General features: G+C 40.6%; 2 protein-coding genes across 2 annotated transcripts; one reads left to right on the top strand and one right to left on the bottom strand.

Annotated features, from left to right (window-relative positions):
* The first annotated feature begins 31,526 nt into the window (after positions 1-31,526).
* LOC130732472 (uncharacterized mitochondrial protein AtMg00810-like) lies at positions 31,527-32,045 on the top strand. Its single transcript, XM_057584514.1, has one exon. The coding sequence runs from the start codon at positions 31,527-31,529 to the stop codon at positions 32,043-32,045; it is 519 nt and encodes a 172-aa protein (XP_057440497.1).
* A 23,570-nt stretch (positions 32,046-55,615) lies between these two features.
* Positions 55,616-60,184, bottom strand: LOC130731784 (gibberellin 20 oxidase 1-D-like). The gene is made up of 3 exons (XM_057584008.1): positions 59,583-60,184; positions 58,297-58,618; positions 55,616-55,997 (listed from the first exon to the last, which is right to left on the bottom strand). The coding sequence occupies exons 1-3, from the start codon at positions 60,104-60,106 to the stop codon at positions 55,719-55,721; spliced, it is 1,125 nt and encodes a 374-aa protein (XP_057439991.1). The 5' UTR covers positions 60,107-60,184; the 3' UTR covers positions 55,616-55,718.
* Positions 60,185-72,089: the final 11,905 nt, after the last annotated feature.

Raw genomic sequence — 72,089 nt, 5'->3', positions numbered from 1 at the left:
GACTTCAGGACGAAGATCATACCCATTTGTAGCCAGGTTGTCGAGATCGAATCTCCCATTCTGCCAGGACTTGAAGTTCCTTAGGAGCATAGACGCAGTGAACGGCACAGCCCCGTTCTGCCAATTGGAATAATCTGCTCTTGAGCTTGACCTTGATCTTGTGTCGGATTCTCAGGGCCCCTTTGACCCGTTGCTAGACCAACTACCATGTGAGGGAACTGGGTTGCATCTGCAGTAGCTCTTCTGGTTTGACTCACCATTTTTGAAGCGGTTGAAGGTTTGAGGTAGAAGATGAAGGTTAAAAGATGAAGAGAGATCGAGAGAGAAAACGAGGATAAGCGGTTTTGAAATAGCAGAGAGAGAGAGAGAGTAAAAACCGGAAGTGAAAGAGATCGTGTGTGTATAGTGGGTTTTGACAAATAACCGTTGTTGATTCAAAAGGCAATTTAAGATCAACGGTTGAAAATTAAAGATAGATAGTAACAGTAAATACACAAATCACACACAGGAGAGAAGCACATCTACACGCAATCATAACAGACTGTCACACGGGCACAAGGAACTATGCATCAGAAATACTGACACACGTGTTGCTGTCTCAGCTTCAGAGTCAGTACCAGTGGGTACACACACTCTGATTGAGTTACCTTCTGGACTAGACATCTTCTGATCAAGAAGTATCATAGTCAAAAGTTCTGATCCATCTTCACTCTGGACAAAAGTCCATGTTTAGATTTTTCAGAATAAAATTAAATCTATCCTCTGCTAAGGGCTTTGTAAAGATATCTGCCCATTGATGGTCAGTATCAACAAACTTCAGAAGAAGTACGCCCTTCTGTACATAATCTCTAATAAAGTGATACTTTACCTCAATGTGCTTTGCCCTTGAATGCAAGATAGGATTCTTACTCAATGAGATTGCAGCAGTGTTATCACAATAGATTGGGATATTGCTCTCAAGGATCTGATAATCCTCCAGCTGATGTTTCATCCAGAGCATCTGAGTGCTGCATATTGCTGCTGAGATATATTCTGCCTCTGCAGTTGATAGTGCAATGGTTGATTGCCTCTTGCTTGCACATGAGACTAGATTGCTTCCCAGAAATTGACAATTTCCAGAAGTACTTTTTCTCTCTGTTCTATCTCCAGCATAATCAGCATCACAGTAACCTGAAAGCTTATACTCTGATGTTTTCTTATACATCAAGCCAAGGTTAGTGGTGCCTTTCAGATACCTTAGGATCCTCTTAACAGCAGTTAAGTGGGTTTCCCTTGGATCTGATTGGAAACGAGCACATAAATGAACACTAAATAGTATGTCTGGCCTAGATGCAGTTAAGTATAGAAGTGAACCTATCATGCCACGATAGAGCTTCTGACATACTTTACCACTTTTATCTTCTTTCTCCAGAATGCATGTAGGATGCATTGGAGTCTTGGCCACTGTAGATTCCAACATATTGAACTTCTTCAGAAGTTCTTTAGTGTACTTGCTCTGATGGATATATGTTCCTTCTGGTGTTTGATCAACTTGTATTCCCAGAAAGTACTTTAATTCTCCCATCATACTCATCTCAAATTCAGCCTGCATCATCTCAGAAAATTCTTTGCATAGAGATTGATTAGCAGAACCAAATATAATATCATCAACATAAATTTGCACAATTAAGATATCATCTTTATAAGTCTTGCAAAAAAGAGTTGTATCTACTTTACCCCTTACAAACTCATTCTCCAGAAGGAATGAGCTAAGTCTCTCATACCATGCTCTGGGAGCTTGCTTCAGACCGTAGAGTGATTTCTTCAATTTGAACACATGGTCTGGTTTCTTCTCATCTTCAAAACCTAGGGGTTGATGAACATAGACTTCCTCTGAAATATAACCATTTAGGAAGGCACTCTTCACGTCCATCTGATGTAGAACTATGTTGTGATTTACTGAAAAAGAAATCAACAGTCTGATTGCCTCCAGTCTTGCTACTGGAGCAAATGTTTCAGTGTAGTCTATTCCTTCCTGCTGGCTGTAGCCTTGAGCAACTAGCCTTGCCTTGTTTCTGACTACATCTCCTTTCTCATTCAGCTTGTTTCTGAATACCCATTTCGTTCCAATAACATGGACACTCTCAGGCTTCTTCACTAAGCTCCAAACATCGTTCTTGGAGAATTGATTCAATTCTTCTTCCATGGCCAGAATCCAATCCTTGTCCTGAAGAGCTTCATCTATGGACTTGGGTTCAATTAAGGACACCAATCCTTTCAGACTGAGCAAGGTCTCTTCAGAGGGTCTGAAGGCAGATCTGGTTCTGACTGGTTCGTCTTTGTTGCCCAAAATCAATTCCTTAGGGTGAGCTGCAGTGATTCTGCTCTTCTTCAGAGTTTGTGAGTTAGAGGGACCAGCTTCTTCCTCTGGTTCATCTTCCTCTGGCTCAACTTCCTCTGGAGCTTTGCCTTTGTCAGAAACATTAATGCTTAAATCTGCAAACTTTTCAACTAGCTTTGACTGGTCAGAGTCAAGCTTATCGTCAAATCTAACATGAATAGATTCTTCAATAGTCTTAGCATCAGTATTATAAAATCTAAAACCTTTAGATCTCTCAGAATAACCAAGTAATAGACATTTAGAAGACTTAGCATCAAATTTATGCAATCTATCCTTAGTATTGAGAACATAACAAACACAGCGAAAAGGATGAAAATAAGAAATGTTGGGTTTTATGTTCTTCCACAATTCATAAGGAGTCTTATTCAGAATTGGTCTCACAGAGATTCTGTTCTGAACGTAACATGCTGTATTTACTGCCTCTGCCCAAAAGTGCTTAGCCATGCCAGTTTCTTGGAGCATGGTTCTAGCCATCTCCTGAAGAGTTCTGTTCTTCCTCTCAACAACACCATTTTGTTGAGGAGTTCTGGGACAAGAGAAATCATGTGCAATTCCATAGGAATCAAACAGACTCTCAAACTTGTCATTCTCAAACTCTCCACCATGGTCACTTCTGACACGCACAATCCTACAAGCCTTCTCGTTTTGCACTTGAGCAATGAAGGTAGAGAACACAGCATGAGACTCATCCTTGCGGGTTAGAAACTTTACCCATGTCCAGCGGCTATAGTCATCAACGATAACCATCCCATATCTCTTGCCACCTATAGACTCAGTTTTCACTGGTCCAAAAAGGTCGATATGCAGAAGTTCTAACGGCCTTGAGGTTGAGACAACATTCTTTGCCTTGAAAGGGACTTTTGTGAATTTTCCTTTCTGACATGCTTCACAAAGAGCGTCTGAAGCGAACTTCAGATTGGGTAAGCCCCTGACAAGGTTTAGCTTGCTCAGCTGAGAAATCTTTCTCATACTGGCATGCCCTAACCGTCTATGCCATACCCACTGCTCTTCATTAACAGACAGAAGGCACTTCACATTCTGAGCCTCCAACTCAGATAATCTGATCTTATAAATGTTGTTCTTCCTCTTGCTGTTAAATAGAACAGAGCCATCGATTTGACTTACAGCCCGGCAGGACTTTTGATTGAATATAACATCATAACCCTTGTCAGCTAATTGACTTATAGACAATAAGTTATGTGTTAAGCCGTCTACCAATAACACATTATCAATGCATGGACTACTATCTACACAAATAGTACCAGTACCAACAATTTTACCCTTTTCATTTCCTCCAAAGCCAACTTCGCCTCCAGGCTTAAGTTTCAGCTCTCGGAACATACGCCTTTCTCCCGTCATGTGACGCGAGCATCCACTGTCCAGATACCATGATTGGTGTTTCAGTGGAGCTATCAAGGATATCTGCAACATAGATAATCTTGTCCTTAGGTACCCACTTTCTGGGTCCTCTCTTGTTAGTTACCCCAGAGGTTCTGATCACCTTGGGTGTCTCAACATGATATTTTAAAGGAATATTTGCATGATATTTAGTCATATAGAAGGATCCCTTTTTAAGAGGGTTTTTAGCAACTTTAGCAGGTACAGGATCAGGCAATATGGTACCAGAGGGAACAAAGCATTCATACAAGGATTTAGCTTTAGACACAGAGGGCTCATTTCTAATTGGTTTAGAATAGCCAATGCCATGCATTCCATTTCTGCTTACGCCATAGATCATTGAAGCCATTAAGCTTCTATCCACGCTTTTAGCTAGGAATCTTTGAAAAGACTTTTCATACTTAGATTCATTTCTACAATCAGAGGCATCACAGGCAACAATTTCTTCTAACTTAGCAATCTGGTTCTTAAGCACAGAGTTAGAATTGATCAAGGCATATTTATCATTTTTCAAATCAGAAATAATTTTCTCATGTTCAGAAGGAGTCTTGGAAACAGCAGATAAGTTCTTTTTCAGCTTCTTATGCTTAGACAATAAGGAGTTATACTTATCCATAATATCAGACAATGCATGTTTCAGTTCAGAGGTAGAGAAAGAAGCGAATACCTCATTTTCATCGTCTGAGTTAGGATTTCCTTCTGACTCTGAGTCAGAGTCAACATCTCCCTTTGACTCTGCTTCCTTGTCCTTGACAATAGCCATGAGTCCTTGGACTTCACCATCAGAGTCAACATCCTCTGACTCTGATTCATCAAATGTCACCATCAGACTCTTCTTTGTCTTGAAGTGCTTCTTTGGCTTCTTGTCCTTCTTCAATTTTGGACAGTCACTTTTGTAGTGCCCTGATTCTTTGCACTCAAAGCATGTGACTTCCTTAAGAGAGGACTTCTTCTGACCTGAGGATTCAGACTTTCCTTTTGCCTTTCCAGAGCCTTTGTATTTGCTCTGCGTGTGCTTCCAGATGCGATTGAGTCTCTTGGAGATCAGAGTCAGCTCATCTTCATCAGAATCTTCTGACGCTTCTTCAGATTCCTCTTCTTCAGCTTGATGAGCTTTTGACTTCTCAACCTTAGCCTTTTCAGATTTAGATTTCAAGGCTATGGACTTTTTCCTCAGATCTTGCATCTCTGAGCGCTTCAGCTCATGGCATTTCAAAATGCTGATGAGTTCTTCTAAACTCATATTCTCAACGTCTCTCGTGAGCTCTATTGAAGTCACTAAAGGCATCCAACTTTCAGGAAGACACCTGATGACCCTTATGACATGATCTTTTGTTGTGTAGCTCTTGTTGAGAGGTCGTATGCCAGCTACAAGCAACTGAAATCTGGAGAACATTTCTTCAATGGACTCATTTGGCTCCATGATGAAGGATTCATACTTTTGGATCAAAGACAATGCCTTTGATTCTTTGACTTTCTTGTTTCCTTCATGAGACATCTTCAGAGATTCGAAAATGCCTTTCGCAAACTCACGATCTGTAATCTTCTGGTACTCTTCATAGGAAATAGCACTTAGAAGAATTGCTCTTGCTTTGTGATGTTGTGAGTACAACTTCTTTTGATCTGCAGTCATCTCTGACCTTGGGATCTGCTTGCCATCTGCATCAACTGGACGCTCGTAGCCATCCACAATAATATCCCAGAGATCTGCATCGAAACCCAGAAAGAAACTTTCCAGTCTATCTTTCCAATATTCGAACCTTTGACCGTCGAACATAGGAGGCTTTGCATTGTAACCATCTCTTTGAGTTTCACTGGTGGTGGCAGCCATTGTTTTTCACACCGGGCCGGATCACTGAACACTGTTAGGTGTGGTAATCAGAACTTGCGCTCTGATACCAATTGAAGGTATGAAAAACGGTAGAAAGGGGGGGTTTGAATAACGTTTTCAGTATAAAACTTCCACCTTAAAGATTTTGACAAATCTTTCGAGAACTTAAGTGCTAAAGATAAGAGATAGAAAAGCACACAAGGATTTTATCCTGGTTCACTTGATAAATCACTCAAGCTACTCCAGTCCACCCGTTAAGGTGATTTCTTCCTTCTTAGAATGAAGGCAATCCACTAATCAGGTAAGAGTTACAACTGCACTTGAAACCTACAAGTGACTAACAATTACACTGACTTAGCTCACACTAAGATTCACTCTCTTAGTCTTCTCTAGGATCCGATCAGCCTTGATCTCTTAAAGGAACTAAACAAACTGTTTATCAAAGAATTGTTTACAAGAGATTTGCTTCTAAAAAGCTAAAAGTAAACTCAATGAATTTCAGATGAAAGAAAGCTTAGAAGAATTTAAGTTTGTCTTGCGCGTATGTGAATGCTTCTAGCCGTTTCATTCAGTCTTCAGCCTCTTTATATACTCTAAGGATTAGGGTTGAGCGTTGCATGGGAAATGCTACCGTTGGAGGGCAGTTCTAGAAAAATCCAACTTCTGCTGTGTCTGAGACTGTTAGGTAGGTCGTCAGGAAGGTACAGTTGCTTTTGTACTTGGATAGCGACTTGACCTTTAAACCTAGGAGACTTCTGATCAGGGGAATGCTTCATATTGGAACTTGTGAAGCCGGTTGATCAGAGTCAGAGGGAAAGCCCAGATCCTCTGACTATTGTTTCTTCTGATTCTGAGCTCAGAAGGAAGAACATGGTCTTCAGAGTATCTTGCTTCTGGACAACAGAATTTCACTAATCAGCTTCTAGATCTACAGAGTCTTCTACACCATCAGAATATCTGAGCCTTCAGTGTTTCTTGGTTATCAGACTTTCTGGATCTTCAGAACTTCTAGTGACTGAGTCCACATCAGAGTTTGTATAACTTCAGAACTTCTGAAGCTTTTCCACTGTTCATACTGAACATGGTGAATGCGAAAGCGTTGCTTGGGTTGCTCTTTATACACAGTGCTTCTGATTTGTGTGAGATTGAGTTGAGGTCAGAACCTGTAAATAGCACACTCAGAGAAACACGTTAGAGTACCACAATTGTTCATATCAAAAGGTTAACTTGTAATCATCAAAACATAGAGTTGTACTACTAGATCAAAACTTGATCTTACAAAGGAAACAAGAAAGTGAAGGAATCAAAGGCGCTATCCTTGATTCAAAAGTATGAATCCTTCATCATGGAACCAAACGAGTCCATTGAAGAAATGTTCTCCAGATTTCAGTTGCTTGTAGCTGGAATACGACCTCTCAACAAGAGCTACACTACAAAAGATCATGTCATAAGGGTCATCAGGAGTCTTCCTGTAACACCCCGATTTCGGTGGCGTCACTTTAGTAACCAAAATAAACTTAATGCGGAAAAACGTGAATATTTTTTTTTTATAATAATAACTAAGACAAGACGGAATTAAATAAAACCCAACAATAACAAAAATCAGAACTAATATACAATATATAAACAGCCCCCGCTGTAGTAGCAACCTCGTCACGAGTAACCTCCAGTGACGGAAAGAAAAGTGCAACGCCCGTAGGCAATATATACAAACCAAATGAAAAGGTGAAGTGCCCGCAACACTATCCCTCAAAACTGAGAATCAGCTGACCCAATGGCCTGAAAATAAGACTTCCTTAGTCCAACCAACTCTCTGTGATTCCCGTAAGGAAACCACACAAAAAGCTATAGGCGGATCTACCCTGTCCCCTAAGTAACAAATGAAGCAAGACTGTCAGAGCTAAAACTCTACTCCTACACTAATCCTAACTCGAGGAGCTCATACCAACACTCAAAACTATGTGCTAGCATGATCGTCGTCTGAATCAGAATCCAGAACAACTAAGTCTACCAACCCTATCCGTCCTCCCCTCGCAACCGCAGTGCGCTCCGATGCTGGACTCACGGGCTTAGGGCCCGAACCCTGATCATCAATGATCGCAACGGAGGGGGCACTAGACCCTGCCGACGACACTCCCACTGGCTCCTCCTCTGAGGGATCCTCCTCGTCTAAAGACAACGGTGGTGGTGGTGGTCCTCCAAGTCCGGGTCCACAGTGAACGCCCGGTGGCAAGTTGAAGCTGATAGAGCATCTCCTCAACACTCCTGACCTCAAGAGTCCTCCACTATCCACGTGGTCCTCCATGATACGCCCCGAATACGTCGCTCGATGGCTCGCGGGGTCAACCACCCACGACCCGGGGTCGTCCTGATCGATCATCTCATACCTAATCCCCCCCCGAAGGGTGGACCATGGTGAACCAATCCGCAATATTCATCTGACAAAAGGCGTTGTCCGCCAAAACACACACAGAAGACGCGAGGGTCAACTCTAAAGAACTATGTAGATAATAAACCCAATAGGTACAAATAATAAATAGCCACTTAGGCTTATAGCTAGGGATAACATCCTAGGGTTGCATATTCCATAATGTACATAACAACAATAATAACAATTAACATGTTCCAAATAGGATTAACAAATAACAATCACATTCGACAACTAAATTAGTATGCATGTTGCATGATATGATATGCAGGTTAACCCAGTCAACCAATATGCATTCCGGAACGGATGGACATCATCGGATCAGCCCTAACACCAGCCACGGTGGGACCATTTCGGCCCGTGATGCCTCTTACTCCAACATCATCATGTAGTCAGATCAGCATAAAACCCGAAGGCCTGCCATTTCGGTCTGCTACTAAGAGTCACCTAGCAGCGCTCTTACGCGGAAATCCTGGTCTTATAACCAATTTTGGAATCCGCCGTGGTCCGGTATCTCGCCGTGTTTAAACCACTTAATGAGTGCATGCAATGCAGTGATTAGCCAAACAACGTCTCCGACCTCACTCGACACGTCGCCACGTGTTCTAGCTAAATTAATGTCTCTAAAAGCTTACCCTAAGGTAAAGTCGATTCTGCGACAAAATACAATAATCATAAAATGAGTGCAACCACTCACGATGACTCTTCGGGTCATCAATGCTCTCACGAAGTCTCACGCTTCAGTGAAGTTTCATGCTCTCACAAGGTCTCACGCCTCAGTGGAGTTCCATGCTTTCCACAAGGTCTCACGCCTCAGTGGAGTATCCCGCATTCACAAGGTCTCACGCCTCAGTGAAGCTTCTCGGCTCATCCCTTGGATGGCTAACAAACTGCTCAACGAGCGAAGGAGTACCAACATACTCAGAACTTACCAAACTCCTCAACACTTGGATCCGACGACACTCCTCGTTTTTCCAAAACTATGATTTGACTTCCAATGCCTTCCTTCGAGGTTGTTATCATTACTTAAAGATTTTGAGGTTATTTAAGGTCTTATGAATTTTCTTTATAAAATAGATTCCATTTTGTCTTATCGCAAGTCTTATACATTTTCAGGATCTCCCAATCCCAAGTCGCTTCCAGAGGATGTCTCGATCCACTAAACAAAATTAAGGCCCGAACCTCGTTCGTCCTATCAAACTTTCTCAAAACTCTCAAAATAAAATCGGCATGACCTGCCCGCTATTCTCACCATTCAGAATCTCAGATTCCAGTACAGAGCATATTTAAATCATCACAATCAACAACATGTCATATATCAATAAATCGCATCATAAACACTTAGCACTTAGCATATAAAGCATGCACCACACATCCTAGATTACCCACATAGCACATAGCATGTAAGACAATCTCAAAAACATTCAGTAGATGAATCATCTACATTGTCAGCCGAAGCCTCAGAAAACATTTTCCAATCACACACAATTCCAGTGCATAAACAGTAAACAATGTCGAAACATCGACCCTAAGCATTAACTAGAGATTCAATGAGAAGCCCTCACCTGAAAGTTCTCCAGAATGATCAACTAGTGCTTCCTCGCTCTCAAAGTGTTGGTCCTCGGGGAAATCCTCAAAAGCACCTTTACAATAAAATCACAGAATACTATCAGAATCTATCGGAAACTAAGCTATCGATACTTACTAAGGTTACTCGAAGTAATCTATACCCTAAGGTACGATAAACTAGCGCGAAAGACAAGTTTTCGGAAAAGGAAATTTTCCTCCTCCCCCCTAATAGGGCTCGGCCACTTTGTGCAATTATGGGGCTCGATTTTTCTTCGATCAAACTTGGTTCCTATGCTTTCATAAGCCGTAACTAAGGGTATTCTGAACTCGGAAAAATTATCGGATCAAAAACTGTCGCAGGGGTATTTTGGTCATGATTTTTAACTTAGGATTTTTCAAAAATAAAATTTTGCAGGGACGTCACCAACGACGTTTATGACAACTAATCCTACTAGCACTAAGCTAAGGCGATAGTTTTCAGCCTAAAGGTTGAAGCTTTACACCAAAAACTCCAAAAATGGGTATTTTAGGCTCAAATTGATTCCGGCGGAATTCCGGCGACATAACGGAAAATCTAACCCGGCAGAAGTGATCTTGGGCGCATAAGGAAGAGGTTTAGAATCAGAAATGAAAGATTCAGGATAGTTTTGCAAAAACCCATAAACTATCCGCTCAGAAAACTCTACAGAAAAGCTATGGAAAAAGCGATCAGAGGTAAGGATTAGCGACTATACCTCGAAGCCTTGAAGTAGCAACTGATTGATCGACGATCAAGCAAACGATGAAGAAAATCTTCTCTTCTCCCTCCCTTGTAGAACTCGCGGCCTTGATGAAGAAAATGGAGGAAAATTTGAGTTTTTCTTCCTTTCTTTGCTATATATAAAGGTTGGAAATTCGCGGGAAAATGAAAGTTTCGCGAATCTGATTTTTCCGGCGTCATTCTCCGTGAATTAATAGATATGTTTTGGCAAAAGAATTCCAAAACTATAAAGAGGTCTCCTTGTATTTTTGGCAACTAATGCATAGTCGGTATAAAACTATTTTACCCGATAAGTTGCTTTTTGCATCGAATGTCGGAATAGAAAACTTCCTTCGGAAGAAAGATTGAAATCATCAAGAGAAATGGGTGTACGCGTGTAGAATATTCATTTGAAGCTCTGAATAGATAAAGTCTTCATTGTCGAGAAATTCTAGGGTTTTGAAATACCAGGGATTCGGTTTCGGCAAACTTCCGATGATTGGAATCGGACGTTCGTAGATCCTAGAGTTTCGCCTCGAAATGATGGTGATATATGGAAAAAGAGAAGTTCTAACATTTCTCTGAAGATTTTTGGAATTAACTGCCAGCGTGCCTAAAAGTGAAAATTAGCTATATACTAGGGTTTCTGACCTAGGTTTAAGCGTGTAACGATCGTGCTATAACTTTTATCGATCATAATGCAATCCTTGAACTTTTCCTGAACTTTCTCCTTCATAAATATATTTCATTTACTAAACTCTTGTTCAGGTTTCCCTTCGCCATGCATCAAACCTACTGGTGAATAAGAATTTATTCACTTGGTATAAACTGAAAAACTTGGGCCTTACATTACTACCCTCCAAAAAGAAAGTTTCGTCCTTGAAACTTAAGGGTTAGTAAAAAAAAAATTCTGAATATTGTCCCTTGGTCTTTTCCTCTAACTCCCATATAGCACCGTCTGTGTCTTTGTTCCAAATAACTTGCACTAAAGCACTCTGCTTTCCCCTCGATTGTTTCACTCTTCTAGTCCCAATGCTGACCGACGGCGTCTCAAAAGACATATCGTCCTCTAACTCTCTGTTGTCCGGTTCGACCACTTGAATCGGTTCTCCGTTGGAAATAATATTTGTTGGCATTCGTGCAATCGCACAACCTTAACCACTTGCTCCTCTGCCCTTGTTCGTCCAAAATACTGATTAGGAACTCGGTACATCTCTATGTTCCGGATTGAATGCTCAACTTGAGTCTTACTACCTTGTGCATGACAAGACTCATTCTCCTTAATCATAAATTCATCAACCCCTCATAAGCTAATCATCCTCTTGATATCCAACAATCCATTATTGTCGTCTTTGTCCTCAAAACCTTCCTCACTCAAACCAGTTTACACTTACTGAAATCCCTAACGCTTCGCATCAATCGAGATTTATCCTCTAGAAGATCAAATCATAACTATACCTCAAGGGACTTAACTAGTCATTTCGTCATCCGATCCTCCAACCTTCTGAGGTTTAACTACTATCGTAACTGCTATCACCACTACATCCCTTACTCACACACGATTTCCAACTCCCCAAGTCAATCTTAATCATAGGATTCTTATTCAACTGAGCAAAATTCACTTGCTAACTCTATCAAGCATCACCGAAATCCATAACAAAGTTCCATTCACTATTAGACTCTGAGTAGCTTGTTCAACTATGATAACTTCAAGTATTCATCTTAATACTAACACTTTCCTTCTTGTAACTTGATTACCATCTTGTCGATAAACTTCTTAATCTCCCAATCAAATTATGACAAACTTCAAGTCCTATACACTTATGACAAGAATTAATAGACTTAAAACCTAAACCTTTTCCAAGTTCGGATCACTGATGCTCTGTAGCTCTCCAACATTTCCTAAAAGAATATTCATCTCTTACAACGACAACTCCTTCCCAAAGAAAATCAATTACTTAACACGAACTTTCCTCCCAAATCCGACTAATCCTCGATCAATTCAAATTCATCTTACACATCCTTCTATCAAAGTCCATATCCAGCTGTGATTTCGAAAATCACCCCCTCAATATTAAGTTGATCAGGCCTAATACATCGAAGGTGAAAATCTAGAAAAAGCCCACTGGAGCAGTCAATGAGTTCCTATCATCCAGTGGTCGCAAATACCCTGACGTTAAATCTTCAATGATGTCGCTACGGAACTACACACCCTCGACATCATACGTATACTATCCATAATGAATCTCTATGAAATTCATTCTTCAGCTTCTAGCTTCCTTTTAAACGCATCGGTAGAAGACTACTTTCTAGGCTTAGCGTGTCATTCTAAACCTCGTATAACTTCTATAGCTAAAATACGAGTAACAGTAAAGTAAAGTCATAATAGGCGTAGTAACTATAAGGTCAAAGCGTAAACCATATACGTAAGATAGGTGTGTTTGCACACTCTACAAGAAAAATGGAACATATTATACTAGAATAAGAAAGAATGGTTAGAAAGTTACCATCGTTCTTGCGCTCTCCTCTGACAAACCCCTCAGCTCTCTCACCGTCCATGGTGTAAACTCTTGCTTTAGCCGCAGGACGCTTTCCACGAGCAGTGTTCACGGTTGGCTCCGTCTTGGGTGCTCTGCACTGATCGGCAGTGTGCCCCATTTTGTTACAATTGTAGCATTTGGGCCTCGTGTCGGGACAAGCATTGGCATAGTGCCCCGGCTCCCCACATCTGAAACAGGTCGTCTCCTTCTTCAAAGTCTGATCTCCGGAACCTCCAGCAGCACCCGTCATGGGTCTGTAAGATCCGGAAGTAAATCCTCTTCCAGCAGGACGCTGATATGGCCCCCTGCTCTGAAATTTCTCTCTGCTCTGAAAATTTTGAGAGCCCGACCTCATCGGCCCTCCAGTTCCAGCCCGGTTTAGCCTCCGGTCCTTCATCAGTTCCACTTCCGTGGCCTTCTCCACCAACGACTGGAATCGCATGATTCCCAATGGCCTCACTGAGTCCTCAATATCCGGCCTCAGTCCATTAACGAAACGCTTGCACATGTAGCGCTCGTTCACATGGTCATGGAAGAATTGGAAATGCTTCGCCAAAGATTCCAGCTTCGAAGCAAATTCCGGTACAGACATACCTCCCTGACGGAGTATCAGAAACTGTGACTCCCGCTCATCCCGAGCACTTGTTGGAAAGTATTTCTCCAAGAATGCGTCCCGGAAAGAGTTCCAGTTAATCTCTTCATGGTTGGCTTCCATGATTCCCTTGTTGCCTTTCCACCAGTACTCCGCATCGCCGAGCAACAGATAAGTCGCCATGCCCACCTTGGCACCCTCAACAGTCTGTAGTACGCCGAATATCTTTTCAACCTCCTGGATCCAGAGATCCGCTTTGTCTGGGTCAGTACCACCAGAGAACTTGGGTGGGTTTTGCCTTCTGAAATCATTGAGGCCTTTATTCTGGTCCAGAGTTACTTCCCTCTGGCGCTGATGTTGTTCACGTGCTTCTTCAGCAGCACGCCTCATGGCATTATCGTTTGCTTGCGCCGTCACAGCTTGGGCCATAGTGGCCATCATCTCAGCTAACTGGTTAGTGTTCACCATGTTCTGTTAAGTTAGACAAACAGTTAGTACTCATCATAAGATAGCATTTCCATAACTATACAATATGATTAAGCAATAACTTCAATCAATTTTTAAGCGAAAAATCGCTTGCAGACAATCAATTTTCACTCTTTGCAGAGTCACACAACCTAGCACAGAAGACCTATTCCCCAACAACTCCCGAAAGACTCGACCGTGCTCTGATACCACAATGTAACACCCCGATTTCGGTGGCGTCACTTTAGTAACCAAAATAAACTTAATGCGGAAAAACGTGAATATTTTTTTTTATAATAATAACTAAGACAAGACGGAATTAAATAAAACCCAACAATAACAAAAATCAGAACTAATATACAATATATAAACAGCCCCCGCTGTAGTAGCAACCTCGTCACGAGTAACCTCCAGTGACGGAAAGAAAAGTGCAACGCCCGTAGGCAATATATACAAACCAAATGAAAAGGTGAAGTGCCCGCAACACTATCCCTCAAAACTGAGAATCAGCTGACCCAATGGCCTGAAAATAAGACTTCCTTAGTCCAACCAACTCTCTGTGATTCCCGTAAGGAAACCACACAAAAAGCTATAGGCGGATCTACCCTGTCCCCTAAGTAACAAATGAAGCAAGACTGTCAGAGCTAAAACTCTACTCCTACACTAATCCTAACTCGAGGAGCTCATACCAACACTCAAAACTATGTGCTAGCATGATCGTCGTCTGAATCAGAATCCAGAACAACTAAGTCTACCAACCCTATCCGTCCTCCCCTCGCAACCGCAGTGCGCTCCGATGCTGGACTCACGGGCTTAGGGCTCGAACCCTGATCATCAATGATCGCAACGGAGGGGGCACTAGACCCTGCCGACGACACTCCCACTGGCTCCTCCTCTGAGGGATCCTCCTCGTCTAAAGACAACGGTGGTGGTGGTGGTCCTCCAAGTCCGGGTCCACAGTGAACGCCCGGTGGCAAGTTGAAGCTGATAGAGCATCTCCTCAACACTCCTGACCTCAAGAGTCCTCCACTATCCACGTGGTCCTCCATGATACACCCCGAATACGTCGCTCGATGGCTCGCGGGGTCAACCACCCACGACCCGGGGTCGTCCTGATCGATCATCTCATACCTAATCCCCCCCCGAAGGGTGGACCATGGTGAACCAATCCGCAATATTCATCTGACAAAAGGCGTTGTCCGCCAAAACACACACAGAAGACGCGAGGGTCAACTCTAAAGAACTATGTAGATAATAAACCCAATAGGTACAAATAATAAATAGCCACTTAGGCTTATAGCTAGGGATAACATCCTAGGGTTGCATATTCCATAATGTACATAACAACAATAATAACAATTAACATGTTCCAAATAGGATTAACAAATAACAATCACATTCGACAACTAAATTAGTATGCATGTTGCATGATATGATATGCAGGTTAACCCAGTCAACCAATATGCATTCCGGAACGGATGGACATCATCGGATCAGCCCTAACACCAGCCACGGTGGGACCATTTCGGCCCGTGATGCCTCTTACTCCAACATCATCATGTAGTCAGATCAGCATAAAACCCGAAGGCCTGCCATTTCGGTCTGCTACTAAGAGTCACCTAGCAGCGCTCTTACGCGGAAATCCTGGTCTTATAACCAATTTTGGAATCCGCCGTGGTCCGGTATCTCGCCGTGTTTAAACCACTTAATGAGTGCATGCAATGCAGTGATTAGCCAAACAACGTCTCCGACCTCACTCGACACGTCGCCACGTGTTCTAGCTAAATTAATGTCTCTAAAAGCTTACCCTAAGGTAAAGTCGATTCTGCGACAAAATACAATAATCATAAAATGAGTGCAACCACTCACGATGACTCTTCGGGTCATCAATGCTCTCACGAAGTCTCACGCTTCAGTGAAGTTTCATGCTCTCACAAGGTCTCACGCCTCAGTGGAGTTCCATGCTTTCCACAAGGTCTCACGCCTCAGTGGAGTATCCCGCATTCACAAGGTCTCACGCCTCAGTGAAGCTTCTCGGCTCATCCCTTGGATGGCTAACAAACTGCTCAACGAGCGAAGGAGTACCAACATACTCAGAACTTACCAAACTCCTCAACACTTGGATCCGACGACACTCCTCGTTTTTCCAAAACTATGATTTGACTTCCAATGCCTTCCTTCGAGGTTGTTATCATTACTTAAAGATTTTGAGGTTATTTAAGGTCTTATGAATTTTCTTTATAAAATAGATTCCATTTTGTCTTATCGCAAGTCTTATACATTTTCAGGATCTCCCAATCCCAAGTCGCTTCCAGAGGATGTCTCGATCCACTAAACAAAATTAAGGCCCGAACCTCGTTCGTCCTATCAAACTTTCTCAAAACTCTCAAAATAAAATCGGCATGACCTGCCCGCTATTCTCACCATTCAGAATCTCAGATTCCAGTACAGAGCATATTTAAATCATCACAATCAACAACATGTCATATATCAATAAATCGCATCATAAACACTTAGCACTTAGCATATAAAGCATGCACCACACATCCTAGATTACCCACATAGCACATAGCATGTAAGACAATCTCAAAAACATTCAGTAGATGAATCATCTACATTGTCAGCCGAAGCCTCAGAAAACATTTTCCAATCACACACAATTCCAGTGCATAAACAGTAAACAATGTCGAAACATCGACCCTAAGCATTAACTAGAGATTCAGTGAGAAGCCCTCACCTGAAAGTTCTCCAGAATGATCAACTAGTGCTTCCTCGCTCTCAAAGTGTTGGTCCTCGGGGAAATCCTCAAAAGCACCTTTACAATAAAATCACAGAATACTATCAGAATCTATCGGAAACTAAGCTATCGATACTTACTAAGGTTACTCGAAGTAATCTATACCCTAAGGTACGATAAACTAGCGCGAAAGACAAGTTTTCGGAAAAGGAAATTTTCCTCCTCCCCCCTAATAGGGCTCGGCCACTTTGTGCAATTATGGGGCTCGATTTTTCTTCCATCAAACTTGGTTCCTATGCTTTCATAAGCCGTAACTAAGGGTATTCTGAACTCGGAAAAATTATCGGATCAAAAACTGTCGCAGGGGTATTTTGGTCATGATTTTTAACTTAGGATTTTTCAAAAATAAAATTTTGCAGGGACGTCACCAACGACGTTTATGACAACTAATCCTACTAGCACTAAGCTAAGGCGATAGTTTTCAGCCTAAAGGTTGAAGCTTTACACCAAAAACTCCAAAAATGGGTATTTTAGGCTCAAATTGATTCCGGCGGAATTCCGGCGACATAACGGAAAATCTAACCCGGCAGAAGTGATCTTGGGCGCATAAGGAAGAGGTTTAGAATCAGAAATGAAAGATTCAGGATAGTTTTGCAAAAACCCATAAACTATCCGCTCAGAAAACTCTACAGAAAAGCTATGGAGAAAGCGATCAGAGGTAAGGATTAGCGACTATACCTCGAAGCCTTGAAGTAGCAACTGATTGATCGACGATCAAGCAAACGATGAAGAAAATCTTCTCTTCTCCCTCCCTTGTAGAACTCGCGGCCTTGATGAAGAAAATGGAGGAAAATTTGAGTTTTTCTTCCTTTCTTTGCTATATATAAAGGTTGGAAATTCGCGGGAAAATGAAAGTTTCGCGAATCTGATTTTTCCGGCGTCATTCTCCGTGAATTAATAGATATGTTTTGGCAAAAGAATTCCAAAACTATAAAGAGGTCTCCTTGTATTTTTGGCAACTAATGCATAGTCGGTATAAAACTATTTTACCCGATAAGTTGCTTTTTGCATCGAATGTCGGAATAGAAAACTTCCTTCGGAAGAAAGATTGAAATCATCAAGAGAAATGGGTGTACGCGTGTAGAATATTCATTTGAAGCTCTGAATAGATAAAGTCTTCATTGTCGAGAAATTCTAGGGTTTTGAAATACCAGGGATTCGGTTTCGGCAAACTTCCGATGATTGGAATCGGACGTTCGTAGATCCTAGAGTTTCGCCTCGAAATGATGGTGATATATGAAAAAAGAGAAGTTCTAACATTTCTCTGAAGATTTTTGGAATTAACTGCCAGCGTGCCTAAAAGTGAAAATTAGCTATATACTAGGGTTTCTGACCTAGGTTTAAGCGTGTAACGATCGTGCTATAACTTTTATCGATCATAATGCAATCCTTGAACTTTTCCTGAACTTTCTCCTTCATAAATATATTTCATTTACTAAACTCTTGTTCAGGTTTCCCTTCGTCATGCATCAAACCTACTGGTGAATAAGAATTTATTCACTTGGTATAAACTGAAAAACTTGGGCCTTACACTTCCTGAAAGCTGGATGCCTTTAGTGACATCAATAGAGCTCACGAGAGATGTCGAGCATATGAGTTTAGAAGAAATCATCAGCATTTTGAAATGCCATGAGCTGAAGCGCTCTGAGATGCAAGATCTGAGGAAAAAGTCTATAGCCTTGAAATCCAAATCTGAGAAGGCTAAGTCTGAGAAGTCAAAGGCTCTCCAAGCTGAAGCAGAAGAATCTGAAGAAGCATTAGAAGATTCTGATGAAGATGAGCTGACTCTGATCTCCAAGAGACTCAACCGCATCTGGAAGCACAAGCAAAGCAAGTACAGAGGCTCTGGAAAGGCCAAAGGAAAGTCTGAATCCTCAGGCCAGAAGAAGTCATCAATCAAGGAAGTCACATGTTTTGAGTGCAAAGAATCAGGGCACTACAAAAGTTATTGTCCAAAGTTGAAGAAGGACAAGAGGCCAAAGAAGCACTTCAAGACGAAGAAAAGTCTGATGGTGACATTTGACGAATCAGAGTCAGAGGATGTTGACTCTGATGGTGAAGTCCAAGGACTCATGGCTATTGTCAAAGACAAAGAAGCAGAGTCAAAGGATGCTGTTGACTCGGACTCAGAATCAGAAGGAGATCCTAACTCAGACGATAAAAATGAGGTATTCGCTTCTTTCTCAACCTCTGAATTGAAACATGCTTTGTCTGATATCATGGATAAGTATAACTCTTTATTGTCTAAGCATAAAAGGTTGAAAAATGACTTATCTACTGTTTCTAAGACTCCTTCTGAACATGAGAAAATTATTTCTGAGTTGAAAAATTATAATCATGCTTTGGTAAATTCTAACTCTATGCTTAAGAACCAAATTGCTAAGTTAGAAGAAATAGTTGCTTGTGATGCCTCTGATTGTAGAAATGAATCTAAGTATGAAAAGTCTTTTCAAAGATTCCTAGCCAAGAGCGTAGATAGAAGCTTAATGGCTTCAATGATCTATGGCGTAAGCAGAAATGGAATGCATGGCATTGGCTATTTTAGACCTGATAGAAACGAGCCTACTATGCCTAAAGCTAAATCATTGTATGAATGTTTTGTTCCCTCTGGTACCATATTACCTGAATCTGTACCTGCTAAAGTTGCTAAACCCCCTCTCAAAAAGGGAACCTTCTCCATGTCTAAATATCATGCTAAAATTCCTTTACAATATCATGTTGAGAAACCCAAGGTGATCAGAACCTCTGGGGAAACTAACAAGAAATGACCCAGAAAGTGTGTACCTAAGGAAAAGATTATCTATGTTGCAGATATCCTTGATAGCTCCACTGAAACACCAGTCATGGTATTTGGATAGTGGATGCTCGCGTCACATGACGGGAGAAAGGCGTATGTTCCAAGAGCTAAAACTTAAGCCTGGAGGCGAAGTTGGCTTTGGTGGAAACGAAAAGGGTAAAATTGTTGGTACTGGTACTATTTGTGTAGATAGTAGCCCATGCATTGATAATGTTCTATTGATAGACGACTTAACTCATAACTTATTGTCTATAAGTCAATTAGCTGACACGGGTTATGATGTTATTTTCAATCAAAAGTCTTGCAGGGCTGTAAGTCAGATCGATGGCTCTGTTCTGTTTAACAGCAAGAGGAAGAACAACATTTATAAGATCAGATTATCTGAGTTGGAGGCTCAGAATGTGAAGTGCCTTCTGTCTGTTAATGAAGAGCAGTGGGTATGGCATAGACGGTTAGGGCATGCCAGTATGAGAAAGATTTCTCAGCTGAGCAAGCTAAACCTTGTCAGGGGCTTACCCAATCTGAAGTTCGCTTCAGACGCTCTTTGTGAAGCATGTCAGAAAGGAAAATTCACTAAAGTCCCTTTCAAGGCAAAGAATGTTGTCTCAACCTCAAGGCCGTTAGAACTTCTGCATATCGACCTGTTTGGACCAGTGAAAACTGAGTCTATAGGTGGCAAGAGATATGGGATGGTTATCGTTGATGACTATAGCCGCTGGACATGGGTAAAGTTTCTAACCCGCAAGGATGAGTCTCATGCTGTGTTCTCTACCTTCATTGCTCAAGTGCAAAACGAGAAGGCTTGTAGGATTGTGCGTGTCAGAAGTGACCATGGTGGAGAGTTTGAGAATGACAAGTTTGAGAGTCTGTTTGATTCCTATGGAATTGCACATGATTTCTCTTGTCCCAGAACTCCTCAACAAAACGGTGTTGTTGAGAGGAAGAACAGAACTCTTCAGGAGATGGCTAGAACCATGCTCCAAGAAACTGGCATGGCTAAGCACTTTTGGGCAGAGGCAGTAAATACAGCATGTTACATTCAGAACAGAATCTCTGTGAGACCAATTCTGAATAAGACTCCTTATGAATTGTGGAAGAACATAAAACCCAACATTTCTTATTTTCATCCTTTTGGCTGTGTTTGTTATGTTCTCAATACTAAGGATAGATTGCATAAATTTGATGCTAAGTCTTCTAAGTGTCTATTACTCGGTTACTCTGAGAGATCTAAAGGTTTTAGATTTTATAATACTGATGCTAAGACTATTGAAGAATCTATTCATGTTAGATTTGACGATAAGCTTGACTCTGACCAGTCAAAGCTAGTTGAAAAGTTTGCAGATTTAAGCATTAATGTTTCTGACAAAGGCAAAGCTCCAGAGGAAGCTGAGCCAGAGGAAGATGAACTAGAGGAAGAAGCTGGTCCCTCTAACTCACAAACTCTGAAGAAGAGCAGAATCACTGCAGCTCACCCTAAGGAATTGATTCTGGGCAACAAAGACGAACCAGTCAGAACCAGATCTGCCTTCAGACCCTCTGAAGAGACCTTGCTCAGTCTGAAAGGATTGGTGTCCTTAATTGAACCCAAGTCCATAGATGAAGCTCTTCAGGACAAGGATTGGATTATGGCCATGGAAGAAGAATTGAATCAATTCTCCAAGAATGATGTTTGGAGCTTAGTGAAGAAGCCTGAGAGTGTCCATGTTATTGGAACGAAATGGGTATTCAGAAACAAGCTGAATGAGAAAGGAGATGTAGTCAGAAACAAGGCAAGGCTAGTTGCTCAAGGCTACAGCCAGCAGGAAGGAATAGACTACACTGAAACATTTGCTCCAGTAGCAAGACTGGAGGCAATCAGACTGTTGATCTCTTTCTCAGTAAATCACAACATAGTTCTACACCAGATGGACGTAAAGAGTGCCTTCCTAAATGGTTATATCTCAGAGGAAGTCTATGTTCATCAACCCCCAGGTTTTGAAGATGAGAAGAAACCAGACCATGTATTCAAATTGAAGAAATCACTCTACGGTCTGAAGCAAGCTCCTAGAGCATGGTATGAGAGACTCAGCTCATTCCTTCTGGAGAATGAGTTTGTAAGGGGTAAAGTAGATACAACTCTTTTTTGCAAGACTTATAAAGATGATATCTTAATTGTGCAAATTTATGTTGATGATATTATATTTGGTTCTGCTAATCAATCTCTATGCAAAGAATTTTCTGAGATGATGCAGGCTGAATTTGAGATGAGTATGATGGGTGAATTAAAGTATTTTCTGGGAATACAAGTTGATCAAACACCAGAAGGAACATATATCCATCAGAGCAAGCACACTAAAGAACTTCTGAAGAAGTTCAATATGCTGGAATCTACAGTGGCCAAGACTCCAATGCATCCCACATGCATTCTGGAGAAAGAAGATAAAAGTGGTAAAGTATGTCAGAAGCTCTATCGTGGCATGATAGGTTCACTTCTATACTTAACTGCATCTAGGCCAGACATATTATTTAGTGTTCACTTATGTGCTCGCTTCCAATCAGATCCAAGGGAAACCCATTTAACTGCGGTTAAGAGGATCCTAAGGTATCTGAAAGGCACCACTAACCTTGGCTTGATGTATAAGAAAACATCAGAGTATAAGCTTTCAGGTTATTGTGATGCTGATTATGCTGGAGATAGAACAGAGAGAAAAAGTACTTCCGGAAATTGTCAATTTCTGGGAAGCAATCTAGTCTCATGGGCAAGCAAGAGGCAATCAACTATTGCACTATCAACTGCAGAGGCAGAATATATCTCAGCAGCAATATGCAGCACTCAGATGCTCTGGATGAAACATCAGCTGGAGGATTATCAGATCCTTGAGAGCAATATCCCAATCTATTGTGATAACACTGCTGCAATCTCATTGAGTAAGAATCCTATCCTGCACTCAAGGGCAAAGCACATTGAGGTAAAGTATCACTTTATTAGAGATTATGTACAGAAGGGCGTACTTCTTCTGAAGTTTGTTGATACTGACCATCAATGGGCAGATATCTTTACAAAGCCCTTAGCAGAGGATAGATTTAATTTTATTCTGAAAAATCTAAACATGGACTTTTGTCCAGAGTGAAGATGGATCAGAACCTCTGACTATGATACTTCTTGATCAGAAGATGTCTAGTCCAGAAGGTAACTCAATCAGAGTGTGTGTACCCACTGGTACTGACTCTGAAGCTGAGACAACAACACGTGTGTCAGAATTTCTGATGCATAGTTCCTTGTGCCCGTGTGACAGTCTGTTATGATTGCGTGTAGATGTGTTTCTCTCCTGAGTGTGATTTGTGTATTTACTGTTACTATCTATCTTTAACTTTCAACCGTTGATCTTAAAGTGCTTTTTGAATCAACAACGGTTATTTGTCAAAACCCACTATACACACACGATCTCTTTCACTTCCGGTTTTTACTCTCGCTCTCTCTGCTTTTCAAAACCGCTTATTCTCGACTTCTCTCTCGATCTCTCTTCATCTTTCAACCTTCATCTTCTACCTCAAACCTTCAACCGCTTCAAAAATGGTGAGACAAACCAGAAGATCTACTGCAGATGCACCTCAGTTCCCTCACATGGTAGTCGGTCTAGCAACGGGTCAAAGGGGCCCTGAGAATCCGACATCAGATCAAGGTCAAGCTCAAGAGCAGATTCTTCCAATTGCAGAACGGGGCTGTGCCGTTCACTGCGTATTTGCTCTTGAGGAACTCCAAGTCCTGGCAGAATGGAGATTCAACCTCGACAACCTGGCTGCAAATGGGTATGATCTTCGTCCTGAAGTCCAAGCTCAAGGTTGGGGAAATTACTTCAACAGACTTCGAGGACCGGTGTATGAGAAACTGGTAAAGGAATTCTGGAAGCACGCCGACTGCGATGATACTCAGGTGGTATCTCACATTCTTGGAAGAAAGATCATCATCACGGAGAAGTCCTTCGTGAACTTGCTGGGTGCAGACACTGCTTATGGGTATCGTTTCCAACTCACGGAATCGAAGCTGAAACCCAGCACCAAGGATACAATCAACCAGGCCCTGTACACCACTTACAAACCGGGCAAGACGACTTACAAGGTAATGGACCTTCATCCCAAGCTCAGAATCTGGCACAAGATCCTGCTCCACTGCATAAACCAGAGACCAAAGGGCAGTTCTCCAAACTACATCAACTTCAACCAGAAGGTGATGTTGTTCTTCATCCAAGACCAGAAGAAGATCTGCCTTCCCTACTTCCTGTTCTCCTACTTGAAGGAATGCATCCGGAAGTCTCACACCACTGCCTCCATCAAGTCAGCAATCAAGTACATCCCCTTTGGAAGACTGCTCTCAGACTTTCTCATTGAAAGCAACCTGGTGCAAGATCTGGTCAATGCTGGATGTGTAGAGGATCTGAGCACCATTGTCAGTGATGTCTTCACTGCAAATTCTCTGAAGAAGATGGGTTTGGTCCAGAAGAAGATTGCTCCTGCTCGTGAAGACACATCTTCTGAAATCAGAAGCAGAAGGATGCCTCTGAATGACTACCCTCTGTGGACTCAGGCAGACAATCCTGACGCCATTAGGTGCTATGTTGAAGACCTAAGGGCTCAAGGATTCGAAATTGATCTTGATGATTTCGTCAGCAGACTGCCGCCAGCTCCAGAGTTTCCTTCTCCTCCCAAGAAGAAAGCTCAGAGGAAGATGATACTGGACGAATCTTCTGAGGAATCCGATGTCCCTCTGGTCAAAAAGAAGAAGAGAAAGCCTGATGATGGTGATGATAGTGATAATGAGGATGGTCCTCCTAAGAAGAAGAAGAAGCAGGTCAGAATCGTGGTGAAGCCTACTCGGGTGGAACCAGCTGCTGAAGTGGTCAGAAGGACTGAACCTCCTGCCAGAGTGACTAGATCATCAGCACCTTCAAGTAAGCCTGCACTTGCTTCTGATGATGATTTGAATTTATTTGATGCACTCCCTATATCTGCCATGCTCAAACACTCCTCAAATCCCCTCACTCCTATTCCTGAATCCCAACCAGCTGCACAAACCACCTCTCCACCACATTCCCCAAGATCTTCCTTCTTTCAACCTTCCCCTACTGAAGCACCTCTCTGGAATTTGCTTCAGAACCAACCCTCTAGGTTAGAAGAACCTACCTCTCCCATTACCATTCAGTACAACCCTTTATCTTCTGAACCCATCATTCATGCACAACCAGAGCCTACCCACACAGAACCTGAGCCCAGAACCTCTGATCACTCTGTCCCAAGAGCATCAGAACGTCTGGCTCTCAAACCCACGGATACAGACTCTTCCACAGCCTATACACCCGTATCCTTCCCAACCAATGTTGCTGATTCTTCTCCCTCCAATAACTCTGAATCCATTAGAAAGTTCATGGAGGTCAGAAAAGAAAAGGTGTCTACCCTAGAAGAGTATTATCTCACTTGTCCAAGCCCTAGGAGATATCCTGGCCCTAGACCTGAACGTCTAGTTGACCCAGATGAACCTATCTTGGCCAATCCTTTACAAGAGGCAGACCCTTTGGCTCAACAAGCTCACCCTGCCCCAGACCAACAAGAGCCTATTCAACCAGAACCTGAACCCGAACAATCAGTGTCTAACCAATCCTCGGTTAGATCACCCCATCCTCTGGTTGAAACTTCAGAACCTCACCTTGGAACCTCTGAACCCAATGCTCAACCATTTAACATTGGTTCTCCACAAGGTGCCTCTGAAGCCCACAGCAGCAATCACCCAGCCTCTCCTGAACCCAACCTCTCCATAATTCCCTACACTCACCTCCGACCCACATCTCTCTCTGAGTGCATCAATACATTCTATCATGAAGCTTCTATGATGCTACGCAATGTGCACGGTCAGACTGACCTCAGTGAGAATGCTGAACGTGTGGCTGATGAGTGGAACATTCTGGGCACTTGGCTAGTGGCTCAAGTTCCAATTATGATGCAGCTCCTGCATGTAGAGGGAAGTCAGAGCATTGAGGCTGCAAAGCAAAGGTTTGCTCGAAGGGTGGCTCTTCATGAACAAGAACAGAGAAATAAGCTTCTTGAAGCTATTGAAGAAGCCAAGAGAAAGAAGGCTCAAGCAGAAGAAGCTGCACGTCTAGCAGCAGCTCAAGCTGAACAAGCCAGACTAGAGGCAGAGCGACTTGAAGCTGAGGCTGAAGCTCTTAGATGCCAAGCACTTGCACCAGTAGTGTTTACTCCTGATGCTTCTGCTTCCATTCCAGATCCTCAAGCTGCTCAGAATGTTCCTTCCAGTTCTACTCAGTCAAGCTCATCCAGACTCGACATCATGGAACAGCGTCTTGACACTCATGAATCCATGCTGATTGAGATGAAGCACATGATGATGGAACTTCTGCGACGCACTGATAAACCTTAGTTTTTAGGATCTCTTCGTTTTTCCTTTTCTTTAACTTTGTTTTATTTTTTGTTAAACTCTGTTTCTTCTTATTTATTTATTCTACTTTGTTCGTTTGTGATTATATATGCATATCTATATATATATTTCTGTCACATATGTTTGTAAAAATCCTTTTATTCATAATATTTTTCTGTTTACATCATACAATTTTTCCTATAGTCTAGAATGGAGGATCTCTCCTCATTCTTCTGCACTCCTGGCGCTGCTCTGACCTATCCTTCTCCAGACGCTCCAGTACATGCTGGATGTTGTTGAGCCTGTCCTTAAGCTCATCCCTCTCCAGACTCTCTTCTGCGGTATTGAGTTTCTCTTCCAAACTTTCTTTCTCTTCCAGCAGCTTGAGTTCAAGCCGGCTGAGTTCTTGCACCTCCTCCACGAAGGCAAGAAATTCCCTCAGGTCTCTCTTCAACTCTGGACGCAGGTCCTCTTCCAGCAGTGTCCGTGTCAGCTCCGCGATGGTCGTTGCACCCTCTGGATGCCTGATGTTCAGGAACAAGTCCTCCTCAAAGGCCTTCTTCCTCAGCTCTTCTAGTGCTACGATGTATGATGCCATTCTCTTTACTGAAAATTGTTCGAGGTGTGAAGTTTACCTTTCTCTCCAACGCTTTATATAGGCTTCACTTTCTCTCTGAAAGTTAATGCTCCTACAGTTTCTCGAGGTTATGTTCTTGGTAACTGACCCTTCTCTTTACTCACTTGACCGGTGGTAAATGTTCTTCTCTTACATTAACTCTTCTATTTATTTCGCCTAACTCTGATTCTTGCATCGTTTTCTTTTTCTTTAAACTTAGACCTTCTCTAAGGGGGAGTACCTTGTACTTCAAGCTAAGTTTTTCACACCCCAAGCTTTTTGCTTATGACAAAAAGGGGGAGTAAACCCAGTTTTTGATGTGTAAGATGTGTTAGTGTGATTTATTTTTCTTTTGGAGAATTTAAGAGTTCCACCTTCATGACCATAGATGTGTCACTGGGCAAATACAAGGAATACATTTCACTTCTTCTGAAGTGATTCTAAGTTGACTCTGATACTCAAGACTCTGATACCCCGTCCGTGACTCTGATTACTTATGCGCTCTGATTATTCGTTTTTCATCTATGTCATAAGTTTTTCACTCTGAACTCTTATATCATTTAGCTCAGAATCTAGACTTTACTAACGTTTTCATCAAGTATTAGATTCAGGGGGAGCTAAGCTCAGAATCAAGCAGTGACTTGAATTCAGAATGAGCAAGATAAACTATTCACATCAGGATAAGTCTTATTCTATATCTCTAAACTCTGAGTGAATTCAGTTTAATGTTTAAGAATTGTTCATCAAAAATCTTAGTTTTGTCATCATCAAAAAGGGGGAGATTGTAAGATCAAGTTTTGATCTAGTAGTACAACTCTATGTTTTGATGATTACAAGTTAACCTTTTGATATGAACAATTGTGGTACTCTAACGTGTTTTTCTGAGTGTGCTATTTACAGGCTCTGACCTCAACTCAATCTCACACAAATCAGAAGCACTGTGTATAAAGAGTGACCCAAGCAACGCTTTCGCATTCACCATGTTCAGTATGAACAGTGGAAAAGCTTCAGAAGTTCTGAAGTTATACAAACTCTGATGTGGACTCAGTCACGAGAAGTTCTGAAGATCCAGAAAGTCTGATAACCAAGAAACACTGAAGGCTCAGATGTTCTGATGGTGTAGAAGACTCTGAAGATCCAGAAGCTGATTAGTGAAGTTCTGATGTCCAGAAGCAAGATACTCTGAAGACCATGTTCTTCCCTCTGAGTTCAGAATCAGAAGAAACAATGGTCAGAGGATCTGGGCTTTCCCTCTGACTCTGATCAACCGGCTTCACAAGTTCCAATATGAAGCATTCCCCTGATCAGAAGTCTCCTAGGTTTAAAGGTCGCGTCGCTATCCAAGTACAAAAGCATATGTACTATCCTGACGACCTACCTAACAGTCTCAGACACAACAGAAGCTGGATTTTCCAGAACTTCCCTCCAACGGTAGCATTTCCCATGCAACGCTCAACCCTAATCCTTGGAGTATATAAAGAGGCTGAAGACTGAAAGAAACGGCTAGAAGCATTCACATACGCAAGACATATTCAAAATCTTCTAAGTTTTCTTTCATCTGAAATTCATTGAGTTTACTATTAGCTTTTTAGAAGCAAATCTCTTGTAAACAATTCTTGATAAACAGTTTGTTTAGTTCCTTTAGGAGATCAAGGTTGATCGGATCCTAGAGAAGACTAAGAGAGTGAATCTTAGTGTGAGCTAAGTCAGTGTAATTGTTAGTCACTTGTAGGTTTCAAGTGCAGTTGTAACTCTTACCTGATTAGTGGATTGCCTTCATTCTAAGAAGGAAGAAATCACCTTAACGGGTGGACTGGAGTAGCTTGAGTGATTTATCAAGTGAACCAGGATAAAATCCTTGTGTGCTTTTCTATCTCTTATCTTTAGCACTTAAGTTCTCGAAAGATTTGTCAAAATCTTTAAGGTGGAAGTTTTATACTGAAAACGTTATTCAAACCCCCCCTTTCTACCGTTTTTCATACCTTCACCAAGATCCAAAACTTGAACCTGAAGGTGAAGTTGATCTGGGAGGCATCAGTAGAGTAAGATTTGGTCAAGGAATCATTGGTTTTTGATAAGAACCCCTCTGTTGATATTCTGAACGCTATTCATGTTTGAATTAATGATAAGCTTGACTCTGACAAGTCAAAGCTAGCTGAGATGAGCATGACCGTTTCAGAAAGAAACAAAGACTCAGACCTTGTCAAACCAGAAGCAACAACATCAAAAGATGCTACCACAACTTCTGACTTGCATCATCAGAAGAAGAAGAATCATTGTACGCTTCCAAAGCTTTTATTAATAAAATAAATTATTCAGTCTACTTCTCAAGTTACTACTTTTTATTTGTAAGAAATGTTTCGAAAAGGTTTTTATTTCGGTTAAAATTTACACACGTTTTTGGAAAAAGGTTACTAAAGTGACCCTCGAGAAATCGGGGCGTTACACCGGACGCCCCATCTACTAACTTGTCTATGCTTGGTAATGGGTACGAATCTTTTGGACATGCCTTGTTCAGGTCTGTGTAGTCCACACACATTCGCCATTTTCCATTCGCCTTCTTTACCATCACCACATTCGCCAGCCAGTTAGGATACATAATTTCTCGGATAAAGTCTGTCGCCAGTAATTTGTTTACCTCTTAATGGATTGCATTCTCCTTTTCATCGTCCATTTGCCGGCGTGTCTGGGTCACTGGTTTAATTCCTGGATTCAGCGCCAGCCTGTGGCAAATGAAGTCCGGGTCTATTCCTGGCATGTCCTTGTGACTCCAAGCAAAAAGATCCAAATTCTCGCCCAACAGCTTTGATAATCTCTGTTCTTGGACCTCAGTCAGTCTGGTCCTTATTTTGAGCACTTTCTCGCCAAATTTCCGTTCCTTGATTTCCTCGATTGGTGTGGGCCTGTTAACTCGCCCTTCGCCCCTTGGATCTAGGTTTTCTTCCGGCGCCTCGACCTCGTTGCTTCGGTGTCCTACCGAGGCGCTCCTTTTCCCGTATCGATCTACCGCGTTGCAGTAGGACTCCCTTGCAGTCTTCTGGTCCACAACACCTCTCCCAATTCGTCCATTTGGCTAAGGATATTTAACCGCCAAATGTGCCGTCGAGATCACGGCGCACAGTGGGTTTAAGGTGTTTCTGCCAATTATCATGTTGTAAGATCCCTCTGCTCCTAGGATTAAGTATCTCACCTTCAGCATCCTAGCGCTCTCTCGCTCGCCAAATGTGGTGTCAAGGTCAAGGACGCCTCTCACCCATACTTCCTCGCCCGCAAATCCCACCAGAGTCCCTGCATAAGGAGTGAGGTCTCCCTCATTAAAACCGAGCCGATCAAACGTTCCGCCGTAAATGATGTCCGCTGAACTCCCCTGATCCAAAAGTACTCGTTGTACATTGAGTTGGTTGACGCGAAGGAGCATTACAATCGGATCGTCCAGATGCAGCTTTACTCCAAAGAAGTCATTGGATGAAAAGGTAATGTCTGGGTGTGAAAAGCCGAAAGGAACCTCTGTGACTGCGTTAACCGCCTTGGCGTGGCGCTTTCTAGCTGCACTAGTGACTCCTCCTCCTCCAAACCCTCCAGCGATCGTGTTTACTCCTCTAGGTATCAAAGCATTACCGCCCTGTGTTCTAATAGGTTCTCCTGCCGCTATCAGCTTTCTCACCTCGCGCTGCAACATGCGGCATTCCTCTGTGACGTGGCCCATGGCCTGGTGATAAGCGCACCATTCACCTCCCGGTTTGCCGCTCATTCGCGTCACTCGCGGTTCTCGGAGATTCTCTGCTTCGCACGATATGTCCAAGCACGCCAAATTTCCTTTTGGAGACGAATTCCTCCACTCCCTCGAGGATTTCTAATAGCTTTTCCTTTGCAATGTCCAAGGCTCCGCTGTTGTATTCGCCCTTCGGTCCTCCGTGTCGTGCTGCTTCAGGCGACTATAGACGTCACGAATCAGCCACCTTCAATCCTTGCGAGCGTCCACCGGCTAAGATGATGGCGGTCCTTCTCCTGAAGGTTCCATCAAGGAGACTGAGGACTCTGCTACCTCACCGCGCCGCCTTCCATACGCGCAGCGCGAATCACGCGTGTGTTTCATCCTTCTTTTACTTCGTCGATGTTGCGCTTCCATCCAGTGTCACTAGCGAACCAAAAATTTAACCGAAAATCAAGAAACCAAAAAGAATTGCACGGAAAATCGAACTTCTCTCAGCCAAATCACAATCCACGTAGTCCGGGAATCGAAATCTACCGATCCCCACAGACGGCGCCAAATGTTCTATCCATGAACATTGAGATGAGTTATAGTACCTAGAGTGTAAAGAACATGATGCGAGATTCCTAGAGAGAATGAGAGCGTAACCGCATTAAAGAGAGAAAGTAACTGAATTTCAATCTTGTTATTTCTCAAATGAGCCAAGAGTCATTTACAATTGGTATTCATCCCCTATTTTATAGATGTGGAGTTGGGCTTGGCACCTCTATCCCTTACTAATGGGCCATTTGGGCCTCTGGGAAGAGGCCCAAGTCCCTGGTCTGCTCGTCGCCCTAAGCTGGCACTCCTGGGCGAGGGACCCTGGGGTCTCGCCCAGTCCACAATCAAAGTACCAAGAATGCATAATTCATAATAAAGTCTTGAGAAAGCTCAAAATTTGAAGTGGCAACGACGAGGCTCTGACATGGCTTACCTCCTGCTTTATGTCGATGACATCATCCTCATCAACTCCTCTCATGACCTTCGCAAATCTATCATTGCCTTTCTTGCCTCAGAGTTTGCTATGAAGGACCTGAGACTGTTGAGCTATTTTCGGGGCATTGTCGTCACCATACATGCAGGTGGAATTTTTCTCAATCAGAGTACATATGCACGTGACATTATTGTTCGGGCCGGTATGGCATCATGCAATCCTTCTGCCACTCCAGCTGATATCAAGCAAAAACTCAGTACTTCTGCTGGTACTCCGTGTGATGATCCTACTTTATATCGAGAGTCTTGCTGGAGCTTTGCAGTATCTCACATTCACCCGTCCTGACATCTCTTATGTTGTTCAGCAGGTGTGTCTTCACATGCATGCCCCCCACACAGAGCATATGCTTGCACTGAAGCGCATCCTGCATTATGTTCAGGGCACCTTACAGTTGGACTTGCATCTCTATCCTTCTCCTATCGAGAAGCTTATTTCATACACCGATGAAGATTTGGGTGAATGTCTCGACACTCGTCGGTCTACTTCTGGTTACTATGTGTTCCTCGGTGACAACCTCCTTTCTTGGTCGTTTAAGAGACAACCCACGCTTTCCCGTTCTAGTGCTGAGGTTGAGTACCGAGGTGTTGCTAATGTGGTTTCCAAATCATGTTGGCTACGCAACCTGCTTTTGGAGCTTCACTTTCCTCTTTCTCAGGCTACTTTGACTTATTGTGATAAAGTGTCATCTACTTATCAAGCAATCATGTCCAACATCAGCGCACTAAACACATTGAGATAGAAATTCACTTTGTTCGAGAAAAGGTCTCAATTGGTTAGGCACGCATCCTTCATGTTCCTTCTCGTCACCAGATTGCAGGCATCTTCACTAAAGGTCTCCCTCGAGCTCTCTTTGATGATTTTCGGTACAGTCTCGGCGTCAGTGAACCTCCCGCTTCGACTGCGCTATGTTAATTATTCCATATTTGATTACCTGTAATTACTCTGTAATTAGGTTTAGCATTTGTGTATTAGTCAATCATACATTGTATAAATACTGTAACATTCATCAATAATATTCACCCAATTATCTCATATTCTTACAATTATTATCGATGGTGGATACCCTCAATTCAATTTAAAAAGCAATAATTTCAAAGTAGCTATTTATTATTTGCATGCTTTATAACGAAAAAAATTCACATTTTCAGGTCATGTGATCATGAACGACACTGATTGAGTAAAGGAAACCTTGGCAAAATTCAATTTTCAGTGGTACATATCTAATCTAATCTTTTACACATCTCTTCCTTCAAAAGCATGATTGAGGCATAAAGTGATAATTCTAAAAACAGCATTACAATATGGATCTTTCTCCCTACATTTTAGCACATCTTGAGGACACATGGACAAAGGGAACACGCCCCAAATAGTAACGTCTCAGTTATCTTTTTCTAATGATTATGCAAATGTAAAGTGGTCCATCAAAGTTTGAAACTTTCAATTTTCTCTTTCCTATTGGAGGTCTTCAGGTAGTGCCCCACCCCCACCCTATCTATTCTCCTGTCGTACAAACTATAATATTGCGGTCTTCAATCCCAAACAATATTGCGGTTTTGTGTCTATTGTCGTGTATATATCCACCTTGTCGATAACATACGAAACCAATTACTTTTTCTTGTCCTTTGTCATGTCCAGTCTCACCTCTATATTTTGGAAAAATTTAATATGGACCACTTTTCGGTGGTGTAAAGTTGCACCACTCACCTTTTGATCCGGTAGCAGGTTTTATTCTATTTTCCTTTTTTTTAAATTAAAATATTTAATATATTTAAGTAAATTAATTACCCTAATCTTCTCCTCTTTTCTCTCTTTCTCTCTCTCTCAAAGCTTCAACCTTTTCTTTTCTATACTCTTGAATCTATTCCTGTAATTTACTTGCACTCCACCCTCTTCAATTCCAGTTCCTCAGCTTCTCGCGTTTTCCTCCGCAGCCTCTCCTCCAACTCATCAATTCTCCCCAAAAGCGACGCTGTTTCACTCTCGCAGCGTTCCAATTTCGCAATCGCGGATTTCCTCTTCTCCTCGCTGGCTCTCAGTGACAACTCCTTGGATCGAACGAGCTCCATCAGCGTCTTGTGTAGCGCCATGCCTTCATCGACCTCGCGCTCGAGCTCCTCGATGCGACGGCGTTTGGAGTCGAAGTGCTTTGAAGTGGATTGGAAGTGCGGGTAGATCTGGGAGCAGAAAACCCACACCCACCAAGATCATCTTCATCACCGACACCTCTGTTTTCTTCTTCTTCTCTCGGTTGATGGGTTGATGCAAGATTGCAAGGTCTGGGTATGGTTCAGATCTGAGAACCAAGAACCGCCGCATGCAACCATAGCTCGCGGTTGAGGGGTCAGTTTTGAGGTCGAAGAAGGCTTTTCTTTGATGGGTGTTGGTTGGGCGGTGGATGATCGATTTTGCTGCTCCTGGGAACAAGATCTAGTTTTTTCTCTGCAACTCAGATCCGGTTCTCCATTCCCCTAGTCTGAGAAACCCACCACACACGACGAAGATGGTTGTGTAATGGTCGGAGAGAAGGTTGGGGGAGGGAGGTTAGTTACAGAGGCTGGGTAGAAGGTAGAAGATGAAGAGGAGAGAGGAGAGATTACGAGGAATTAGATTTTAATTAACTTAATTAAAATTATTACAAATTAATTATTGTGATTAATAAATATGTATTTTTTTTTTAAAAAACCGGGTAACCTGCAATAGCATGTCAAAAAGGGGGTGGTGCAACTATAGACCACCAAAAAGTGGTCCATAGTAAACGCGTCCCTATATTTTGTTGTTTCTTATATATTCATATTTCATCTTTTTTCCTTCAATTTTCATTTATGGATCAATGGAATGGGGAGAAAATATGGCAGGGAAATTCAAGACAGTTGGTAGATAGAGAACCCTGAGAATGAAAATATTGTACATACAAGTCCATTCAAATATATGCTACTTTAGCTTTTTTTTCTTGATTCATGTAATGGTATTTTGTGTGTTTTTGTTTTCGTCAAACCCATCTCTTCATCTTCTTCTTCCCCTCTTCTTCTTCCCTCAATTACTTCATTATTTTTGTACGTTTGTCATTAAATTTAGTTCCGTTCTCACTTTTTAATTATTTTTCCTGCCTTTATCTATTTCTTTCCTTTCTCACCTATTAATTCTCTTTTTTGGGTCAATTTTAAAAATTTGTATCAATTATGAATTATTAAAAGATACTAAAGTGATTAATTAATTGTACTTTTAAAAAGCTTGACTAATTTTGAATTTTTGTGGATTAAGTGCAAAAATTAGGATCTTGTCCGTTTTTATTTTTATAAAAAAAAGGAAATGATGACCAAATCAATTAATCAGTTTTAGTATCTTTTAAAAATTAAAAACAAGACATTATTGCTATTTAACTCATTTATTTGTATTCAATTTATTTCCTTATTTGTAGCAAAGTAAATGACGACATTGGTTAATGATTCAAATTTTAATTTTTTATTTTGTCAAGGCATTTATTAAATGTTAATTGCTTTTTATTCTGGATTTATTTATGGAAAAAAAATATGTGTTTTTAATTCTTAACTAATTTATATCAAAATAGAACACGAAATTAGTGCTATTTAATATCATTTATTTGTATTCAATTCATTGTCATATATATATCAAAATTAATGATGATAATGGTTAGTGATTCAAATGTTAAATTTTTTATTTGGTCAAAAGATTTATTAAATATTAATTTCTTTTAATTCTGAATTTATTTAAGGTAAAATTAATTGATTTTAATTCTTGACTTATTAATAGCAAAACAGAACACGACATTATTGCTTTTAATTCTTGACTAATTTATAGCAAAATAGAATAAGACATTATTGCTATTTAATTCATTTTAATTGTATTCTATTTATTTCCTTATTTGTAACAAAATAAATGACGACATTGGTTAATGATTCAAATTTTAAATTTTGATTTTGTCAAAGCCATAATTAAATATTAATTTCTTTTTATTCTGAATTTATTTATGGAAAAATTAATTGTTTTTAATTTCTGACTAATTTATAACAAAATAAAACATGAAATAATTGCTATTTAATCTCATTTAATTGTATTCAATTCATTGCCATATTTATAGCAAAATTAATGACGACATTGGTTAGTGATTCAAATTTTAATTTTTTGATTTATTCAAAGCATTTATGAAATATTAATCACTTTTAATTCTGAATTTATTTACAGTAAAATTAATTGATTTTAATTCTTGACTTATTTATAGTAAAATAGAACACGACATTATTGCTATTTAATCAATTTTAATTGTATTTAATTCATTTCATTATTTACAGTAAAATTAATGACGACATTGGTTAGTAGTTCTAATTTTAAATTTTTGATTTTGTCAAAACATATATTAAATATTAATTGTTTTAAATTCTGAATTTATTTATGGCAAAATTAATTTTTTTTAATTCTTGACTTATTTATAGTAAAATAGAACACGACAATATTACTATTTAATCAAATATAATTGTATACAATTCATTTCCTTATTTATAATAAAATTAATGAAGATATTATTATTATACCAAGCTATTATACCATGTTATTTTAAAATTAATTACTTTTTTATTCCATAATTTTTTATTGGATAAAAATCTGATTTTAAAAAGACATTAAATTGAGTTGAAATCTTATAAATTTATTACAAATCAATACTCAGTCAAAATATCAATTAATTATACCATTAATTATTATATTTTTTAAATATTTTTAATTAGTTTTAATGGCTTTTAAATCTTAGCTTTATAATAGAAAAATTAGTGCCAACATTACATTCATTTATTTTTTTAAATTAGTCATTACAAATTAGTTTTAACACCTTAAATATGTCCATTTATTACTGCAATCAATCCAAAAAGTTCATATAGACAATTAATTATTAAAAATTGACTAAAACAATTTCCTTTTTTTATAATTTAATCCATCCATAATATATACATTCAGGGGTTCTTCTAGGTCCAATAATCGCCTACGTGGCACCTCATGATTGGCTAAATTCATTAAAAATCCTACATGGCATTCATTTCTTCTTTCCTCTTAATGTACACTCTACTTCTTAACCTACACTCCTCTCTATTAAAAAACTTATATAAGACTCTTATTGTTCATTCATCTCTCCATAATTTGAATCTATCTCCATCATCTTATTTGCACAACTCTCAACCTTTCTTGGTCTTCAACCATTGATTCTCGGTATTCATCCCCATATTCCATTCAATTAACCAGTTAGATCTGGATTTTATTCGATAACTATTGAATTTTGAATTCCGTTGAATATTTTCAAATGGTTTCAAACGGTTTCGAACTACATCTTCATATATTCATGCTTTCTTTATTTTTTTTACGCGATTATGGTGTCATTGGACCTATAGATGCTGAAAATAACAATTTCATGGATATGAATCAACGTTGTTTATGGAAATTAAAGTCGGTGACATAGTTTGTTTTAGGTTTGAAAAAATAGCAAATAGAATTATTGAAGTTAAGGTTATATATGGAAATATTTAATCAGTTGTTATTCATTTCAAAATTTAATCAGTTGTTGTTTTGTCTTGGGTATCTTTTCGTTATTTTTTTTTTCTCAATCTACATGAGAATATTGTAACACCCCGATTTCGGTGGCGTCACTTTAGTAACAAAAATAAACTTAATGAGGAAAAACGTGAATATTTTTTTTTTTTTGATAATAACTAAGACAAGACTGAATTAAATAAAACCCAAAAGCGAAAAGCAATAAAACTAATATACAATATATATATATAACAGCCCCCGCTGTAAATGGCAACCTCGTCACGAGTAACCTCCAGTGACGGAAAGAAAAGTGTAACGCCCGTAGGCAATATGTACAAACCAAATATAAAGGTGAAGTGTCCGCAACACTATCCCTCAAAACTGAGAATGAGCTGACCCAATGGCCTGAAAATAAGACCTCCTAAGTCCAACCAACTCTCTGTGATTCCCATAAGGAAACCACAAAAAAAGCTATAGGCGGAACTACCCTGTCCCCCAAAGAAGCAAATGAAGCAACACTGTCAGAGCTAAAACTCTACTCCTACACTAATCCTAACTCGAGGAGCTCATACCAACAGTCAAAACTATGTGCTAGCATGATCGTCGTCTGAATCAGAATCAAGAACAACTAAGTCTACCAACCCTATACGTCCTCCCCTCGCAACCGCAGTGCGCTCCGATGCTGGACTCACGGGCTTAGGGCCCGAATCCTGATCATCAATGACCGCAACGCTGGGTGCACTAGACTCTGCCGAAGGCACTCTCACTGGCTCCTCCTCTGAGGGATCCTCCTCGTCTGAAGACAACGGTGGTGGTGGTGGTCCTCCAAGTCCTGGTCCATAGTGAACGCCCGGTGGCAAGTTGAAGCTGACAGAGCACCTCCTCAATACTCCCTCTACCAAGAGTCCTTCCCTATCAACCCTATCCTCCATGATCCTCCCGGAATAAGTCGCACGGTGGCTAGCGGGGTCTACCACCCACTAACCGGGGTCATCCTGGTCTATCATCTCATATCTGATCCCCCCCGAAGGGTGGACCATTGTGAACCAATCCGCAATGGACATCTGACAAAAGGCGTTGTCCGCCAAAACACACACAGAAGACGCGAGGGTCAACTCTAAAGAACTATGTAGATAATAAACCCAATAGGTACAAGTAATAGATAGCCACTTAGGCTTATAGCTAGATATATCATTCCTAGGGTTGCATGTTCCACAGTAACATAAACGCAATAATAGCAGATAGCATGTTCCAAATAGGATTAACAAATAACAATCACATTCGACAACTAAATTAGTATGCATGTTGCATGATATGCCATGCAGGTTAACCCAGTCAACCAATATGCATTCCGGAACGGATGGACATCAACGGATCAGCCCTAGCACCAGCCACGGTGGGACCATTTCGGCCCGCGTGCCTCTTACTCCAACGACAGCGGTAGTCAGATCAGCATAAAACCCGAAGGCCTGCCATTCGGTCTGCTACTAAGAGTCACCTAGCAGCGCTCTTACGCGGAAATCCTGGTCTTATAACCAATTTTGGAATCCGCCGTGGTCCGGTATCTCGCCGTGTTTAAACCACTTAATGAGTGCATGCAATGCAGTGATTAGCCAAACAACGTCTCCGACCTCACTCGACACGTCGCCACGTGTTCTAGCTAGATTAATGTCTCTAAAAGCTTACCCTAAGGTAAAGTCGATTCTGCGACAAAAGACACATCTTCACAACAACACATAACCCACGATGATCTCCAAATCATCCGACTCATCTCAATCCGATGGTCGCAACTGCTCAACGAGCACAGAGTATCATACTCTCGGAAACTAACGGTTTCCCGGACTTATCCCCAGGATAGCCCAACAACATAGCTGCTCCAACAGCACAACAACAACAGCTGCTCCAACAGCACAATAACGACAGCTGCTCCAACAGCACAACAACATCTACATACTCAAGCCTCTCAACTTTCTCAACACTGGGATCCGACGACACTTCTCGTTTTCCAAAAACTAAGATTTGCATCCGAAGCTTTCTTTCGAGTTTATTATCTTTATTTAAAGATTTAGAGGTTGTTTAATGTCTTATGAATTTTCTTTCAAAATAATATCCTTTTTAGTCTTATCGCAAATCCTATAAGTTCTCGGGATCTCCAAATCCCCAAATGACTCCAGAGAATGTCTCGATCCATAAACATCATAACAAGGCCCGAATCTCATTCGTCCTATCAAGCTTTCTCAAAACTCTCAAAATAAAATCGGCATGACCTGCCCGCTATGCTCACCATTCAGAATCTCAGTTTCCAGTGCAAAGCATATTTAAATCATCACAATCCACAACATGTCATATATCAATAAATCTCATCATAAACACTTAGCACTTAGCATATAAAGCATGCACCACACATCCTAGATTACCCACATAGCACATAGCATGTAAGTCAATCTCAAAAACATTCAGTAGATGAATCATCTACATTGTCAGCCGAAGCCTCAGAAAACATTTTCCAATCACACACAATCCAGTGCATAAACAGTAAACAATGTCGAAAGCATCGACCCTAAGCATTAACTAGAGATTCAGTGAGAAGCCCTCACCTGTAGGTTCTCCAGAGTTATCTCCTAAAGCTCCTTCACAATCAAGCCTTGCTCCGCTGGAAATTCCTCAAAATCACCTTTAGAGCAAAACCACAGAAATACTATCAGAATCTATCGGAAACTAAGCTATCAATACATCACTAAGGTTACCCGAAGTAGTACATACTCCGAGGTACGATAATCTAGCGCGAAAGGACAAGTTTTCGGAAAAGGAAATTTTCCTCCTCCCCCTTAATAGGTTCGGCCACTTTTGGTAATTAGGGGACTCGGTTTTTCTTCGATCAAACTTGGTTCCTATGCTATCATTAGCCGTAACTAAGGTTATTCTGAACTCGGAAAAATTATCGGATCAAAAACTGTCGCAGGGGTATTTTGGTCATGATTTTTAACTTAGAAATTTCAAAACTGAAATCCCAAAAAAAACCAAATTTGACAGGGACGTTACTAATGACGTTTATGACAACTAATCCTACTAGCATTAAGCTAAGGCGATAGTTTTCAGCCTAAAGGTTGAAGCTTTACTCCAAAAACTCCAAAAATGGGTATTTTAGGCTTAAATTGATTCCGGCGGAAATCCGACGGCATAACGGAAAATCTAATCCGGCAGAAGTGATCTTGGGCACATAAGGAAGAGGTTTAGAATCAGAAATGAAATATTCAGGATAGTTTTGCAAAAACCTCAAAACTATCAGCTCAGAAAAGTCTACAGAAAAGCTATGGAAAAAGCGATCAGAGGTAGGGATTAGCGACTATACCTCGAAACCTTGAAGCAGCAACTGATTGATCGACGATCAAGCAAGTAATGAAGAAAAACTCTTCCTCCTTCTTCTTCTCTTGGCCGCGGGTTTGGGTGGGGAAAATGGGTAGTTTTTTTGTGATTTTTCTTCCTTTCTTGGCTATATATAGAGGTTGGCAAAACGCGGTAAAATGAAAGTTTCGCGAATCTGATTTTTCCGGCTTCACTCTCCATGAATTAATAGATATGTTTTGGCAAAAGAATTCCAAAACTATAAAGAGGTCTCCTTGTATTTTTAGCGACTAATGCATAATCGGTATAAAACTATTTTACCCGATAAGTTGCTTTTTGCATCGGATGTCGGAATAGAAAACTTCCTTCTGAAGAAAGATTGAAATCATCAAGAGAAATGGGTGTACGCGTGTAGAATCTTCATTTGAAGCTCTGAATAGAAATAGCCCTCATAGTCGGGTGATTCTAGGGTTTTGAAATACCAGGGATTCGGTTTCGGCAAACTTCCGATGATTGGAATCGGACGTTCGTAGATCCTAAAGTTTCGCCTCGAAACGATTGTTATATATGGAAAAAGAGAAGTTCTAACATTTCTCTGAAGATTTTTGGAATTAACTTCCATAGTGACTTTTCATGAAAACTAGCTATTTACTAGGGTTTCTGACCTAGGTTTAAACGTATAACGATCGTGCTATAACTTTTATCGATCATAATGCAATCCTTGAACTTTTCCTGAACTTTCTCCTTCATAAATATATTTCATTTAATGAACTTTTGTTCAGGTTTCCCTTCACATTACATCAACCCTAATCGTGAATAAGAAAGTTTATTCACTTAGCATAAGTTGAAAAACTTGGGCCTTACAAATATTGTTCTAATGATTTAATTTATTTATCAATAAAATTCATTTGAATAATAAAGTACAAGATTGATTGTTATATGCAATTACTTATTCCTTTGTTGTATTAAGTTTATTTTTTTCAGTAATATAAACAGACGTCATCTATATTTTTTTTTTAAACTATCTAAATTATATATTTGAATACACATATTTAATTACTCATTCACTGGTTTCGTAATTCATAACAGAATTTTTTTTGAAATTTATTTTTAAAAAAACGTTAGTCAAATACCAAAACTGCTATAATCATTTCCTTTTATAACAAAACTGTTTTGAATACACCTATATAATGAATATTTAATACACTTAATTTTAGTCAAATAAAAAATACAATAAACACATTTTTCGTTACTTTTATTTTAAAAAATAAACTTTTTAAAAAATAAATTTAAAGCTTTTTAATACATATATCTAATATTTTTAATTACATTAAATTTTAATTAATGATAAAAATTCATTAAATACTATATTCCTTTCCTCACAAAAACACGTTTTTTATCAACCTCACTAATTGTATTAAAATACGTTAATTTGTAGTCAAATATTAAACGATATTAACTACTACATTCATTACCTTTTTAAAAAATACCGTTTTTAAAATAAATACTATATCCATTTCAAGAATCTTTAAATACTAAAAAAATAGTAGTCAATTACATTAATTAGTAGTCAATTCATAAAAGACATTAAATGTTGTATACAATAAATGCTATATTGGAATTAAAAAAAAAAAACCTTTTAAATTAATTAATTACTTATTTATACCAAGATTTTTTTAGGACTTTGAGTTGTACTGATTATTTTTGAGTCCTTCTTTTGTTTGTAAATTAATCTACATGAGGATTGTTCTAAAAAACAATATCTATTTCCACTAATTTCCTTATAAAAAAACTAAAAAATTGCGACTAATTAATTACTTATTTAGTCCAAAATACGTCACGTATTAAATGTTGATTATTAATTATCGGTGTATTAAATTAATGTCATTATTTATAGAAAATTATTGACAACATTAATAATTGTATTTCCTCATGAAAAATTTTGGTCAAATAATTAAAAACAATAAATACTATATAGACAATAAATGTTGTATTCGAAACTTTTTAAAAAAACAAATTAATTTAATGCTTATTTACAAAATTAAAGTTAATTAGTCAAATATCAATAAAACTAATTGCGAATTCATTTCCTTTTATGAATCTCTTGTGGTTTTTTCCCACTGGGTTTTCCCTAGGGGGTTTTAATGAGGCTCTTCACAAGCTACCTCGCCAAAATAGTCCGTAGGCTGGCAAAGCTTTTTGCTTTGTTTGCCTGTGAGAGGGTTGATTGTTTTTTCTCGATTATACTTTCTGTCATCCAATCTACATGAGAGGATTGTTCTCATGTTTTTATCTTTACTATTAATATAATATTTTGCTCTAAAAAAAAAAACGTTTTTATTCGGTGTTTTAGTCATTATTTCCAAAATTAATGTTAGTCATATATCAATATTATTAACTGTTGAAATCATTTCCTTTTATAAATCAAAAGAAAAAATGTTTTTAACCGTTCTAAAATAAATTCATAATTAGTTAATGGTAAAAACAATAACTACTATATCCTGTTTTATTTTCTTTTTAAATTTTCTTGATTTCTGCACTTATTTAATGTTTTTTAATTCATTTTAAAATTGCTAAATTTTAATTACTTATTTAGATTAAAATACGACACGTATTAAATGTTCATTAATCAATTATCATTGTATTAAATCAATGTCATTATTTATAGCAAATTTTGAACAACATTAATAATTATATTTGATTAAGATATATTTTAGTCAATTACTAAATAACATTAAATACTATTAAAAATTAGGCTTATTAGCACTTTTGGTCCCCCACGTTTTAAAATTGTGCAAAAAGGGCCCCTTAACTTTAAAAATAGCATTTTGCTACCCCGACGTTAGGTTCCGTTAACAGTTTTGGCCCCTCACCCGTTTTCCATCCAAAAACTAACGGTTTTTGCTGACGTGGAATTTTTTTAAATGAGGTGGCCACCAATTATGAGAGATAATGGTAATTAGGAGAGAGAGGTACATGAACTGCAACATCTTATTATTATTATCATCTTCAACCCCTTATTCATCATCATCATCTTCAATGCTAATAATAATAATAAGAAATAATCTTCATCATCTTTTAGCATGAGAAATTCCATAATAAAACAAATGGGGTGCTTCAACCCATTAACATAGTATTCACTTAGTACATGAATTCTAAATTTCAAACACTAACATCCTGCAAAATAACTACACAACGAGGATAAACAAACAATTCCAGATTCCACCAAAAAATAAGAATTGATAAAATAGATTAAAGCCTTATACAATGGCTTAATCCCAACGACATAAAAAACAAAAATTAGGCCCAGACAACCTCAAAACAGTTCCAGATTCCACCAATGGCTAAATTGTTATATCACGAATCAAATTTGGAGAATGAATAGAAGGAACCCCAACCTCCATCAGACGCGAGAGAGAAGTAAAGAAAAGGAAGGATGCATGAGAAAGAGGCGATGGGGGTGCGAAACTCGATCTCCACAACAGCAATGGAACTCGAACGCGGCCAAACTTCGCTGTAACGAAACCTAAGAACCCAACCCCTTTCCTCTTCAAACCCATCTAGCCTAGGAACCCAAACCCAGATCTGTAATGAAACCAATTTTCGCCCCCAAATCATCTTCAACATGTTAGGGACAACAAAACCACCTCACTCACGTCCTTCTTCAACCAAAACCACCGCCACCTCCCAAATCAACTACAACAGCGACCGTCTCTCTTCCTCAACCCCAAGTCTGCCACCGCCGCCTCCCAAATCAATCACAACCACCACCTCTTTCAACCACACAAAACTCAGATCTATGGACAGAGAGAGCTTTGTTTCTATTTTTTGTTCTCAAATTTTGGTTTCTATTGTCGTTTTTAGATGAGTTTTGAAAAATCTGGGTTTAGGTTGTGGTTGGAAGATGAAGAATGATGGCTGAGGTTGAAGATGAAGTTGATTACGGTGAAGATAAGATGAAGGGTAGGGATTGGAAATTAATATTTTTATTTTTAAATAATTAATAATCTGATTTGGTACATCCCTCCTAATTACCACTCTCTCTAATAATTGGTGGCCACCTCATTTAAAAAATTTCCACATCAGCAAAAATCGTTAGTTTTTGGATGGAAAACTAGTGGGGGACCAAAATTGTTAACGGAACCGAACGTCGGGGTAGCAAAATGCTATTTTTAAAGTTAAGGGACCCCTTTTGCACAATTGTAAAACGTGGGGGACCAAAAGTGCTAATAAGCCTAAAAATTAACTTCAATTCATAATTCTTTAAAAAATTAAAGTTAGTCAAATATCATTAAAAGTTAGTCAAATATCAATAAAGTTAATTGATAAATTCATTTTCTTTTATAAAAAAATAATCTTTGTAAATACACTTTTTTTTTTCAAACTAATACGCATAATGTAAGACCCGAATTTGCAAAACTGGATTTAAAGGTTAATTTCCGACTCACGCGTAGAATCAGTGTAAGCGTGACATGAGTTTACAGTTTGGGAAAGTTCAATGAAGAAGAAAGTTCAGGAATTGCTTGAGGATAGTACCATAGTCGTTTTAGGAGTTAGTGCGAGTCGTCTGCACACCCGCCTTATGGCGAGAGTGTCCAGAATAGGCTAATTCCGCTCTTAAAGCAATGTTTAAGAGAAATTTCAAATCCTTGGATAAATAAGAAGTTCTCTTTATTTTTCCTTCGACCAGTGTTTCATTTCGGAACCTTGGACTGTACGCACGATAGGATTCACTTCTCGGAAGTCCAACGACGCTAATTTCTTTGCTTTAAAAACCCTAAATTCAATCACTGAATGAAGACTTTTTCTATTCGGAGCTTTTAACGAAGTTTCCATCCGAGTTGCCATATTTCTTTCGACGTTTCCAATCTTTCTTCAGAACGAAGTTTTGTCGTCCGACCTTCACAGCAAAAAGTAGTTTTTCGGGGCAAATTAATTTACACCGCTTTTGGATCGTTTTTCCCAAATTCAAGAAATCTGTTTTGAGTTCTGGAATTCTGTCGCCAGAATCTAGCTTAGAATTCACCGATGAACGTGCTGCAAAAATCGGAATCGCGAAATATTCATTTTCCCGCGATTTCACTTTCCTATAAATAGTAAAAAAATCAAAATATCTCACCCATTCCCATTTTGAGGCCGCGAGCAAGGAGGAGAAAGGAGAGGAGAAGAACTTCGTCGTTTCTTGACCGATCTTCGAGCAGTTTGTCTCTATTTCACGGCATCGAGGTAACTTGTTTGATTCTTACCTCTGATCATCCTTTTTGTCGCGTTTCTTTAGCTATTTCTGTGCTCAAAGTTTCGAGCTATTCCTAAAACTGTCCGATTTTCCCGATTTTTCTGTTGATATATCTTCCATGCTTGCCCCACAAACTAGAACACTCGCCGTTGTTCGCCGATTTCGATCGAGTTGTCAAAGATCTGAAAAACTGTGTAAAAACCCTTTTTGCGCACATATTGAAACTTTAATGTCGAAAAGTCATAATCCGACTTAGTGCCTTTAGGATTAGTTGCTACAAATGTCGTTGTGAACGTTCCCATCAAATTTGTTTTCCGAAGTTTTGACTTTGAGTTTTTGAGCTTTAATTTTGGACCAAAATGCCCCTAGCTAGTCGTATTTTGACCCGGTCGTTCTAAAATTTTTCCGACAGTTTCTTGTTGGGAAGGGAAAAGGCAATTTGATTCAGACAGTACGATAGAGCGAGAAAGCACGAATAAACCACATAGAATCTTTGTTCACGCAGTTCGGCCAATTATGCCTACCTCTGCGGCTATAGAGTAGCTATAGCTCTCTTTATTCATTCTCAATAATCAATTGTGTTTACAATAACAATTTCTCTCAACTGCCTAATTGTCTCACACATCTGCAATAGAAGTTTCTCTCAACTGCCCAATTGCTGTGTACCCACGCACACCGCTGAATTGCGGCGCACTTGCGCACCGCCCAATTGCGGCGCACTCCGCACACACCTGGCGCACACTAGCACCTAGCACAGTTTTATTGTTAGAGGTCTTATCTATTTATAGGACACTACTAACTTTAGTATTACAAGATAAGATAATATAAAAATCTTATCTAAACCCATTAGATAAGATAGAGTCTTATCTTAACCCATAAGATAAGATAGAGTCTTATCTAAACCCATAAGATAGAATCCCTCTAACCCAATATCACAATCTCCTTAAATCAAATTCAAATAACTGATAAGATAATGAGCCAATCCCAACATTTCTTTACCCTAGTTTTACCCTAAAACTACCTAGGAATTAATTTAGATCGAAGAAAAAGCGCCGGAACCCTTTTCTCCTTTAAGGCCGAGAGCATGTTTAGGGGGGGAGGTTTTCGTTTTTGCGATAACTCGTCCTCTCGTGCTCGATTGTTGTACTCTGGAGCTTTAAATGCTTTGTCTATCGTTAATTAGTTGTGTGTGATCGAGCTAATCGATTTTGTATGGATTTCTGCTTTGTTTTCTCCGAGGTTCAGTTGAAGGAACTTTGGGTTCTACGGAGCAACTTTGTGAGGAGAACCTATACCGCGAGGCTGGAACAATTCGAGGTTAGGGCAACTTACATATTAGCTAAGATTGCATGATAGGCGTCGATAAATTTGACTTATGTATGATTTTGATATTGGTTATGATGATGATGATTTATTGTTATGTTGTTTTCATAACTTATGAGATTAAGGTTGTATTAAACTGTGCGCTTTGACGCGTTTTCGGAGTGAAGAATCACTGAATTGATTCCTTTTGATCTTTCTGGTTGAATGAACAACCCCAGGCAAGTCCAGACACGGGGTTTGAGACTTAGCCATCGTTCGTATACTTAGACTTTCCCCGGGATTTACGTTTGGTGGGTTTTTGGCAAACTTAGAAAGAATAGAATCTTGGAAACTAGAGACTTTAGGAAACTTAGACTTCGAGGATTAAACTCATAACTTGACTAATTCAATTCGAAACGTTTTTATTAACGAATAAACCATAGGGAATCTAAAAGGGAAAATGATTGCAAAAGACGGGGAAAAGTCGACTTTGTCGTGGGTTCTGGAGAATTGGTGGACATCACGGGGGTGAGCCACGGTGACGAGTGAAAGTCACCGAGTACTTGGGTACGCTTGTTGTTGGAGTTATGTCGTAGGGTAGGCATTAACCTCTTGGGTTTGAATTTGAGAATTAAGCTAAACACTTGCGTTGTGAGGATGATTCGATGTTTGGCTAACCATATTGCATCATGCATACATTCGAGGTTTGTACGATCGAAAGATTGGGCCTCGGTGAAGTTGGGACGGCTTCACGAAGGTTGGGACGACCTTCATCGAAGAACATATGGATGTATCTTTGGCATAGCGGGCAGAGTGGTACGACCTAGGGTGGTTGGGACTGATCTGACTATGCATGGGTTTGTAAGCGAAACCCGAGCAGAGTTGTTGACACTAGGCCTGTGTCGGGCAGACTCGTGGTGCCCTTCCCAATTGAATTATCCGGATCATATTGAATTGCATTTCACGCATACATTCACCCTGACTGGAATTGTATGTTATCTGAATTGTCGAAGCATTGTTAGAGCCGATAATATGCTAGGATTATTTTTATATATATATATATACATAAACATATATATCTATACCCCAATCACATGTTGTATGTATACTAACTTTATTCCGTGAGTTGACCCTAGCGCCTTGGCTTTGGTTTCATGTTTGTGTTTGGGCGGTCGGCCTACTGCCAGATGTCGATGGCGGACTGGTTTTCGATGGTCTCTCCCTCGGGGGGGATCAGGTTTGAGTTGGTTGACCGACATGCCCCCACCGCTTGGGTGATCGATGCTGTGGATCATCGGGCGACGTACCGGGGAAGGGTCATGGAGGACCGTACTGACGAGCGTGGACGTCTGACGAGGGGAGTTCTACGACGCATGGAGTTGAGCTTCAACTTGCCGCCTTCAGTTTGCTGTGGACCAGGCACTGGTCGAGGACCACCTGCACCACCTTCATCTTCATCCGATGAGGAGGACCCATCCGAGATCGAGGCTGATGTTGATGCACCTGTCGCGCAACTTCCTGCTACTGCTGTCGATCCTACCGACGTTGCGTCGTCCTCGAGGCTCGTGGAGCCGAAGAGGGAGCCTGTTGTTCCATATGCCTCTCGCCGTTTTCCGTTTACTCCACCGCGCGGCTACCGTGTGGAACCCCTGGTTACCATAAGATCAAAACTCAAAGCAGTAATAGGCAGATTCATTCTTGATACGCAATCCTTAGAGACAAAAGAATGAATTGCACCAGAATCAAAGAGTACAGTTAGAAGGTTACCGTCGATTTCACATTCCCCTCTGATCAAGCCATCCACTCCTTGCGAATGCCGCATGCATGCACTGTTCAGTAGTATATAGAGATAAAACCTTTCATGCCAATCTAGTATGCTTACCCCTTAAAAACCTAGATGTAATCTTAGGGATGGATTGGTTATCCCACTACCATTGTCTGTTGGACTGTAGTCGAAAAAAAGTGGTGTTCCCCGACTCGGATCTTTTCGAGTACCTTTCTACTAACCACATTAGTGCATCGTTGAGCGAGGGCACTCAGAAGTACTCTTCATTGCTAATTCTGGAGGGAAGGAAGGACTCGGATGTTCATGGCATTCCAGTGGTTCGAGGCTTCGCTGATGTATTTCCTGGAGACGTACCTGGATTACCGCCAGTACGCGACGTAGAGTTCGTGATCGACATTGTACCCGGAACCGGACCGATCTCGATCTCACCTTACCGTATGGCACCTTCAGAGCTAGTAGAGTTGAAGTCTCAGTTAGAGGATCTTTCGGCAAAAGGATTTATTCGACCAAGTGTCTCACCGTGGGGAGCGTCAGTGCTTTTAGTCAAGAAGAAAGACGGAAAGTCTAGATTGTGTGTGGACTATCAACAACTCAACAAGGTGACAATCAAAGAACAGATACCCGTTACCGAGGATAGATGATTTGATGGATCAACTACGAGGAGCTGCTGTATTCTCCAAGATAGACTTGAAGTCAGACTATCATCAAATCAGTGTGAAGACTGAGGATATACAGAAGACTGCTTTCAGAACTCGCTACGGACACTACGAGTACCTAGTGATGCCGTTTGGGGTGACGAATGCACCTGCTGTTTTCATGGACTACATGAACCGCATATTTCATGAGTTCTTGGATCGGTTTGTAGTGGTGTTTATTGACGACATTCTGATCTATTCGAAGGACGCCAAGGAACATGAAGAACATTTGCGTCAAGTTTTACAAGTGTTGCGAGAGAAAAAGCTGTACGCGAACCCTTCCAAGTGTGAATTCTGGCTTGAGGAAGTCAACTTCTTAGGCCATGTTATCTCAAGGGAAGGTATAGTTGTGGATCCAGCGAAAGTGGAGACTGTTTTGGCTTGGGAACAACCTAAGACAGTGACAGAAATCAGAAGTTTCGTGGGCTTAGCTGGATATTATAGACGCTTCATTGAGGGATTTGCCAAGATTGTTGGACCTTTGACTCAACTTACGAGGAAGGATCAACCTTTTGCATGGACTGAAGCGTGTGAATCCAGTTTTCAGACTCTGAAGGAACGTTTGACGACGTCACCTGTGCTTCTTTTACCACAACCAGAGGAACCTTATGAGGTCTACTGAGATGCTTCACATCAAGGCTTGGGATGTGTACTGATGCAACATCGGAAAGTGGTGGCTTATGCTTCGAGACAGTTGAAGACTCACGAGAAGAACTACCCGACTCACGATTTGGAGTTAGCTGCCATTGTGTTTTCGCTCAAAATCTGGAGGCATTACCTCTATGGTTGTACTTTCACGATATTTAGCGATCACAAGAGTCTTAAATACTTGTTCGATCAGAAGGAGCTGAACATGAGACAACGAAGGTGGATGGAGTTTATCAAGGAATACGAGTTTACGCTGCAATATCACCCTGGGAAGGCAAATGTAGTTGCTGATGCTTTGAGTAGGAAGATGCATGTCTCGTCAATGATGGTTAAAGAGCTGGAGTTGCTGGAACAATTTCGAGATATGAGTTTGGGTGTGACACCGTCTGAGAGAATGTTGAAGTTCGGTATGATCAGAATCGCCAGTGGACTGATGGAAGAGATTAGAAAGCGACAATTGCATGATGTGTTTCTGCTAGAGAAGAGGAACTTAGTGATTCAAGGGAAAGACCTGGAGTTCAAGATAGGAACTGACAACATCCTACGATGCAAGGACATAGTTTGTGTACCCAACAACCCAGAATTGAGAAGGCTGATCATGGATGAAGGACACAAGAGAAAGTGGAGCATTCATCCTGGAATGACAAAGATGTATCAAGACTTGAAATTGAACTTCTGGTGGCCGGGAATGAAGAAACAAGTGGCCGAGTATGTAGCTGCATGTTTGACTTGTCAGAAGGCTAAGGTAGAGCATCAGAGACATGCCGGTATGTTACAGAGTTTAGACATACCAGAATGGAAATGGGATAGCATCTCCATGGATTTTGTGGTGGCATTGCCAAGAACACAGAAGCGACACGATTCGATTTGGGTAATCGTGGACCGTTTGACTAAGTCAGCGCATTTTCTACCAGTGAGAACTACTTACAACGTGGAAAAGTTGGCTGAGATTTATGTGGCCGAGATTGTGAGACTACACGGAGTTCCGACGAATATTGTGTCTGATCGTGATCCAAAGTTTACTTCGCACTTTTGGGGAGCTCTTCATGAGGCATTAGGAACCAAGTTGAGATTGAGTTCGGCGTATCATCCACAAACTGACGGGCAAATGGAGAGAACTATTCAGTCGTTAGAGGATCTACTATGTGCTTATGTATTAGACAACAGAGGAAGCTGGGATGATCTTCTGCCATTGATCGAATTCACATACAACAATAGTTTTCATGCGAGCATTGGGATGGCACCGTATGAAGCTTTGTATGGTCGAAAGTGTAGGACATCATTGTGTTGGTATCAAGATGGGGAGAGTTTGTTGATTGGGTCAGAACTTCTCCAATAGACGACTGAGAAGGTTAAGCAGATCAGATAAAAGATGAGAGCTTTGCAGAGCAGACAGAAGAGTTATGCCGATCAACGACGCAGAACCCTAGAGTTTGAAGAGGGCGACCATGTGTTTCTACGAGTTACTCAGACTACCGGAGCTGGCCGGGCTATTAAGTCGAGGAAGCTCACGCCAAAGTTCATTGGACCTTACCAGATAACTCGCCGTGTTGGGCCAGTTGTGTATCAGATTGCGCTACAACCGTTTCTTTCCAACATTCACGATGTTTTTTCACGTGTCGCAGTTGAGGAAGTACATTCCAGACCCGACACATGTAATCGAGCCAGACAACGTTGAACTAAACGATGATTTGACTTTTGAGGCACCGCCGGTCAGCATTGGGGACAAAAGAGTGAAACAGCTAAGAGGGAAGCAGATTGCATTAGGGAAATTGATATGGAACAACGACACGGGAGACGCTACATGGGAATTAGAAGACAAGATCAAGGAACTGTATGCCGGACTTTTCACGGAACCCTGAGTTTCGAGGACGAAACTTTCTTTTTGGAGGGGAGTATTGTAAGACCCGGATTTGCAGAACTGGATTTAAAGGTTAATTTCCGACTCACGCGTAGAATCAGTGTAAGCGTGACAGGAGTTTATAGTTTGGGAAAGTTCAATGAAGAAGAAAGTTCAGGAATTTCTTGAGGATAGTACCATAGTCGTTTTAGGAGTTAGTGCGAGTCGTCTGCACACCCGCCTTATGGCGAGAGTGTCCAGAATAGGCTAATTCCGCTCTTAAAGCAATGTTTATGCGAAATTTCAAATCCTTGGAAAAATAAGAAGTTCTCTTTATTTTTCCTTCGACCACTGTTTCATTTCGGAACCCTGGACTGTACGCACGATAGGATTCACTTCTCGGAAGTCCGACGACGCTAATTTCTTTGCTTTAAAAACCCTAAATTCAATCACTGAATGAAGACTTTTTCTATTCGGAGCTTTTAACGAAGTTTCCATCCGAGTTGCCAGATTTCTTTTGACGTTTCTAATCTTTCTTCAGAACGAACTTTTGTCGTCTGACCTTCACAGCAAAAAGTAGTTTTTCGGGGCAAATTAATTTACATCGCTTTTGGATCGTTTTTCCCAAATTCAAGAAACCTGTTTTGAGTTCTGGAATTTTGTCGCCAGAATCTCGCTTAGAATTCACCGATGAACGTGCTGCAAAAATCGGAATCGCGAAATATTCATTTTCCCGCGATTTTACTCTCCTATAAATAGTAAAAAAATCAAAATATCCCACCCATTCCCATTTTGAGGCCGAGAGCAAGGAGGAGAGAGGAGAGGAGAAGAACTTCGTCGTTTCTTGACCGATCTTCGAGCAGTTTGTCTCTATTTCACGGCATCGAGGTAACTTGCTTGATTCTTACCTCTGATCATCCTTTTTGTCGCGTTTCTTTAGCTATTTCTATGCTCAAAGTTTTGAGCTTTTCGTAAAACTGTCCGATTTTCCCGATTTTTCTGTTGATATATCTTCCATGCTTGCTCAACAAACTAGAACACTCGCCGTTGTTCGCCGATTTCGATCGAGTTGTCAAAGATCTGAAAAACTGTGTAAAAACCCTTTTTGCGCACATTTTGAAACTTTAATGTCGAAAAGTCATAATCCGACTTAGTGCCTTTAGGATTAGTTGCTACAAATGTCGTTGTGAACGTTCCCATCAAATTTTTTTTCCGAAGTTTTAACTTTGAGTTTTTGAGCTTTAATTTCGGACCAAAATGCCCCTAGCTAGTCGTATTTTGACCCGGTCGTTCTAAAATTTTTCCGACAGTTTCTTTACCCTAGTTTTACCCTAAAACTACCTAGGAATTAATTTAGATCGAAGAAAAAGCGCCGAAACCCTTTTCTCCTTTAGGGCCGAGAGCATGTTTGGGGGGGGGGGGAGGTTTTCGTTTTTGCGATAACTCGTCCTCTCGTGCTCGATTGTTGTACTCTGGAGCTTTAAATTCTTTGACTATCGTTAATTAGTTATGTGTGATCGAGCTAATCGATTTTGTATGGATTTCTGCTTTGTTTTCTCCGAGGTTCAGTTGAAGGAACTTTGGGTTCTACGGAGCAACTTTGTGAGGAGAACCTATACCGCGAGGCTGGAACAATTCGAGGTTAAGGCAACTTACATATTAGCTAAGATTGCATGATAGGCGTCGATAAATTCGACTTATGTATGATTTTGATATTGGTTATGATGATGATTTATTGTTTTGTTGTTTTCATAACTTATGAGATTAAGGTTGTATTAAACTGTGCGCTTTGACGCGTTTTCGGAGCGAAGAATCACTTAATTGATTCCTTTTGATCTTTCGGGTTGAATGAATAACCCTAGGCAAGTCCAGACACGGGGTTTGAGACTTAGCCATCGTTCGTATACTTAGACTTTCCCCGGGATTTACGTTTGGTGGGTTTTTGGCAAACTTAGAAAGAATAGAATCTTGGAAACTAGAGACTTTAGGAAACTTAGACTTCGAGAATTTAACTCATAACTTGACTAATTCAATTCGAAACGTTTTATTAACGAATAAACCATAGGGAATCTAAAAGGGAAAATGATTGCGAAAGACGGGGAAAAGTCGACTTTGTCGTGGGTTCTGAAGAATTGGTGGACATCACGGGGGTGAGCCACGGTGACGAGTGAAAGTCACCGAGTACTTGGGTACTCTTGTTGTTGGAGTTATGTCGTAGGGTAGGCATTAACCTCTTGGGTTTGAATTTGAGAATTAAGCTAAACACTTGCGTTGTGAGGACGATTCGATGTTTGGCTAACCATATTGCATCATGCATACATTCGAGGTTTGTACGATCGAAAGATTGGGCCTCGGTGAAGTTGGGACGGCTTCACGAAGGTTGGGACGTCCTTCATCGAAGAACGCATGGATGTATCTTCGACATAGCGGGCAGAGTGGTACGACCTAGGGTGGTTGGGACTGATTTGACTATGCATGGGTTTGTAAGGGACACCCGAGCAGAGTTGTCGACACTAGGCCTGTGTCAGGAAGACTCGTGGTGCTCATCCCAATTGAACTATCCGGATCATATTGAATTGCATTTCAAGCATACATTCACCCTGACTGGAATTGTATGTTATCTGAATTGTCGAAGCATTGTTAGAGCCGATAACATGCTAGGATTATTTATATATATATATATACATAAACATATATATATCTATACCCCAATCACATGTTGTAAGTATACTTACTTTATTCCGTGAGTTGACCCTAGCGCCTTGGCTTTGGTTTCATGTTTGTGTTTGGGTGGTCGGCCTACTGCCAGATGTCGATGGCGGACTGGTTTTCGATGGTCTCTCCCTCGGGGGGATCAGGTTTGAGTTGGTTGACCGACATGCCCCCACCGCATGGGTGATCGATGCTGTGGATCATCGGGCGACGTACCGGAGAAGGGTCATGGAGGACCGTACTGACGAGCGTGGACGTCTGACGAGGGGAGTTCTACGACGCATGGAGCTGAGCTTCAACTTGCCGCCTTCAGTTCGCTGTGGACCAGGCACTGGTCGAGGACCACCTGCACGACCGTCATCTTCATCCGATGAGGAGGACCTATTTGTTTACTTGCTAATCTCTTTATCGAGCACCCCTTCTAGTTAATTAGTTATATGAAATTAGTTAAATTCCTTAGTACCTAATCAAAATTAACTAGAGATACAATTTCATGTTAAGGCAAACACAAATAAATTGCTACCCTTATCTCGAAGGTGTTGAAACCCTTAATCAATTCTTCCTAGATCCTTATCATCTACTAATTTCCCAATTGTCCAAACGATAGCACCCACTCGGAAAAAAAAATCATGAGCTAAAATAACCATTCATATATTACTGAAACTTGTCAAAGCGTAGGCTAAAGAAAACTACATCAAATCCCCAGTACAAATGAGAAGCTATCCCATCATGACATAAGAAGGATTATAGAGGAAAAAAGTAGAACCTAGAAGCTCCACAAATGGCTTTAGGAATGCTCCCCTCATTCTCCTCTGAAAACCGGTGAAAACAGCTGGCAAAACAGACTCCGAATGAGAAAGTTAGGTAAAAGAACATGAGAATACCTTTTATAGAAAGGTACTCGTGCCATCGCAGCAATAATAGCGCAACAAAATCCAGAACTGCTGCATCTCGCGCGATCGCATATAAAAAAGTGCAGAAAATTACTGAAACAAAATACTGGTAATTAAAGAAACCATCTTGGTTCTGAACATCATTAGCTAGTGGTTGTTTTCATAGTCTACTTAAAGACACATTCAACTTTCAGCTCTTGCTTACTGTTTTTTATAACGCAAAATTTAAGAAGTTAGCAAAAAGGTTTTACATAACACAATTCGATACAAATGATCAATTTCATAAAATATAATGCAATTAATATAAACGTGCCGTACGTACTAGGTTAAGTAACATGAAAAGCTCATGTTTTGGTGTTTAGGAAAAATACAGGGAGCACTAATTTAATGCAAAGATATAGAAGCTGTTGTAAACAGGGCCTATTTGTTGGGTGTTTGTGGTTTAGAAGATAGCAACCACTTGGTGAAGTTTTGCAGGGTGGATTCGTCGGCTCTGTAGTACTTTTGTGTGAACTCAAGCAAATTAGACCACGTGAAATCTGGATACGGTTTTGTCCCATCCTTATGCACAATATCTTCTGGGGGTCTCAACACTTTGTCTTCTTTTGGGCACAGAAAGAATGCCAAGGACCTCCTCTCTTTGTGCTGGTTAACCACTGCCCTGTGCAGGCAACTCTTGTATCTCCCATTTGATAGTGCCTGACCAACCAACCAATAAGTTAACATTCATTAAAGCAATCAAGCACATGCACCATACATGATTCCTTGTCTAAACAAAGTCATATGTAATCCAAATAATTCACCTCCATATATAGAAAAATGATTGGGATCCTCGTAATTAGAAATAAACCTGACCACATGTCAAGTTTCAGCACATAACCATATATAGAAAACATGTATGTAAGAACTTGCTTGGTTGAGAAAAATGTTTATTTATTTTTTCATTTTCTAAAAATAGTTTTTATATTCAAGGTTTTCAAAATTTTGAAAACACATATGTTTGGATTTTCTGTTATCATTTTAATCACTGCTCGCTACCACCACCGCAACGCTATCGCCACCGCCATTGTCATCCGCGCCACCACTACCAACACCAGCACCTCGCCTTACTAGGCCACCACCACCAAACCTCCATTGTTGTGACCGCCACCACCATCACAGCAGTTGTTGTTATCGCTGACGCCACTACAACCAACCCCACCACAATCAACCTCCACTATCACTGCCACCGCTGCCATCATTAACTTCCATAACCACTAGTGCTTTTTTCATCTCATTGATATCAGTCACTTTCATATTCATTTTCATTCCTTTTTTTTCTATCTTTAGCATATTTTAGAAAAATAATTTAAATTTAAATAATTTTTTTTCAAGTATATACCAACATGCTTTCATCTTTATTTTATTTTTTATTTTCTTTCAACACTTATTTTTATAGCTGTTTTTTTACCGCAAGAGTGGAAAACATTAACTTCTGACTTTGTAATAGCTAGAAACCTCATAAAAGTAGGTGTCATCATTATTAAGAGATTCACACTTTTTTTCCCTATATGCATGTTTACATCCCTCTCACAATATTGGCAATGGCAATGTATGACAGGAAAAGAAAAATAAGACACAGAACATAGTAATAGATATTAAAAATATTAATAAGATGGGTAGAAAAGAGGAAAATAAGAAGTATACCAATGTGTTATTATTACTATTAAGGCTGGTCCGAGGTTAAAAGCACCCAAGGGCTTTAGGTACTCTAAATTTTCACCAAATTTTTTTTTTACTAAGTCAGAAAGGCACCAAAAAATAATACTCCAGTTAACATACTTAATTATATTATTAGACTTGATTCTTTTCCAAATATTTTTATTGTTTATAGAATAATGTTAACAATTCATGTAACCGTTGCTTGATGGAAAGAAGTTTTTCAAAATTAACCATGTATTAAAGAAGATTAAATCGATTAGCTTTATTATCAATTGAAAAAGACATGTTAAATCAAATTGATTACGATAATTTAATAAATGATTTTGCATCTCAAATTGCTCGAAAAATAAATTTTAAATAAAAAATTATTTTTTACGTAAAAATAATTAATAAAGAAATATACTTTTAGTAAAAATGTCTCACTTCAAAATTTGTTTTATGCCTCGTTTAGTGTTGGACTGAGTCTGATTTATAAAAGAGGTTGCATGTTTTGTGATAGGGTCGCTTTTGTAGACTGTAGACACAATTTTTTGGCAACACCTCCAAAATATGTGAGTTGTGGCGGTAAAAAATGACCACAAGTTCTAATTGGTATGAGACTCAAGACAATATTTTTAAGCGAAGGAACATATATATGAATGAGAAGTATTAACTGTATAAGTACGAGACTATACAGCTAAGGATAATATAAAAGATTTGATTGATACTACACATGACAACAAACTGCATTTTCTTTTTGAGAGCTCAACTTGTAAAAGCTCTAAGGTTGTGTTTGCATTGGAGAAATATTGAGATTGCTGACCTCCTGGAAAGTTTTCTAGGAAGCGTGTGAGTAAGAGACAAAACTCAGTGGATAGACTCGTGTTGTTACTTTGAAGTCAGCAGGGCGCTGGAAAAACTCAGGTTGTTGGTGTGAGACTAGTCGCAGATTGGCTCTTAAAATTGTCACAAATTGCAGTGTAAGGTGGAGTCACCAAAAATTGGTGTCTGGGCATCATTTTCCTCTGTGATATGAAAACTATATATGTAATTTCTTGTTTGTGTGTGCGGGATATTGGCGTACCAAGACTTATCATATCAGTTATCCTGCACGGAGAACCAATGTTTTGATACATGAAAGTATCTGCGCATTTAATTGATTGACTTGTCATGTTGTTGCAGATAAGAAGACCACAGCTATTGGCAGCCACAGAGTAAAGATAAGCAAACGCAAACACAATGTTTGTAAAACTATTATATCTTCATACTGCAGATTTCAATATAATGGACATATAATTTTAAGGGCCTATGTACGTACCGTGAAGGTATCACCAATGTTAACAACAAGTGCGTCATGATGAGGTCGAACCGTGTGCCATTTTTGGTCTGTGAACACTTGAAGGCCTCCAACTTGATCTTGGTGAAGAATGGTTAGTGTTGTTGGGTCACAATGCGGCCCTGTCCCTAATGCAACACTTGGTTCCTGGCATGATGGGTAATAGTTGCATCTCATGATGGAGCAACCATCTTTGAACAAGTTCTCGTAATGTGATCGATCAACGCCCATGCTTATAGCCAGTAACTCCATCAGTTTCATCCCCAGCTTCTTCATTGCTTCACAATACTTCTGGAATGTCACTCTGCACAATGCACAGCAAATTGTTAATTAATTAATTGTTTTCTTAGGTGCCAAGAGAAGATAAAAGAAAATGGGGAAAAGGGTATGTGACGAGAGCTTTTATTTATTTGATGATGTTATTAAAATAAATCATATATGTTTTCATTTAATAAAAGAAAATTATTTGAAAGTTCATCCACATGGTATGTATATATTTAACACTGACTATAATTACTTAAGTATTTGACTTCACCTTTCTTGGTACTGACATTAACTAGTATTTCTCAAATTAGAAAAAACAGAGTAATTCTATTTACACTTGTTTTATATACATTTATTTTTTTTCTATATTTAAAAGTAAAGATGAAGAGAACATGAAAATCTTAATTAGAGAATAATTTTAAATTGAGGTTGCAGAATCTCTTCTGAATACTTTTTCTTTAATTGATCAAAATTCATACAGGAGTCTCTAATTTATATGAGTATCATTCCAAATTTAATGAGACCTATATGAATTTTAATCAGGAATAGAGTAAATGCTAATAAAATAGTGTTGCTTGCTCTTCACTTATCACAATTGTGGTGATTAGAGAAACCTTAAAATTGGGGCCACAAGTGAAGTTGGGTTTCATAATTTAAAATCACGAATGAAAAATTGAGTGAATTTGCATTTTGTTCCTTAAAGGATTCTGAAGTTTGTCAATTCAGTCTCTCAAATATAAAATTAAGAAAAATACTCAATGAAAGATAAAAGATGATTAATTGAAATATTTAAAGATGAAAAATATCATTAATGTAATCCTTAAATACTTAAATATGAGAAGACAATTCAATTTACTCAATTTTTTTACCTTTCACAAATTATTTTATCTGATTCTCTAATGATGAGACTGACGACTCTATCTTTAAAGTGACTATTTACCTCATAAAATAAGTTATATGAAGAGATAGAAAAATACTTGCTCAACTCATAATTCCACACTTACCCAGCTTGATCAAAGTCTTCCCCTAAGGTGGAATTAAAGAAGGTAGTAACAGCAGGCTTTAAGGCATTTTCATGGAATGGGAAAGAAAGGGTCTCCTTCCATGGCAATTTAGAGGAGAACCTGTCAGCATGGGCACCAGAATAACCCCACATGGAACCTGGTCTCTTAAGAACACTAACTTTCCTCTGAATGGGAAGCTTAAAGAAACCATCCATTTGTTCATACGCCTCGCGGATAAGGAGTGGATCAACCCCATGGTTGATCACTTGGAAGAACCCGTGTGTCAAGCAAGCTTGGGAAATGAGCTTAAAAGCATGGTGCGTGGCCTCTTTGTCGCCTCTGAGGAACCCATCGAGGTCCACCAATGGCGCTTGGAGCTCGTCGTGCGCGTCCACGACGAACTCCTTTGGCCAAACGAAGCTCATGGGAATGTGGGGCTGAAGCTGTAGCCAAGATGGGTCGAAGAGACGAGTTTGGACATCTTGGTTTTTCAGTCCAGAGACTAAGCAAAGACCAGAGTCCATTGCACGTTAATAATGTAAAATTGTTGCTATGAGTGGTGGTGATTGAAGAAATAACTAAATTCACTTTAATTAGTAGAGTGAGCCTTGAGAAGAATAGAGAAAATGAATTACACATGACATAGGCCAAGAAATGGCATGTATTTGTAGAGTTGAGCGATTGAATAATGCTGCTCTATACCGCTAGAAACAAACAAGAGAAGCTTTCGAGTGGAATCAAGTTTTTCCTTTTCTCTTTGTCAAGAATCTTTTGTGGAATCAAGTTTCATAGAGGTTTTCATCGGGTCATATGGAACTACAAGAGAGAAAGACCCATTTTAGATTCAAAACTTATTGTTGACCACAACATCGACTACAGTAAAACCAACACAAAATGCGAAAACAACAGAGTTCTATCTATTTCTAAAAATGAAGATTGACACTATGTAGCATCAGCGAAGCCCACTCCACAGCCCAAACAAACCGACATTATGCCATTTGGAATTTATTGTCGTTTGTAGGCGATGCAAAGTCAGAGGCCTATATCCAAATGACATCATGTGTAGCGTCAAATGAATCGACGCTATATGTAAATAAGACATTAGTATCGACCAGGTCGACACTAAATTTGAGTAAATATGGCATCATGTGTAGCGTCAAATGAATTTAGCTTCCTCACGATCACATTCTTCCATCGTGACCATTCTCTCTTCTTATAACCCAAAATTCCCTTATCGTGACCACTCTCTCACTTATAATCGTTTCCCACCGTTGAATAATGGCATTCAAGATATTTCCTTTTTCTTATCCATCAAAATTTATAACCATCATTAGGAGATTCATATTTTGATCCTCTCATGTGTCTATCTCACATGACCATGTCATGTGAGTGAATCTCAACCCTTCATTACTTTTCAATGAAATCTGATAGTCTATATTATTTCTCACACAATTTTCTATTTCCCTCAATTTTCTTCCACCTTTTTGTTTCCCCTTTGTGTTTTCTCGTTGTGCATCAGACCCATCTCTTGTAGACCTATCTTCTCTCCGCTGCCCCGCCACATCGCATCGTCGCATTTCATCCTGCAGCCGCACACCCACTACTAAAAAATGCAAAGTAGCGAGGGGAGAAATCCCTTGCTAAATGGGAAAATATCCCTCGCTAAATTGTTAGCAACAGGCCACATTATGTGGCCGAAAGTGGTGTCAGTAGTTTATTAGAGACGGATTTTGGAATCCATCACTGTATTTCTATCGCTAATATATATCATTCTATTGCTAAATTGATTGCCATATTAACTCTTATTCCGTCGCTATTTGTGACGGCACAATCCGTCGCTAACCGGCTAGCCTTTTTATTTTAATTTCATCGCTAGTTTAGCCAGGGAATTATTACGTGGCTGTTTTTATTTGAATTCACCATCCTTAGAGAGGGATTTTTTCTCCGTCGCTAAATTTTCATTAGGTAAGTAACAAATTTTTCCTTTGTAATCAATACCCTCGATCTTTAGTACACACAACCATTTCGTTTAAAACTAGAAATACTCAAAAACTTAGCACATTTGTCATTTAATATAAGCTAAACTTATCAAAGTAAGTAGCAAGAGAAGCCACTGCCAAAACAATACAAAACTATAATGGGACGGATATTCAAATTCCATACTTATTCTATCACAACAAATGCAGCTTCTGCAGAAATGAAGTTACATGATGTAATTGGTAGAATAAATGAAGCTAATATGGTTTTGCAACCAGATAATTTTACACTTAAAGTCTATACTTATGTGGATTATACAGGCACAATGAAAGTGTATTTTCAATCACAGTGTGTACTAATAGAATTAAGTGACACTGGTGGTGGAATAAGAAAGGTATATAATTACTAGTGTCATTGTATGATCTGTATCAAAGCTTACTTATATTGCAGTAGAGTGGCATAATTAAGTGACATGGCAATTGAGGGAGTTTTGCTGACACGTTGATTACACTCCTTGCAGTTGAGAGTGGCTGAGCTTGGCTTCCAAAGCTAAGGAGCTAAGGACAAAAGCAACACTATCAACAAGAGCACTGGAAATTAAATGTCCCTAGACACTTACGTTTTGGACATAGGAAAATTAGCTTCAGCAAGCTTTCTACTTGAATGATCAACCTGCTCAAGTGGAAATAGTATATGTCTACTCAGATTAGGAAATATATCTAATGACAAAATTGAATTAATATGGAGCACAAGGGGTGTCCCACCCCGTTACTATGGGTGGAAATAAGCCAGGCGGCCCAGCAGAGGCTTGTATTTTGGCTCGTCAGAGGCTTGCCTTGGCTTGGCTCGTTTATTAAAAAAGCTGGACTTATGCTTTTTAAAATGCTTAATTAACTAAAAAGGCTAAGTCCAAGCTATCATAAAAGCCTATATACCTTGATAGGCCGACTTGTTTATCTATTATTTTTATTAATATTATAAATAAATATAATATTAATAATATAGTATATTATTTTTTTTTTAAACTGATGTCTACTTTACTTTGTATAAAACATAAAACTCTAAGTCTATAACCTAGATTAGAAGCATTTCAAAATTTTAGCATAGCACATGATGCACATCAACAACAGGCAAGCACCCATGCCGACGACCTCAATCAGCCACCACTGTGGCGCCCAAAGTTCGTCTATTCTCCACAACCGTGAGTCACAACCACCACTGTTATAGATAAATAGGCTTTTAAGTAGACTTGTCATTCAAGTCAAGCCTTAAAATTTGCCTTGTTGACAGGCCACAAGCCAGGCTTGGACCATGAGAACACAATGCAGGCCAAGCTTGGGCCACGCAAAGCTTGACTTGACTTGGCTTATTTCCACCCCTACCCATTACACGACAATTATCCTACAAACTAGAATACATAACAGAGTATAACTGCCAAAATCTAATGACAAAGATAATTTTAAGAAAAAGGCAAGAGCTATTGAGCTTTGTTTCGAGCCCCTTCAGTGCCTCAATTGAAACACATGCTGATCCTATCTAGTTCCAAACCATGAATTTAAGTTAATAGATAGTGTCAAACCAACGCCAATATCATCTGATGCCGATTCAGCCCCTCCAGATAATCTGACTCGAAGCAACAAAAGTGTCAACAAGGACTGCTACAGAACCCAGGGAGCACCCAAGCTTAATCTCATAAAATTAATTCGGCTATGATAAAGCTTAGACCCCCTGCAATGTGATTCCCACAAGTCCAACTAGCGGAAGTCGTACTAGGATTGCGAGCGTAAATCCTAAAAGAATAGGGTTTCTAGAATCCACCAGAAAGAAGAGAAAACTCTGGAATTTTATTATTAATAAAAAAGCAGAATAGACTATTGCCTTACAAGTGTTTAAATAGGAAAATAAAATATCCTAATAGAAAAATAAATAAGATCCTAAAAGATCCTAATTTAAAATAAAAGATCCTAATTGAAAATAAATAAGTTTCTAATAAAAAATAAATAAGATCCTAAAAGATTCTAATTGAAAATAAATAAAATCCCTATAAAATGCTTAATCTTGTTTTGCGGGCCCGAGACGGATTCAAATGAGCTAAAGTCTGACCGGGCTCATCCGACGAGCGACATCATCATCGAAGCGCGCAGCGAGCCGCGCTACATCAGACTCCTCCACCCCTAAAGAACTCGACCCCGAGTTCTCATCGTGATAAAGGGCCTCATCTGCCTGATACTCATAGATGTCGGCCACATTGAAGGTATTGAAGATATTCGTGTCATCCGGGAGAGCCACAACATAAGCATTGTGATCTTTCGAATCACCTTGAATGGACCATACTTGCGCGGCTTCAACTTGTTGTAAGTACCAACTGGGAACCTCTCCTTCCGTAAGAACACCATCACATCATCTCCCACATTGAAAACTTTAGCTCTCCTTCGTTGTTCGGCAGCAGCCTTGTTCTTCATTCCAGTAGCCTCCAACCGGGCCTTTACAACTTCTTTAACAACCACAAACTCCTTAGCCATAGTCTCAGCCGCTGCACTAATCCCAGGTGCTTTAGGAAACTGTAACAAATCCACCACATATTTGGGAACAGAAGTGTAAACTAGAGAAAAAGGTGACTTTCCTGTAGCTGAGTGCACAGCGCTGTTATAAGCAAATTCCACCTGTGGAAGAGCTAGATCCCACTACTTCGACTTATCCTTGTAGATACTCCGAATCATATTTCGCAAAGTCCTATTGGTGACCTCAGTTTGTCCGGATGTGTCGTAGAACTCCGGTTCAGCGTTGTTCCAAATAATCTCCAAAGAGTAATCCGGAAATGACTGAGAAATTTGGTGTCCCGGTCTGAAGTAATCGATGTAGGAACCCCGTGAAGGCGCACCACCTCCCTGAAGAACAGTTTGGCTATGTTGGACGCATCAGCAGTCTTCTTACAGGCAATGAAGTGGGTCATCTTGGAGAATCTGTCTACAACAACAAACACAAAATCCACACCTCGCTGTGTACGAGGCAAGCCTAGCACGAAATCCATAGCCAAATCTTGCCATATATCATCAGGAATAGGCAAAGGCATATAGAGACCAGTATTTTGTGACTGACCTTTAGAAACCCGACAAGTGTAACACCTCCTAACTATCGTACCAATGTCCCTCTTCAAGTGTGGCCAATAATACCTCTCTTTCAGGCTAGCAATGGTCTTGTCTCTGCCCAAATGACCGCTGAGTCCGCCTTCATGTAAATCTCGGATCAACTTCTCCCTTAAAGAGGAGCAAGGGATGCACAACGGATCCCTTTTAAAAAGATAGCCATCTCGAATATGAAAATCATAGCCATCTCAAATATGAAAATCTGCCGAAGGATGCTTACCACTACACTTGGCCCATAATTCCTTGAAATCAACATCACTTTCATACAACTCTTTAAGACACTCAAAGCCTACGATCTCATGCGCTAAAGTAATTAGCAAGGAAGCTCTCCTACTCAACGCATCTGCTACCTTGTTAAGAGCTCCCGACTTATGTTGAACAATAAAAGGAAATATCTGCAGGAAACTCACCCACCGAGCATGCATCTTGTTTATTAGTTTCTGGCTGTGAAGAAACTTTAAAGCTTGGTGGTCAGTAAACAGAATGAACTCCCTCTGAATTAGATAATGTTCCCACTGGCGTAGAGCTCTAAAGACTGTATAGAACTCTTGGTCATAAGTGCTCCACTTCTGGCGAGCATCACTCAACTTCTCGCTGAAAAAGGCCACTGGTATCTTCTCCTGGGACAACACAGCTCCTATGCCCACTCCACTAGCATCACATTCAACTTGGAACACTTCATCAAAATCAGGGAGTGCTAACACTGGTGCAGAGCATAATTTCTCCTTAATCAAGCCAAAACTATGCTCCTGTTAGATCCCCAATTGAACTTTCCTTTCTTCAGACATTCAGTGATAGGTGTTGTAATAGGTGTGAAATCTCTGATAAACGTCCTATAAAAAGTAGCCAAACCATGAAAACTGCGTCCTTCAGTTACAAACTTTGGCGTGGGCCAATCCCGAATTGCACGAACCTTCTCTTCGTCAACATGAATCCCTTCTTCTCCAACAACAAAACCTAGGAAGAGTTATTTGTTGGTGCTGAATGTACACTTTTTTAGATTAACGTATAACTAGTTCTTTTGTAAAACTTGCAACACCTGTTTCACATGCTCCAGGTGTTCTTTCTTGGTCTTGCTATAAATCAGAATGTCATCAAAGTAAACAACCACAAAAGAACCGATAAATGGGTGCAAAACCCGATTCATCAACCTCATGAAGGTGCTGGGGGTGTTTGATAATCCGAAAGGCATCACCAACCACACATACAGTCCATCCTTGCTCTTGAAATTAAAGCTGTCTTCCACTCATCTCCAGGCCTGATTCTGATCTGGTGATAGCCACTACGCAAGTCTATCTTTGAAAACACCTTAGAACCTGCTAATTCATCAAGCATATCTTCCAAACGGGGAATTGGGAATCGATACTTGATAGTTATCTTGTTGATGGCTCTACTGTCAACACACATTCGCCACTGACCTCCTTTCTTAGGGACAAGGAGGACTGGTACAGGACATGGGCTAATGCTCTCACGAATGAATCCTTTTTTCAGCAAATCTTCAATCTGCTCCTTTAAGATTTCATTCTCTTTAGGGCTCATCCTGTAGTGAGGAAGATTTGGCAAGCTAAACCCCGGAATTAGATCAGTGTGGTGCTGAATATCTCGCATCGAAGGCAACTCGCCGGGTAGCTCATCTGCAGTCAGCTCTTTAAAGTCCTCTAGAATCTCTAGTACCTCTTCTAGAATTGTCAATTCCTCTTTGATAGCGCTCATCAGTCCTTTAATCACCACTGGACATAAGCATTTAGTTTTTTTGACATCCTCATCAAGCTCCTTTTCATTCTGTGTCATCACCAAGAAACTTGACTTCTTTTCTACTGGACTCTTATCAAAGTGAAAAACAGAAGCCATAGCAATTTTGTGTGTACCCCACGTAAACAATATCACATTATCCCTTCCTTTCTATGTAATATCAGTATCATACATCCAAGGTCGCCCAAATAAAATATGACAAACATCCATACTCAAAACGTCACACAATACCTCCTCTCTATAATGCTTCCCAATGGTAATAGGTACCTTGCAAGTTTGTGAAACTTTCACATGTGGCCCTTTACTCACCCACCCCAAGGTGTACGGTTTCTCTAAGGCTCTGTTGTCAGCTTTAAGTACTCTACCAGCTTTCGGGAAACCAAATTCTCAGTGCTGCCATTGTCCACAATCAAGTTACACACCTTGTTCTTAACAGAACAGTGTATTCGAAACAAATTCTTCCTTTGACCTTCTTCTTTGGACGATAGCAAGATCCTCAAGAGCACAAAGTTTACTTTTTCCTCAGACTCCTCTTCAGCAAACTCAACCCCTTCATAATCATTGCTCTCCTCTTCCTCCTCAGTCTCCTCATTCAGAATGGCGGCGGTTCTCCTAGAAGGAGAAACATTAGATCGATGACCTTGCCCACCACAATTGGATTAGTTATCAATCGTCGGTCTCGCATAAGGATTAGTTGGTTTCTGGCTGGATGTCTTGCTCTATTGCACACCGCTAGAACTGCTGGCTCCTTTGTTTCCTGAATTAGGATCCCTGGTTGCTGGGCTCTTTTCCTTATCGCCTGCTGACTCGATGTTGTTCTGGGGAGAGTACCTTCTAAAAGATGAGAAATTTCGAGGGGACTTCTCTATCAATTCAGCCTTCAAGGCTAGTGTTCTAACCATGAACATTGAGATGAGGTATAATACCTAGAATGTAAGGAACGTGATGCGAGATTCCTAGAGAGAATGAGAGCGTAACCGCTTTAGAGAGAGAAAGTAACTGGATTTCAATCTTGTTATTTCTCCAATGAGCTAAGAGTCCTTTACAACTGGTATTCATCCCTTATGTATAGATGTGGAGTTGGGCTTGGCGCCTCTAACCCTTCCTAATGGCCGGTTGGGCCTCTAGGAGGAGGCTCAAGTCCCTGGTCCGCTCGTCATCCTAAGCTGGCGCTCCTGGGCGAGGGACCCTGGTGTCTCGCCCAGTCCACAAGACACCGAGCTCGAAGCATGAGAGCTAAGTGTGTCTTTAAATAGATAAACTAAGGCGACGGCCATGAGAAGCTAATTAATACTAAAACTTAGGGTTTAATAACGAAGAACAATGGCCAACATTCATTGGTAACTAAAGCTTGAAAATTAACATTTTGAACTTCTTGCTACGTTCCCCTAGCGACTCGAGTCCACAAGTGGGCTTGTGGCGATGGCGCTTGGTTTGCTTTCCTTGTCACAGATTTTGACATGTATTGAGTCTGCGCCACGCGTAGCGCCCCAGAGTAGTGCAAAGGTCAGCGAATCCGAAAAATCTCAACTTCTATCTTTGAAACGTCTCTTCAAATCGTAGTAAAGCCTACCAATTTGAATTCGAACCAATAAGTTTCAGCCGTTGTAACCTTTCATTTAATGCGTTGCCCCTGTTTCCCGGATTCTGTGCCACACTCCCTTGAGTAATCATTCCACCTTTGCCATGATGGGGCACGATTTCCCAACCGCTGCTCGTCCCAAATTTTAAATTCTCCCTCACCCCCTCATTCACCACTTTTGGAATCCTTACAATCTGCTGAAGTTGACAACCTTGCGCCCTTTCCCTTTTTCATCCTTATTCTTCCTTTTAGCATAAATGACTTCCCAAAGCCGCACCAAAGGATCCTCCCGATCCCGCAACGCCGCTCCCGCATCTCCTCCTTTGGTTAATCCTCCTCCCTCCGGAGGATTTAGCCTTATTGAGAGTGAATTCAACGCCTTCTGGCACCGGGTTTTCGCCACCCTGCCCCAGTCCACGAATAAAACCCCCACTCAAGGAGCCATATGTCAACCTTTTGAGCAGTCCTCTGACGAGTCCGTCACTGAGACAGCCCGCCGGGCAGGTGGGCTTTGCCACGAGAAGTCTCTCAAAGATGTCCTCGTCACCGGGCGATGCATAAGCATCCGCCGACCCTGGCAACATCGCACGGTTGAACAAGGCGTGGAAAAACCCCACTTCTTCTACGTCTACGAGTACTTTTTCCTCGACCTGGGGATCAAACTACCCTTCTCCCCCTTCCTTCGCCAAGTGATGAAGGAAATTAACGTGGCCCCAAGCCAACTCCATCAGAATGCCTGGGCCTTCATTCGATGTTTCGAGATTCTTTGCAACGTCGTCGGTCTTGAAGCGAAGACCGCCCAGTTCTTCTATTTCTACGCTGTGGAGCTAAAATCTTTGAAGACCCCGTCCCCAGGGTGGATCTTTTTGAAGTCTCGTACGGGTCGGCAGCGCCTCTTCCCCTACAAGAACAACGTCAAGAAGGGACCCGGGCGTCGGTACTTCCGCATAATCGTTCATCCCACTTACCCTGAATCTTTCACTCTTCGGGACGGGACTACTATGTTCCCTTTCTACTGGACCAAGAGCCATCGTGACGTTCCGCTGCCGTCAGATGCGTCGCTGAGTGATGAAGATAAAATCATTCTTGGCTTTTTCGCTGAACTTCCCATCCTCGAGTGCTCACATTTGCTTGAAGTCACTCGCAAAAACACCCTCCACTCATTCCTAGGAGGAATGAACTTTACTGAAACCGCACTGAAGCGCGCCCTTGCTGCTAAAGCGTTTTAGTTCCCTCCCGTTTTTAACACTAACAGGATCAAGAGGAAACACGCTGCCGCAGATTTTGATGCCGAGGCCGTCGTTTCCCCTTCAAAGAAGCGGACCAGAGGATCCCCCTCGGTTGATCCCGCGCTTGGATCTTCGATCGATGTTGTTCCTTCCGAGACTGCTGGGACAACCCCAAATTTCACTGCTCCTGGGTCTAGTGAGTCAGTACCAGACACCGTCCTTCCGCTGGAGATTGATGAGCTGGCACCGAGGCCTACCGATGACGCTGCTCAACCTTCCCCCACAAGAAAATCCCAAAAATCCAAAGGGGGCGACCCTGACACAGATGGAACGTCTAGGGTCGTGATTCCATCGCCCCAAAAGTTGAAAAAGAAAAAGAAAAAAGTCAAGAGAGTCAAGGCCGGTGAAACATCTACTCCCCGCCAAGACCTGGTGGGCGGGGATGAACCAAACCCCAAGGGCGAGGCGGGATCCTCGCTCTTCCTTGAGGAAGTCATCGCTGGTCAATACGCTCCTGAAGGCGCTTCCTCCGATGTTCCCCAAACAATCCCTTCTCCTGACTATTCATGCCATCATACTGAGGTAAGCTCACCTAGAGCCTCCCCCGCCCACACAACGAATCATAGTGGTGAGGATCAAACTCTCGTCGTCTCACTTTCTCCTCGCCATTCTTCCCCCGTCGCCAGCCATCCGATTACTGATGGACAGAAGAGTTCTGCTTCAAACCAGCAACCTTCCCCTGTCGACTTTATACTGACTGATCCTTTCCTTGGCAGCATGAGAGGAACCGAGAATCCTGACCTTGATGGTGTGGCGCAAGAAGCCATCTCGAGCCTTTTGCGCGCGGGGTGTCTCTTCGCCAAGTTATCCCAGGATTCAGCTACAGCCGCTGAAGTTGAAGAGCTCTGCCAGAAGGCTGAGGGTTACCGCCTTGCTACGCTCGAAGCGCATGGCGAGCGTGACAAGTTACTGACTTGGGTAGCGGCCTAGATGATTAAACTGAACAACTTGGGTATCGAGATGAACGGTCGTGAGACCGACTTATCTGCATGTGAAGAGAGAATGGAGGACTTAAAGGATGAGCGGGACGATTTGCAGAAGGAGTTGGAGGCGAAAAACGAGGCAATCGCCGTGAGTAGGGCCGCCTGTATTGTTAAGGACAGGGAAATCGCGTTCCTGAGTAGTGAGTTGGGGTCGACGAACGAGTCTCTTACCGAGGTGAGGTCTCAACTAGAAACAAAGGTCAAAGTTGTTGTTGATGCGGAAACCCGTGCGGACTCCGAGATCAGAACTCTCCGGGCAAGGTTAGTGGTCGGGGCTGCTGCCGAGGCTGTGGAAGAGCGTGGCCGTGGTTTTTTCCTCGCCAAAGCCCAAGTCTAGTATCTTTACGAAGGAATCAACCTCGGCAGAATGGGAGCCTTCAAGAGGGTTACCCCCCACGGATTGGTCGGCCCTGATGACCCCTCAGGCTTCAACGCTGAGTATTTTGCGGCTGCTAAAAACGCAAGGGAAGCAGAAAATGTTAATGTCGTTTGAGTATTTTGTATTGATTTTCCCTTACCTTTTTGTAATTAACATTGCTCCGTGTTATTTAATGAAAGTTTGTCGCGATTTCATTTGTCCATTTTTCTCCTCGTGTTCGCCCTTGTGCCTTTAAGCTCTGTATTTTGTTCTCATGTAGCGATTTTGAATGTGTGCCAGTGGAAACTAGGACTTTTGCTCAGTCTTGGACTGAGGCTTTCTTCACACCAATATTTCCCGTAAGAGCAGGTGTGGCCTTGCCTGTTTCGTCCCGGCGAGGACTTACAGTTGCTAGGGACCCAATGGCCATATAGGTTTACCCAAACTTATGCCTAGTTTTTATTCTCGCCCATATTTCGAGGAGGTCTCGTTTGCCCATATTTCGGGGAGACTTTTGGGATAAGTAGCTTATCCGCACACATCGCCAACGAGAGGTCAGCGATTCGCGCCAGACTTTCTGGAGCGATCCCCTGATATCAAGGTCGTGTTGGGATTGCCACCTTCAAGGAATTTTTCCCACCAGGCGAACGTGACATGTTAGTTGAGTTGCTATCTGGGTAGCAGCGGTTCGCGCCGGACTTTTCCGGAGCGATCCCCAGACATCAAGGTCGTATTGGGATCGCCACCTTCAGGGAATTTTTCACACCGGGCGACCGTCGTATTATAGTCGAGTGTTGAAAGATTTTGGTTCACTCTACGTTTGAATCTCTCAAGACTCAATTGTAGTATAGTAAAGGGTTTTGTCGTATCCACAGGGAGGTGTAACACTATGTCGTTCAATAGTTGACAAACTTAAATGATGGATTCATAAGAGATTGATTGGTTATACATGAGACTAAATGAAAAGCAAATAAACTAACAGAGAAACAACAGGTATGGGGAATTGTTGGGATTAGACTTTATTGTTTGACCTTTTTGCATTCTAGTGATTCAAATACATAACATGTTCAAGCATATGATTCATCTACACCAATTCAATCCTACGTCATCGATGTCTCGCATGAGTGGATATCAATAACTCTGTAATCCTAAACATTGATGTCTCACATGATTAAGAAAGAAAGTTTTCATGAAGTTTTGGTGTTTAGTGACTAACAAACCTAACTCTATGTCTAGCAATTAGGATTATTAGGTGATTAACTCTAGTTCAGACTCAAACGTTGTAGCTTTCGCTCACAAGTCGAATCAAACAAAATACCATAGGTGATCAATCTAAGATATAGCATGAAGATCAAGAGAAAACCACTAATTCAACAACTAGAAACATGCTTTATATTGAAGAGAATCACATAAAGAGCAT

The sequence above is a fragment of the Lotus japonicus genome, chromosome 1 (genome assembly GCF_012489685.1).
Source record: "Lotus japonicus ecotype B-129 chromosome 1, LjGifu_v1.2".
In the NCBI taxonomy this organism is placed as follows: domain Eukaryota; kingdom Viridiplantae; phylum Streptophyta; class Magnoliopsida; order Fabales; family Fabaceae; genus Lotus; species Lotus japonicus.
Note: the sequence above shows the minus strand (reverse complement) of the source record. Positions and strands in the feature narration are given on the sequence as shown.

Coding starts and splice junctions, on each gene's coding strand:
- LOC130732472 (XM_057584514.1), top strand. CDS start 31,527: ATGATCCTACTTTATATCGAGAGTCTTGCTGGAGCTTTGCAGTATCTC.
- LOC130731784 (XM_057584008.1), bottom strand. CDS start 60,106: ATGGACTCTGGTCTTTGCTTAGTCTCTGGACTGAAAAACCAAGATGTC. Junction 58,619..59,582: donor GAAGACTTTGATCAAGCTGG/GTAAGTGTGGAA, acceptor TGCATTGTGCAG/AGTGACATTCCAGAAGTATT. Junction 55,998..58,296: donor ACATTGGTGATACCTTCACG/GTACGTACATAG, acceptor TTGGTTGGTCAG/GCACTATCAAATGGGAGATA.